Source organism: Furipterus horrens, unplaced genomic scaffold, assembly GCF_987537825.1.
Source record: "Furipterus horrens unplaced genomic scaffold, mFurHor1.1.pri manual_scaffold_4, whole genome shotgun sequence".
NCBI lineage: Eukaryota > Metazoa > Chordata > Mammalia > Chiroptera > Furipteridae > Furipterus > Furipterus horrens.
This window is the reverse complement of record NW_028327174.1, coordinates 66,552,444-66,624,532: the sequence shown is the minus strand read 5'-3', so window position 1 is coordinate 66,624,532 and position 72,089 is coordinate 66,552,444. Positions and strand designations below refer to the sequence as shown.

Below are 72,089 nucleotides of genomic sequence, written 5' to 3'. Positions count from 1 at the left end.
ATGTGTGGCTGCCTCTCATGCGCCCCCTACCGGGGACCTGGCCTGCAACCCAGGCATGTGCCTGGACTGGGAATTGAACTGGTGACCCTTTCATTCTCAGGCCAGCACTCATTCCACTGAGCCACACCAGCCAGGGCTGGTTGTTTCTAGTTTTGAGGTAATTGTATTCCTTCTTAGCTGTGGAGGGAGATGCAGCGTGTCTGTCTAGACCTCCATCTTGGCCAGAAGTTCCCTACTATATCTATTATTAATTGCATTAATTTTGTTTGATTAAAAGTAAGGAAAAAATAAAAGTAGCCACAGCTTAAACTAGGTAAATTTTCTTTATGTAAAAGAATGAAGAGTTAAGTGGTCCTGTACAGTTTTACTTGTGTAGGCATTTTTAGTAAACACTTTATCTCCAAAGCTAAGGAGAAACTAGAACATTTTAAAAAGAAGTTTGGCAGATTTGAGAGGTCCCATGTGATTAAAATTAACTTTATGTTGTTCTGATTAAAATGAACTTTACATGGCTCTTAGCTAATTCCAAAACTCACATTTACCCTTAAATAACAAAACTTTGTCATAATTTAAAATATTTTTTAAAAGTAACATAGAATGCTGTATTGATTTAGGGATGATGATATATATTCATTAAATATTCTTATTTTTTCTCTAATGCTTCCAGGGTTTTCTTTTTATATTTTATATTTTAAAATCTTAATTCAACTTGAATTGATTTTTGTGTGTGGTGTAAAGTGAAAATCAAATTGTATTATTTCCAAATGGAAAATCATTTGCCCCAAGACTATTGATTAAAATATCTTTTCCTGTGGCTTTTCAATGCCTCCTCTGTCATAGATCAGGCTTCAATGTATGGGTTGGCTCTTGACTTCTAAGCCCCCTCATCCATGCAAGACCATATCTTTACATAGTTTCACAAACACTCCTCTCTCCACAGCTGCCTGAGGTTTGGTGCATCTAGGGTCCAAGCTCTAAAACAGACATGTGTTCACACTCATGTTGAGATTCTTACCTCTTCTGGATTCTGGATAAACCATTGTGCCTCTCATGGCCTGCCTGTCACTTGTGCACACAATGGAGATTATTTTAGCAAGCACTCTTTAGAGATATTACCATCACATATTGGATACTACCTATAAAGTTGGAGGAGTGCTGTCTTATGTAGGTAGTGCTTCCAATTTCTATTTTCTTCACTTTACCTTGTGTATGCTTCTTTTTAGATCCTACCCCTAATTTTTACTTCTAGTGTGTGTGTGTGTGTGTGTGTGTGTGTTTATATTTTGTGTCCAATAACCTGGTGCCCTCCAAATGTCCCAGCCTAAGGAGGGATAGTTAAGAGCTTCCCAAAATGTTTGGATTAAAGAAAAACTTTAACTATGGGAAGGGCTAGAGCCTTAACCTTGCAGGTTGGATCTCATCCTTACCTCTGGAGTCTGCTCGTCATGTACACTGTCTCTATGTGGGCATCAGTTTCCCAAGTATTAAGTGAGGAATGAAATTCTGAACTGCATAAGTGTGAACTCAGCATAAAGGGGTCCCGACTGAATCCACACTGGGTGAGGTGTTGGCAGGGGTCATGCCGCCTCCATGTCTGTACATGATAAAAACAGTACAGCCTTTTCCAGCACTGTTGAGGAGGTCTAGGTGCTGCCAGGACTCCACTTTGATAACAAATGGTAGGTTTCCTACCTGGTCGGCACTCTGGCCTGTCTGTGGTTCTGAGAAAGGCATGAACCTTTCAAGGCCACCCCCACTATGGACTTCTCAGCAGCTCCTCATGGTCCTCACTTTATTGTTGGCACATCCTCTTGTAACTGGCTCCCCTGGAGTTCAGACTGGTTTAAGTGACTAATGAGCACATGGCAAAATGACCCAATGTTATTTCCAAAATGTGCTTATAAAAAGTCGATGCCATACCACTGGGTCACTCAGACCTGTTTTCTCTCTTAGAACTCTCTCCAACCTGTCAGCCTTGAAAATGAGCTTCTGTGTTATGTGTTGCTATCTGGTGAGAGCCATGTGGCTTTACTCTGAGGCAGATGAGCAGACAAAGAGCAAGTCAGCTCTTCAATCCACACTGAACCCCATGAGTACACCCTGGGTGAGCCGAAACCCTGAGTGAAGTGCATCCTGCCCACATTGAGACTGCAGCCCCAGGAAATCAAGACACTGACAGAAGCATCCACTGGGCTGGGCTGGGCTGGGCTGGGTTTCTCATCCAAAGAAATGGTGAGAAAATACTCATCTTTGTTGGTTAAGAAACCAAGTGTGTGGCGATGCTTTTACACAGCAATAGATTATGTATGTGGCTGTACCTACACCGGGCTCTAACCCTGCTCATTTCTCTCTACACCCTTCTTCCAAGCTCCCTGCCTCCACAGTGCTTTTTTTTTTTTTTTTTTTTTTACTGATCCCCTCTCTATACAAACACATTTTTAATTTCAATCTCTGCTCAGTTGTGGCTTTTTTTTTTTTTTTTTTTTTTTTTTTGCAGGGAAACAGAAGCACAAGGAGGTGGCATCACCTGTAAAAGGTGACTCTGGTGTATTAAGAGCCCTGTAGCACACCCTCCAAGGACAGGTGTTGGAGGTCAGCAGGTGAGTGCACTTAAGTCCTAAAGACCTCGGCATGGGGGGTTAGGACCTCGGCATGGGGAGATCCCCCCGACTAGACTACAGCTTTTGTGGCACCTTCATCTGTGCCACAGCAGGAATTGGGTAAAACCCAATCCCGGCCCAGACCTTGTTCTCCAGCATCAACCATGGTGGGTGCTCTTCTCGCTCCCCAGGGCACAGACAGCCCTCTCCACCCAACCCTCAGATCCCGGGATCCTCTCCTAACCCCTGTGCCCACAGCTCCTCCTCCTCCCTCCTCCCAGGTCCCCAGCCTGTCCCAGTCTGCCCCCCCAACCAAGGAGGCCTGCCCTCAGGTCATAAAAGGCAGTCCAGCCCCTGGGAGAACACCTGAGCCAGGAGGGGAGCTCTGCTGTGTACTGTCACCTCTTCCCAGCAGATAGTGACCTTCTCTAGCCTCACGAGTTCCCCGGCCTGCCTGAGAGCCACCAGGTGTCAGTTGTGGCTTTTATTCAGGATAAATACTCCCAGACATATATAGGGCCAGCTCTTATTTGCCGTGCAGCTAAAAATATAAATCTCAAACTTAGTGCAGCCTTTTCAGACCCCCTCACCTGAGGGAGCCCAGCACTCCTGGTGGCACCCTACTGCATTCCTTAGTGGCACCTGTGCCTCTGTGTTGTTTTATTTAGTGAATCTGTCCATCTTCCCCTCCAGACTGTGAGTGCTTATAGGGCAGGGATGCTGTTGATTTATTTTAGCAATGGCACATTTCACTTGCTCAGGGCTTGGTTGCTGAAACAAGACATGAGATGATCCATTCCACCGCTAACCAGACCAGATATTAGGAAGAGATACTAATATTAAGAGGTGCATGTCATGCCTGAACAGAAGACAAACAAACAAACAAACAAAAAGCAAGGGGCCAGGTGACACTCCTGCACCATTGCTTCGCCTGAACCCACTGGACTTAGGGCGCCCCTAGTGGTCATCAGTAGCACTGCACCCGGAGCAGGAAAGTCACAGAGCCCAACACACCTTTTTCGTGAGTTTTTAAGCCTTGGGCTCTCCGGGGTTCCAGGGGACAAAATAGCAGGTGGCATGTTGTTCTTCTGTTCACATTGCTCTGGGATGACTAGTTCACTTATGGGGACTTTCACTAGGATTGTGGAGGTGATATGGATTCTCTTTCTAAAGCAGGTGCTGAGACGCAGGCCAAGTGATCTTTGCCCGAATCCAAGAATGAGCAGTCCAGTGCTCTGCCACTGGCTACTACAGACCCAGTCCTTGACTTCCAAGGCACTAGTCTCTCTATGCTCAGAAAAAATTCCAGAGCATAGAAAGCATATTCCCTGTCCTTGGGAACCTAGGGGGTCATAGGCAGAGAAACTCCAGTGACATTCCTGAGTCTGTGGGATGCAGGTTTTCCTCTGCCAGTGCTCATAGTTTTAGGGGAAGTAATTGAGATCTTTTCTACATCAACTCCTTCCATTATGAAGATGGTAGTAAAGGAGAAGACAAAGATTACTGAGTTATTTTTATGCAGATTTGTAGGTTTCAGACCGTAGGCCCTCTCATCTTCTACCTGCCCTGGGCATGATCCCCACCAGGGACCCTGAGGCATTGGGGGTCCAAATTCCTGTCACCCTTGCATCTTCACACTCCCCATTCTGTGGATTCTGGTCATGTCCTGGTAGAATGATGCTGCTTCCTCAGAGCGGAGCATTCTCCAACTATTTTCTTAAATTTTAATTTTTTTCAATTTAAGTTTACATTCAAATTTACTTTGTATTAGTTTCAGGTATACAGCATAGTGTTCAGACAATCATATATTTTATAAAGTATTCCCTGATACTTCCAGTACTTAACTGGCACCATAAATAGTTATTACAATATTATTGAGAGTATTTTCTATGCTGTACCCAAGACTTCTTTTTTTCTCTTTTCCTTGTTATCTATTCAGGCTTCATCCTTACTCTGAACTCATGCCTCAGTGACCTCTCCTCTTATGTGAGTGGTTATGTGTGGCTGTTTGTACCAGTGTGAGTCCCCAGTGGAAGATGTTTCATCTGATGTGGAGTAGGCTGAGGTCCATGGTGACTTTGATTCTAAACCTAATCACATTGGCAGATTCAACCGTGCCTTGTGTGGCCTACATTAACTAATTGTACAGTGGTGGGTCATACAGTAAGCTGCTGGAACTTGCAGAAAGCCAAGAGGCTATTTATGTTTTCAGCTTTCCCTGACCAGTGTTGTGGGGGCACCAGAAGCACCGTCTGTCCTTCCTCAAAGCATTGAGGCGCTCCAATGGCTCTGCAGGCCTTCATGCTTTGCAGCGAGAAAAGCATTTTCTGTCTCACTTATAAACCAAGGGAGGAAGGGTAGTTCCTCATAGAAAAACTGTGGGTCCATGACTGCTGGAGGATGACATAAATGTGAGGTGCATCAAAGCTCAAGGTCTTCAGAATACTTTGGTGGATGTCACTCCTTCATCCTCTATGGTGGATACAAAGAAGTGTTCCAGGAATGGGAGATGACTCATCTGGGTTCATACAGTGTTTTAAGGCAAAGCTAGTGGTTTCCTTCTCATTGGATTTTCTACACAGAGCAGAAAACCCAGGAGGATACAGGCACAGGCAAGAAGGTGATTCCTGTTGTTATCATGGGTGAGAACCATGGACATGGACAGTCCCTGCTGGGCATTGACTGCCCACCCTAAGAGGAGGCCATCGTCTCTCTACCCCAGCACTTACTAGCAGGTGTCCATCCTCAAGGCTGTGTCTTGGCACCTGACGGCTGCTGGAGGAGCAGCCTGATCCAGGTCTACATTTCAGGTTATGCTGCCTGACCATGTGACTCCCATAATTCACAGCATGTCACTATGTATGATCGCAAGTACCATTGCTGGATGGGTGTTGAGTTTGGAGAGACTGCACACTTTCATGGGAGCACTCAGGAAACAAGAGTTCTTCCACCCTATGGCTTCTCCATCCTTGGGACACCCATGTCTTCTGCATCTATTAGCAGAGTGAGGAAACCATGGAGAAATGTATGAGGAAGGACATTACAGGCCAGGTCTGCATTGTCACATGTGAGTCTCTTTCTTCTTGCTTTGGCAACAAATGAAACTGTCATGTGGCTACAAGAGAGGCTGGAAGAGGCAGTTCAGCCTTGGGCCTCAAGAGAAAAAATAATTTCAATGGAGCTAAAATTGTCTGCCACAGTGAGTAACTCATTCATATTTATAATGTTTTTAAATCAGTAATAAATATTTACCATATTCCAACCACCATACTAAGGGCTAAAGTACAATTAGATTGAGCAGCAGTTGGCTTTTGAGAAGCACCCCATTGAATGAAGATGATAAAACATGGTGTGAAGTGCCTGCCATCCTGGGAGAAAATGATTGAGCAGAAGGGCTCTGGAAGTTCAGTAAATAATTCTAGATTTGGAAGCTGCCTGGGATGGCTGCAGGTTAACTCCACATTCAAAGAAAAAGGGGACTTGGTGGCTGAAGGAAGGTGGCAGCAGGAACCATAGAAGCAGGTCACTCACTCATGTACAGGATTTTAGAATGAGCGCTATGCAGCAGTGAAGCACATATTTGGAGAAGTCAGTAGGGATCGGATAATGGCTTATATGAAGTGAAAAACTGTTCAGGAATATAGGGTAATCCCATTTTTTAAAACTACAAATTTAGAGGGCGTTATAGAGACATGTTGAGTTGTAATCTTCCAATTAAAAAAAAATTTTCCTGTTGATATGATCAGGAGGACTTCACAAATATGTTTTTGTTGTTATACTAATAACATGTTTAAAACAAGCACATAGAGTGGTGAGGTAGACAAATTATTTCCAACACATTTTTCTTCTCTTTGGTGAGACCCTCAAGCTCTCACAAATAATTCCTGAAATACTGCACTTGACAACTGTCTTATGCTTTTTGCAGCGAGAAATGCCAGGACAATGAATTTCACTGGAATTCACTCCATAAACGTTGAATCTTGCAGAATGTAATGTGGTGTAAAAGTACCCTGAAAAGATCTCATTCTGGCGTTGGCTTCTGTTGCTGACAGAACAGTTATCTGCAGCACTTGTGTCATTTCTCACTAGGCCACGAGGGGGCAGTGTGTGTCTGCTGGGACAATGACACTGCTCTGGCTCCAAGGTGCCTATATTAGCTGTTCTTCAGGAAGCGTTTTCTGATCTCAGAGGATTTCTTGAATGCATTTATTTACTTGCTTTTCTTCATGATTTTCATATGGAAGCAAATGGGAATCCACTACCAGAACCAATTCTAGGTTGAGCCACTGAGAGGAAAATATCCCTTGTAACAAAAATAGACATGTAAAATTATGTGTCCAACTCATGTCTGTGTCTACCTCTGTCCTTTTCTCCATCCCTCCAAGCATGTGAAAACATCTGTGAAAAATAAAATTGACCCTCTGTGTAATGTATTAGAGGTAATTGTCCAACGTGTGGCCCCTTCTTTCTGATATGATTCTTTGAGTAGCAAGTGATCTACTAATAACATTGAGGAAATGTCACTGAATTTCTGAGACACGATGAAGGTGTTGAGCAGAACTCAGTGGAAGTCTGTCCAAATGGGCGATCTCCTGTCAGCACAGCCGCAGTTGGGTCCATACTGTCTGCTACCCTCGAAGCACTGAGTCTGCTTTACTCTGGGGAACGTAAACCGATTTATTTCTATCCTGAAATATCAACAAGATCAGAACAGTATAAAATAGTTATACTTGTAGTGGAAGAGAGTTAAGGTTATGATTTTAATAAACAGGCATCCTGCCTACAGCAGGCCTCCACTCTGTGTGAGAGCACAGTCCACACCTTGGTTCTGGAATATTTCAGGCCCATAGACCAGCACCTGAGAGTGAAGATGTGGCACATACTGCACAGAGAGTCAGTGTGGGATTCAGGATCACAGGTTTGAGAATATACTTGAAATTGAGTCACTCTGGAGCCACTTAGATGTGAGACCATAAAGAATAGGCTGCTGTGTGGTCTGCCTGGCCTTTTACAATGATTTTCCTGCCCAATGCACCTCAAGCCAGGACAGACCTGGTCTGGCTTTTCTGATTGTCCTGATATGTGGTTTCCCTCTTTAGTTCAAGGGTACATTTCTGATCTCCTTGAATAACCCACTGTGCCTACCACCTTAGGCATGTGTACTGTCACCACGCATGTGTTCTGGCACTATTGTGATTACTGCATCACCCACAACTCCAGGTAAAAGACAGGCCCAATTCTTGATGGTGAAGATACACACACATACACACTATAGTCGACACAGACGTCCACCAAAGAGAGAAGAGACATGACAGCTTCAGGGCCTCACAGGTGCATTGGCACAGTTGAGAGGCCCAGCAGCAATCCCCATTTCTACTCTGCAAGCCTAATGTGAGATGTGATTTGGACCTGACCACCAGGTTATGTACTGCACAACAACCTATTACCGGCCAGGGCGGGCCCTGTCTTCATGTCCCTCTTTCCAGCACATAGAGGAGAGTCTGTAGGAGTTGCCCACAAAGGGTTCACAGAGGTAATGTGGCTTGCATTGGCCTGTTCTTGGTCACCTAGTATTACCTTAAGAGACCTCCTGGAAATGGCCAGAGATTTTGTGGAAGAGGATACAGTCAATGTCTGTAGCATCTGAGAAGACCTTCAATTTTGGGGTTTCCACTAGCCAGAGCCCTGGGAATATGGAAAACTTCAAGACCACATCTTTATCTGTTTCTTGCCAAGTGAACTGCCTCTGGGGCTGTTACTAGAATGTGGGTGCCTGGTAACAGGGGTTCCAAGTTCTGTTGGTGTCGGTTACCAAAGAAGTGACTTTACTTCCTGAAGTTTCTTTCCTGAGTTACTTCCTCAAATTAAAGCTATTCAAGTAGTCTTCTAAACCCTTCCCTTTGAGTACAGACTGGATTAAGTGACTCCAGAGAACATGGCAAAATAATCCAATGTTATTTTCAAAATTTGGTTATGAAAAGTCAATGCCAAACCAGTTGATCACTCAGACCTGTTTTCTCTCTAAGACTCTCTCTAAAACCCATCAACTTGGGTAACAAACTTCTGTTATGTGTTGTTATCTGGTGAGAACCATGTGACTTCTATGCCCCCTTGTCCATTCAAGACATATCTTTACATAATTTCACTAACAGTGTTCTCTCCACAGCTTCCTGGGAAGTCTGGCATAGCCAGTGTGCCTGCTTAAAAACAGACTTGTGTTCAGACTCAACCCCACATTCTTACCTCTTCTGGATTCTGGATAAGCCAGTGTGCCTCTCCTGAGGTGTTTGTATCCTGTCTGCACAATGGAGATTATCCTACCATGTACTCTTTAGGGATGTCCACAATCATATGTGAAATACTACCTATAAAATTTGAAAAGTGCTGTCATGTGTATGAAGTTCCTCCAACATCTGTTTTCTTCTTGTTACACAATGTGTATGTTCCTTTCCAGATTCTACCTTTAGTTTTTACTGAGAGAGAGAGAGTATGTATATGTGTATGTATGTGTGTATGTGTGTGTGTTGGTTGAGGCAATAATCTGGATGCCCAGAAGATACAGTCCCATTTAAAGAGGAGTAGGCAACAGCTTCTCAAAACATTTGGGGTTCTGATTTTTAACACCAAACCTATGGGAGGGGATAGAGCCTTAATCTGGCAGATCAGAACAAACCCTTATCTGCAGTGTGCTCGTCATGTTCCCTGACCAGTACCAGCCCCTCTGTGTGCCTTGGTTTTCCAAGTATTGAATGAGGAATGTAATCCAGAACTACGTAAGTATGAGCTCAGCATAAAGTTGTCCCTACTGCATTTACACAGAATAGGTTGTTAGCAGGAGTGCCTGCCATTTCCATGTCTCCTTATGGGTGCAGTAGCTCAGCTTTTTCTAGAACTTCTTATTAGGCCTGGGTGCCACCAGGACTCCATTTTGAGATCACAGAGCAGGGTTCATACCTGGGTCTGCATTCTTAATGGTCTGTGGTTCTGGGCAAGACATGAACCTCCTGGGCTTTCTCCTCATCTCAAGGGCTTTCTGTGATTTCCACATTCTGGTTGGCACATCCTTCTGCAATTGCCTCCCCTTGAGTCCAGACTGGTTTAAATGATTCCAGAGAACAACAAAAAATAATCCAATGTTATTTCCTGAATGTGCTTATAAAAAGTCAATGCCAAACCGGTTGGTCACTCAGACCTGTTTTCTCTCTAGAACTCTCTCTAGGCCCGTCAACCTGGGAAATGAGCTTCTGTGTTATGTGGTGCAATCTGGTGAGAACCACGTGGGCTCAATCTGAGGCAGATGAGAAGACAGAGAGGAAGTCAGGTCATCATTCCACACTGAACCCCATGAGTACCCCCTGAATGAAGCACATCCTGCCCCAGTTGAGACCGCAGCCCCAGAAAACTTAGAGACACTGGCAGAAGCAACCACTGGGCTGTGCTGGGTTTCTCTAATGTCACTGTCACCAGCTTGATCCAGGCTTCCAGGATCCGTTAAGGTTTAGGATTAAGGCTTAAGTGTGCAGCTGGTAGCCACCTTTGGTTTGAAAAATATAGGTAAACCAAAAAATAAAATAAATTTGTTCCATTATTAAAAATTTTTATCCAGTTATAAAGATTATACTTGGCCTTGGCCAGGTAGGTCAGTTGGCTAGAGCATCACCTTGATATGCCAAGGTTGTGGGTTTGATCTCCAATCAGAGCGCATACAAGAAACAACCAATGAATACATAAATAAGTGAAATAACAAATCAATGTTGCCCCCCTCTCTCTGTCTCTTTAAAAAAATAAAAATAAAATGAAGATTATACAATACTTATAAGATTGGAAATGGTTATATTTTATTTTCATATATATATTTTAAGATTTTATTTATTTATTTTTAAAGAGGGGAAGGAGGAATAAAGACAGAAACATCAACGTGTGGTTGCCTCTCGCATGCCCCTAGCTGGGGACCTGGCCTGCAAACCAGGCATGTGCCCTGACTGGGAATCAAACCGGTGACCCTTTGGTTCACAGGCCAGTGCTCAAGCCACTGAGCCACACCAGCCAGGGCAGAAATGGTTATATTTTAAAAGTCACCATTTATTTTTACTACCTGAGCTATTACAAATTTATTTTTAAATGATGATTATTCTGATTTTCCCAAATAATTAAGAAAATTGGAAATTCTTTGTTGGCTCATTTTTCTTTCAGTTACGGGGTCTTTACTTCCCACAACTCAAAGTATGTCAATTATATATTTTCCAACAACTTTTTTCTTTAGTTAAGTCCTCTAAAGGACTGAAGACCAAGGAAATAAGTTCAGTATCTTAGATTGGAACACAAATATGACATAGACAAAGATATTATGGGGCAGGAGAGTGCATCCTAGGGGTCAGGAACATACACATGTTCCTGCAACATACAAAGCTAGTGTCAATACTTAAAATAGTTTTAGGTGGACTACAATGTTCTCCTAAATATCCCTTTTCTATATTTTCTTATACTTCTAAATATAAATTATCATTAGCAAATAATCATGATGAAAAGTAATACCTTCATTTAATTTCTAACCAGCTGAAGCCTGGTAGATTTGAAACATGCTGAACTCAAGAGTGGGGCAATTGTAGAGTTGAACAAATAAACTCAGAGGAGATGGCAGAAAGGTTACTGTGGCAACCTGACCCCAGGAACTTGGGTGCAGCCATATTGCTTCAGTGTGGAGTCACAGAGGCTGGTTATTGTGATTTATAATCCAGGCAGTTCTGGGGTACAGATAGGAAGTCTCCCTTGTGCAAGTTTAGAAAGAACAAGTACTTTGGAATCTGCAGAAGAGCATTATACGACCTTCAGTTAAGTGACTCCAAGTTAATGGAAATGACCAGTTAGAAGGAAAGAGGGACAACTAGGGGGGTAAATTATAGTGACCAAGGGGTTATAATAAAAGTGAAGAAAAGTGGTCAGATTATGTATATATTTTTGCAAGTAGATGCAATAGAATGTCTGGATGGGTTTGATGTGGGGTATGAAGGAAAAAGGAGAGTCAAATATGGTGACAAGGTTTTGGGCCTAAGTGACAGGAATAATGGAATTGCCATCATCTGAGGTGGGAAAGACTATAGATGAAGTGGGTTTGGTGGTGCAGGTGGGACGGAGTGGGAGAGCAGAATAAAGCTTGAGATATTTATTAGACATACAAAAAGATAAAGAGAAGACATTTGGGTATACAAATCCAGAGTTTAGGGGAGAGGTCTGGGGTGGAGCTATGAAGTTGGGAGTCACAGGGCAAGGAAAAGATACAAGACTAGGTGATTCAACCCTCGGACAGTAAAGGGACCAGACTGAGCCCTAGGGCACTGTCACCGAGAAGCTGAGAAGAAAGATCAAAACCTGCAAAAGACTAAGGAAAAGCCAGAGAGATAAAAGCAAAACCAAGAGAGTGTGGTGTCCTAGAAACCAGAGGAGGAAAGCATTTCCACAAAGCAGGATGATTAAAGGTGCTAAAGGCTTCGGACAGGGTAATTGGCTTTGATCTCAGGCAATGAAAGTCCCTGCTGCCCTTGACTCATCAGTTAGGAGGGTGAAGTCTGACTGGAGTGGATGCAAAAGAATGTCAAGCAAGAAGTTGGAGCAGCCTGCAGGCAACTATTTTGATGAGTGTTCTTTTGAGGTTTCAGCTAGAGGGAAAGTGGAGTCAGGAGGTTTGTTTTTTTTAGATAGAGATTTAATGTGGATGAAAACAGCATGTTTTTATGCTATATGTACATAAAAATATTATTTTCTATCTCTGATTTCTTTGTGTAGAAATTAATATTTCAGACACTGTTCCCCACCCCTAGGACCTCAAAGGAGTCAAATTGTTGTCTTTCACTTGGGATATTGATGCTTAACTGGCTACTTTGGTGTCTTTATTCAGTCTTAATAACATGTTCAGTCTTTCAGTTTGAAATTTCTCACCAACACAGACTCTGAATGCCTTTTTGACATGCCCAGTGAGCTGCTCTAACCATATATTCTCAGTCTCTGTCCCTGGTCTCCAGTCCAGAGTAATGCTGGAGGAAGATGCAGAACATGCAGGTGTGATCTGTCACTTGCCCATCATGTCCAGCACCATCCAGGCCCTTGGCACTGTGCTATATATCCTGTATCTCTTGCTAGTTACCTTTGAATGGGTTCCATTGAATGTTTCAGTCTAGACTAACAGGAGCATTTGCAGTCCATGTGCTGCCTGGAAGTTTTACCTTCCTAACCAAAGGACAGGATGGCTGTAAAACCCAGCACAGAGGCAGAGCTCACAGGCAAGCAAGAGAGGGGTGTGCCTTTCACACAATGGTAGCAGCAGCTAGTGTTTGCAGGAGGACTCACAGGAACAATGCACATCAATTTAGAAATATAGTGTGATGATCCCTTTGAAGGGTGAGCTCTGAGAAATCACAGGCAGAAACTGGGAATCCCCTTCTATGTGTACAAAACCTCTGTTGCTGGAAATGGTCATTCAGAAACTGACAGGGAGAGGGTGAGGCCCATGGGTGAGTATACAGTGCCCAATTTGGTTGAAGAAAGAAGAGGATCCAAATTACTTAGGGACTGAGAAATTTTTATTTTTCTGCCCATGGGCTTCAGGTGTAGAGTTGAATTAATCATGCTTCTTGGTAACAAGGTTGGCATTAATGAACTAAACTATTGGATTGCAGGCAGTGCCATCTTGTGGAAGCTCCCAGTGTCCACGGTTTAGCTGAGTTAAGAAAGGGTATGTTCAGACCTGGTCGGTGTGGCTCAATTGGTCGGAGCATCATTTCCCAACCAAAAGGCTGCAGGTTCAATTTCTGGTCAGCACATACCTAGGTTTCTGGTTCTACCCATGGTTCCAGCAACCTGGTCCAGGTGGGTATGGGAGGCAACCAATCAATGCTTCTCTTTCACATCGATGTTTCTCTCTCTTTCTTTCTCTCTCTCTAAAAGGAAAAAAAAATGTCCTTGGGTGAGGATAAGGAAGGAAGGAAGGGCATGTTTCATATATGAAATGGTGGTTTGAGTGTCTTTGTAATATATCAAAACATTTGTGTGACGTACACAGGAAAGTCAAGGACTGCCTCTCCTTTCTGCATTGTGCTAACATGTGTTTAGATCTCTGAATGCCCTCACTCAGGTCACCTTGCTGATTCAGAGCCATTTTGTGTCTCTGAGCTGACTGTGTGTCCTTGAGCAATTAATGTAGTGTGTGTACAACTCAGGGAGGAAATCTATTTCCAAGTGCTTGGGGGATAATTTACCATCTCTCCTGTGCACAGACCAGGTGGTTTCCTGCTGTCACAAGGGTCCAGGAGGTGGGCCCAGCTCAGCACTTTGTGATGCTTTGGGGATGCTGTTGGAAGCTGTACCATTCCCAGCCCTTTTCTTCCCAGGTCTCCTGTATAATCCACATGGTTCTGCTGTGTTATCTTCCACCCTCCAAGTAATCCTAGGGACTGCCAGAGACTGTTTCTTTCTGAAGGACATTTCTAGTTATTTTTTTCCCTTTGCTCTGCATTTGGACAGTTGCATTACCTGGCTCCCCCCCATCATGGTTTTTCAGCAGGTGCCTAGCTACTTGCTGCATGTCCAAATGCCTTGTGCTTGAGGATCCAGTTTCTGTGCAGACCTTGACTTGGCAGGTCTAAGGCTGGACTGAATCTCCCAGCCCATATCTGTCCTTTGATCATCTGTCCCAGGAAGGGTGCCTCCTCTGATTTCCTTCCAGTGTCTCTGCTTGCTTCTTTCCAGTTCCCTGTGCCCTTCTCCAGGCATGCTGTGGGGTTGGTGTGTCAAGTAAAAGATTCCAAACCCTTGATGGGCCAAACTCTTCTCAGCCCCAGAAAAAACTTACCCTCCAAGCTAATCTGAGATAATACCCTGTATAGATGCAATCTCATCTCATAGCGTGGCTCTCCAGTGCTGCATTTAAGTGTCACAGTGGAGGACATATACATTTTCCTATCACAATAAAACAGGACATAAGAGTGCCATTTTGCATGAGCCATTAGCAGATGTAATGTAATGCACTTAATTTATTATTTTGTTTAATAATTTTTGCTCCATTACTGGATAAATGATGAACAAGATAAATGAAGAATATGGGTGCATTTTTGGCATTGTAGAAGAATATTTGGGGAAAACTATGCTGAGAGTTTTAATGCATTCAAATGCAACACTAATTTATCACTTGTGCCCAATGAGCACTTCTGCATACTCTATTTAATTTCCAGAAAATGTATTCTGTAGTGCAGGACATTCTGGTAGAATTCTCCTATATTACCTGACTCCTCTAGTTTCTATCTTATCACTTCCCAGCTCAAATTCTATGACCCAGCAATACCAAATGCCATTTACTGTCTCAAATATGTCAGGTTCTTTCTCACTTCTGATTGAAATAGTGCCTTTACTCCTCCCACATCCTAACTATTAGTCTGGTAATTTCTACCAATCCCTTACATTTCCATCCAGTAATGTGAGAAAATGTCCCTAAACCACATGTCTGGTAGGGTAACCTCTTTATGTGTTTTCATAGCCAGAGCTTCCCAGGGTGCCCCCCTAAGAGTGTGCAAAAACATCACTGGAAATCCAACTCTTACATAACTGAGGACATATAAATTGTCTCCATGTCTGTAGCGAACACTCCTGAGTGGGGCATTTAAAGAAAAATTAAATAACTGTCCTCTTTCCCACAGACCTATTTCTGCTGAGCATTTTTGCAGTAGCAGTCAAGGGAGCAGAAATTCTGAAACTGACTAATATACAGTATAGTCATATTTACAGTGAATGAGTGATATTTTCTATTTTATGAATTTTTAAAAATCATCATTTTTTTCCAAGAATGTGTGCGGTTCGAAAACCCGAAGGCAAATTTGGGAAATAGTTATAAAAAAGTGAAAAAAGTATTTAAACATTTTTTCAGAACTTTGATTTTCTTTGAATTTTAGCTAGTGCAAGTAAGTTAGTTAAGTAAATGTCCCTAATCACAGTTTTTATTAATGGGGTGTTTGTTTCAGTAAAAAAAATTCTATATGTCACATGGCATATATACTTGTGTAATATAAGTATAAAAACGTAAATGTGGAAGGAGAGAAACAGAAGCTTTCAGCTCTGTTTGTAGTAAGTTACTTTTTTCCCTAGTTTTATTGAAATACAATTGACATATATTATTGTATTTGTATTAGTTTAAGGTGTACAACATAATGACTTGATGTATGTATGTATATATTGTGAAATGATCAGCACAGTAAGTTTAGTAAATATCCATCATCTCACATCGATCAACATTTTTTTTTTTGTGATGAAAACTTTTAAGATCTACTCTCTTAGCAGTTTTTAAATACACAACACAGTGTTGTTAGTATAGCCACCATGCTGTCCATGACATCCCATGGCTAATTTATCTTATACTTGGAAGTTTATAACTTTTGGCCACCTTGACACATCATCCCCCACCCACTGTAGTGTTTTATTTCTTAAGCAGTGTAATAGGTGTATTTATTATATTATTCTTTTAAAAATAGTTTAAGAATCCATTTTCTCCTATCCCTCACTGCATAAATTTCACAGTGCCAAGCTAATTGTCCCTCAGTAAACACACATCTCACTCTTGCCACGCCCATGGCATTTTGTGCTTCCCTTTTCTTAGCACTAATGACACTGGACTGTATTTTCATTGCCCGTGTATATCTCTTTTTCTGTCTCTGCCAATGGGCTGTGAACTCTTTGGGGCAGAGGTTGCTGATTCTCCCTCTTGTCTCTGTAGCCACAAGTGCAATACTAACACAGAACTGGTGCTCAGGAAGTATCTGTTGAATGTGTAGGTGACTGAATGGCTATAGGGTAAAGTAATGTCCTCAAAACAGTCAGCTGAGTGGTGCCAAAGTTCCAGGACATAGGTTTCTGCCACTGACTTCCTCACCCCCCTTCCTCCTAAAAATTCTCAATGGGCTCTTTAAGTAATAGGTCACATAGATATATGTTCAAATGACAAAGCCTTATCCACAGCTATTATTCCCTAAGGAAGGGCTCTCCTGGGAGGTTCATAGAGACTTGTGTTACCCTCCTGAGTGACTCTGGAAAAGAAGGGTAGTGGTACACCCATTTATTCATTATCTACCATGTGCTCGGAGCTATGCTAGGCACTTTCACATATAAAACTCTCATTAATGTTCTCACAACCATACTGTAAGGTAGGTATTACTATCCCCATGTACACAGATCAGACCACGGAGCCTCAGAGAGATGATGGGCCCTAACTATGTTACCTGCAGTGAGAAGTGGAGCTCAGGCTTACTTCCCCTCAGGTCTGTCTGGCACCAAAAGCCCAAGTACGTTTTTTCTACCATGTACACCATGCTGTTAGAGTCATGGAATGCTTTGACCTGAAAAGAAACATAAAGGTTGTTCACACATCCACTTTTTGGTATTAGAATAATTTTTTAAAATGTAATTTGGGAACATTTCTTTTGCCAAATAGGATTTTGCAAATCATACTTTTGCCAAGAGAAACAAGGAATTCTTAATTATCTTTTAAGTCAGTAATTGATTGAGCAACTCTTAAAACTAGCCAGGAACCTGTTTGGCCATACTGGATGAATGGGGCATGCCCTGTCATTTTACATATCTGGGGCATGGGTTCTGGCTTAGTTCCTTGTAGCAGAGGGATTACTTTTGTTCATCTCTAAGGGGAGCTTCCTGGCCTACTTCACTACTTCTGTGCCCAGGTCAACTCACTTACTTATTAACTAACATTTGTTGTACACTTACTATCTGCCAGGGCAAGGGCTAGGCATTTTGTCTGGATTATCTCAGTTTATCTTAATTATGACCCTATAAAGACTGTAATATAATTTTAAATCCTATGTTGCCTTTGGAAAAATATGATGTGCCCACAGAGACTGTAATTGGTGGAACTGGACTGGATCAGTGTGACTAGAGAGCCAGTGTTTTCGCAACTTCATGAATCTGTCCACAGACAACACTGCTGTCATGATGTATGGCATAGATGCATCGCTCTCTGAACAGCTGGCATTATTGCCTCCCTCTGGTCAGCAATTTCTTGTGGTCTGAGTTGCATGTGACAGGTTGACTTTTTTCTTTTTTCAGTAACAGAGCTGTAGTTTATGGAACTAGGCACATCTCCAGAATCACAAATCCCTTTTTTAAGTAGAAGTATTTCCTTTGTCTGAATTTTTTCAAGAGATTTTCCTTAGAAAGACCCCCTTTGTTGGGCAACTGCAGAGAATTCTTTCTGTTTTCAGCATGGGCCTTTGAAAAAAAAAAGGGGACAAGTCCTTTCATGTTAGTGGCTGTTACCAGATGGCTCTATAATATAAGCAGAATGATCAAGGTTGAAACAATTTTTGGAAGATCTTAGTGAACACGACTAATTTTGTGAGATTTATATTGTGCCTAAAATTTTGCCACCATACATTATTTGTTTTTAAATTAAGAGGATTTATTTCTTAGGTAACACAAGTATAAACAGACAGTAGAAAACACCCTCAGGACCGAAACTAGAGAAGTCATGGTAGAATGGAAACAGCTGTAGGAGCAATTTCTTGTAGTTCTGTTTACGATCACCTCCTTTGGGGAGATGAGGAAGGAAAAGCAGATGTCAGCCTGTGAAATATTTTACAGAGAATTATTTATGATTATGTCACCTTGAGCAGATGGAGAAGTAAAAGAGATACTTAATGCTTAGCTGAAATATAGGATGAATTGGAGATTATTTGGCATTGGTGAGCAAGATCTGGCCAAGTGGATGATTAAGCCAATACCAATTAGGGAAAGAAGACTAGTGAGAAACTGGCCATGCTCATATGGACAGGAGTGTGTGTGTGTGTGTATGTGTGTGCGTGTGCGCACGCACCCGTGTGTGTAAAGATGGGAGAGGAAAAGGCATGGTGCCAAATACTATAACATCTCTCTTAGCCTGTCAATTTTCTCTTTTTAAATAGTCCTGTTGTTGTTCTTGATTAGATCTTACTATATGTGTGGACTGGGAGGGTTTTTATATCTATTTCCTTCTACAAAAACATCTCCAGCTAACTCAGAGATGCCATCTGCTATATAGCTCTAGAAAAATCAAGAGACCCCTGGCTTTCTCTTTTCTGCCACTAACTAGCTGTGTGGTCTTGAGCAAGTCCTTAAATTCTCTAGGCCCCATCAGAAAAATGAATGGATTGGTAAAAGCTTAATTTCTAATATCCTTGTCAATGCTAGATTTTCAGGACCAGCTTTTCTATGAAATTCACTTGAGATTTTCTGTGCCTGTCATATTTTGTATTTCAATAGTCATGAATGAAACTTGGTAAAGGATGGTAGTTCAGTGTGGGAGAAAACATGGGTCTATAATGGATGGTTTCTGTCTGGAAGATTACCTACTCTTAGTTTATATTGCCTAGCTTGAAGATGCTTCTTCATTCTCTAAGCTGAGCCTTGATAAATATACTCCTATCTCCTTAAAACAAATATTTGTTGAAAATTCCTGGGGTTGTTCATTCATTATAACTTTACTCCTTTTAAATGAAACATCTATTAAATAATCTCATGGTGTTGGATAATCATTCAAATCTTACTGCATTTTAAAAACTTACTTCATATGGTAATGAATGAAACCACTTTAATTATTATCTCACTTCATTATAACTTATCTGTTTTCAAATCTGCTTTACCAACTAAATTGTGAACCCTTGAAGGTAGAACTAATGTATTATTATTTTTCTAGTTCCTACTGCTGAGTATAGTATTCTGACTCAATAGTTATCACTTTTAAAAATCTTCACTTGAAGATATATTTATTGATTTCAGAAAGAAAGGAAGGGAGAAAGAGAGAGCGAGACAGAGAGAGAGGGGGGAATCTATGTGTGAGAGAACATTGATTAGTTTCCTCCTGTATGTGCTCTGACCAGGGATCAAACCTGCAACTTAGGTATGTGCCCTGACTGGGGATCGAACCCGCAACCTTTTAGTGTATGGGACGATGCTCCAGCCAACTGAGACACCTGACAAGGACTCAATAGTTATATTTTTAATAAAAGATTATTAACTCATCACTGTTAATCCACAAGTTACAATTTAGACTTAGCTCACTCCTTCCATGCATTATGTTAAGAAGGGCACAGTAGTGTGGGTCACATGAGGTTCACCTGAAAGCCTTCTCTGACTCCTCCTTCCTCCTCACTAACACACGTGGTGGTAATGGAAGGGGTGTATTTCAAAAAGACTCCCCAGATGATTATAATATACATATTTCTCATCTTCAGGAGGGAAAAAGAAACACACTCAAAGTCATACATTTCCTGGGCATTCCTGCTGTGGGTTCTGGGCTCTGTAGATCCTAATCTGCTCAAAACACTGAAGAGATGTATGGCAACATGATTTGGGATGGAGTGGAGACAGATGCTTTCCCACTGTGCAAGCCTGCATGGGGACAGAGAGAGAAAAAATAACCTACCCTTCTCTGAATGCCTGCTCTCCTCTTCCCCATGCTAGGAGACCTCATACACCCAAACTGAAGTCTCATGCACCAGGAGTGAGAATGTTTTCAAGGCCAGTTTGTTGATGCAGCTGACAGAGACATACTGAAAAGAAAAAGGGGAGTAGAAAACTATTTTATATAAAAATAAATGTTACCAACCAGCCTTTCAAGCATCAAGCTAATATAGAACTGTTCACAAAGAAACCTCGCCAAAAGGAGAAAACTTCAAATATTTGGAAATAGGAAACCAAAGTGATGAAACTGCATGAAGTAGAAACATTTGGATTAAGTGTTAATTGAAAACAAACTGGGGCTTCCATTAACTCTATGGAAGTTTGAAATCTTCAGCTCAGATACCAGCTCCTTGGAGTCCTTTCTCTGACCCCCCAATTAACACAGCCTCCTGGTCCTCAGTCACTCACTCGGTTCATGTCACTATCTCTCCCCACATTGCCCTGTTCCATTTTTTTTTTTTCGCAGCATGTACTATCTGAAATTATTTATTTGTTTTCTGTAGAATGTCCTTGAGGCATCGTTTCTGTCTTACTTTCTACTGGGCCCCACTATTTAGTCTTCAGGGAAGATGGTGGTTTGGGTGTTATTCATAACAAGCTTCTTTCCACCACAACTGGGTTTAGGTTAATAATGTGACTCTTGGAAAGTACCTAAGGATGGGGGCTGGTTGTCAGAGGAACCAACCATGTGATTCAAGGATTGAAACTTTCATTCTCACCCCACAGCCTCTGAAAGGGAAGAGGGCCTGGAGGTTGAATCAATCTCCATTGGCTAACTATTTAATGAAACCTCCATAAAAGCCTAAAAGGAGAGGGTTCTCAGAGTTTTCAGGTTGGTGGGTGTGTGCAAGTACTGGCAGAGTGCTCCAAGAGAGCATGGGAGCTCCATGCCTCTCTCCCCATGTCTTGCTCTATGTGCCTCTTTCATCTGGCTAGCCCTGAGTCAAATCCTTTTATAATTCACTGGCAAAATGGTAAGTAAAATATTTCTCTGAGCTGTGAGCCACCTTAGCAAATTAAATAAACCTGAGAAGGGGATCATGGGAATTTGATTTATAGCTAGTCAGTCAAGAGTATAGGTAACAACATGGAGTTTCTACTGGCATCTGAGGTGAGGGTGAAGGGGGCAATCTTGTAAGACTGAGCCCTAATCTGTGGGATCTGATGCTATCCAGGTAGATAATGTCAGAATTGAATTGAATTGAATTGTAGGACGCCAGCTGGTGTTTGACAATTACTTGGCGCAAGGAAACTTCCCCCATTAGAACTGGGTGTAGAAACTTTAGTAGCCAAGGTGTAACCTTTATTTAAAGTTGGGGACCCAGCCAAGATGGTCTTTATTAGAATCATCTGTGAGGAGTTTCCTGCCATTTTTGTACCTGACCCAGGTCTAGTGAACCAAAACTTTAGGTGTGGCTGCAACTTCAAAAGCATCTGGTACAATTCTGCTATTTGCTTTCTCTCCAGTTGAGGACCATTAATGTTTTGCACACCCTAAAATGGAGTTATCCAGCTGCTATGTGGCCACAAAGTTACTGAGGGAAGGAGGTCCACCCATGGGAACTCGGCATTTAACTTAGGTTAGTCTTGATTTTTCTCCTGTTCCTCTGGCACCCACAGAACCACAAGTGGGAGGATACAAAAAATAAGATAGGGTGGTCTTTGACCACCAGAGAGAATTTCATGAATATTCTAATTTCTATGAAGAATTGCTGTGATGCCTGAGGATTAAGGTGTTTACTGTCTCCTACCAGATTAAATCATTTGTTTTGACTCTTGGGATGTGAAATCGCATCCCACAAGTATATTTAGAATACTAAAAGAATTACAAAATGGTTCTAGCAGAAGTGAGGAATGTTTTACTGTAACTAATTCTGAGTTATATTATTCAGTGCAGATAATATAAAACCCAGCTACAGAGAATGACAGAAGGTGTCTATCAGGTATGTTAGATCCCTAGGCTGACAAATGGGCTAAACAGGGATAGTTAAAGAAATCTTATCCTTTTTTCCAGCAGCACATGGTAATTGAGTGCAAATCTTGATAAGAGGCAGGCAGAATTTTAGTCAAAGAAAAGAACCTGCTAAATTGATTGAAATATTATGGATTTCATCTGAGATTGAGCCTTTAAGATGTCTTAGTCTGTTTTTTAGTTAGTTATTTTGGAACTTCTTTTGGAAGAAACTGAATGTCAATTTAAGGCAGGATAGTCAGAAGCTAGGGAAATTCCTTGACAGGAAGAATAAGGGAAACTGAGACTAGATAATTAAACACGGCCAAATGATTTGAGCAATTTACAGCCAGCTAATGGATCACAAGGTTTTATCTTCCCTAACCAAGGATACTTAGGAGCAAATGGTTTATACATTCCAATGATCTTCTTTAGAAATGAAACTAACCAGAAAATAACCTTTGGCTCCATGGTACACACATTTTAATGGCTCAACAAATAGAATGACACACCTGAAAAGCTAATAAATATTCTGTGAAAACCTTCCCCTTGAGATCTCCCCTAGGATTCCGGCTGACCAAAGAAAGATAAAACACCTCAAGACAAAGGACACACAGAGAGTTTTCACTAGAGTGCTCCCATGCCTTGTATCTCTGCTGTTTTTGTCCTAAACTCTAAGGGATGCCATGAGACTTGCAACCAGGGGAGCAGTGGGCAGTGGCAGCTCATGCTGGGCTAACCCCTAAGGTCCTCTTTCGCTCTGATATTCTCTCTCCTGTTGCTTCTTCTACCTTAAGCCCTTCCTTTGTTTCACTGTCCCCAGCTTTAATAAACATACTCTCCCATCCAAGTACTAATCAGGCCCAGCCCTGCTTAGCTTCTGAGATCAGACAAAATCAGCCACATTCAGGATGGTATAGCCTTGGATTTATTTTCTTTTTAGTTAAAATTTTAAAAAATGCTAGAGTTCCATGAAGAAGGGTAAGAATGGGACATAAATGCAATAATAGCTAAGAAAATGTCTTTGTTAGAAGCAAATAGACCTATTTCTGGGCATAAGACCATGTTGGTGGCCTGGAGGCTTAATGGCAAGTTCATCTGATTGATGACATTGATACAAAGCAGCCAGTGGGCCATTTAGTTCAAAGGAAGTAAACTGGTGTTTTTATTCTTTTTCAGAAGTCCCATTGAATTGCCCTCAAAGCTGAAATGTTTGAGGATTTTACTCAGGTTAAATGAATGTGGTTTACTGTCTTTATGGTGTATTAAAGCCTCCTTTAATGTCAGGTTGCTTAAGGATCATCTGGGGATCTTGTTAAAATGCAGTTCCTGGTTGAATAAATCTGGTGTCACCTGCCATCTTGCATTTCTAGCAAGCTCCCAGCTCCTGTTGGTGCCTCACTTTGAGTAACAAGGCTGTAGAACTTCTGTTTAAGCTACATGCATCAGTCAGGGTGTTCTAGAGACAGAAGCAACAGTATATGTATGTGTGTGTATCGACAGAGAAGTATTATTTTAAGGAATTGGCTCAGGCTCTTGTGGCGGGGAGCGGGGCAGAGGTGGGGTAGGGAGGGGTGTTGGCAAGTCCAATGTTCATAGGACAGAGTCTGGAAACTCAGGCAGGAAGTAATCCTGCAGCCTCCAGGCAGAGTTAGTTCTTCTCCAGGAAACAGTTTTTGCTTTTAAGGCCTTTTAACTGATTGCATAAGGCCCATTCAAATTATGGAAGGTAATCGCCTTTACTGAAGATCAACTGATTATGGATGTTAACCACACTTATAACAATATTTGAGTAAGTGACTATAGGACAGCCAAGCTGACCCACAAAACTAACGATCACACCTTACAACTCTTTCTTTAAAGAACAGTTTCAAAATATGTCTAATAAGAAAAATAGACAAAAGCATAAGTGTTCTGTTTAAATTAGGAATCTGATCCTGGAGCCTGGTCTCTCATTCCTTGGCTCCTACCCATTCCCAGCTCCTAACCACCCCCTTAAAAAACATAATTTCAAATAATTGTCTTACATTTCTTCACCTATAAAATGCAGATAGTAGTAGTACTTAACTCAGAATTCAATTAGATCATCTGGAAAAAAAACATTGAACACAATGTCTGGCACTATTGTGGGCACTTTTTGCACATTAGCATCTTTTATTACTATTTTTTAAAATAATTTTATTTATTTATTTTTGTTTGTTTATTTACTTATTTTATTTTTAGAGAGAGGGGAAAGGAGAAAGAGAGGGAGAGAAAAATTACTGTGTGGTTGCTTCTCATTCGCGGCCCCAGCTGGGGACCTGGCATGCAACGTATTCATGTGCCCTGACTAGGAATCGAACCAGCGACACTTGGCTCTCAGGTCGACGCTCAATCCACTGAGCGACAGCAGCCAGGGCATTATTACTATTGATATTAATCAAAACAATTGAATGATAATATTTCTTGCGAAGAAATAAAATCTTGAAATATTTTAGTATGAGGCTTAGTGAGCTCCTTGGATGTGTTTCTGCCTCTACTTTTGCTGTGCACCTGGTGACCAAGTGGACCAGATTCCTTCACCTCAGCTGCTTAAGAAAGTATCCATTCAATGTAACAGACATTTCTAGTCTATAATTATTAATTATCCCTTTAGTTAAAGCCAAACAGAAAAGAGCAGCATGGAGGCAAGGCAGAGTGAATAGCTATGAGTGATTATGCCAACACTGGTTTTAGACAGATTTGGTTTCAAACTCAAGTTCCAATTAGTTTCTGAACCCCTATGAGCCCTGTTATTATTATTTTTGTCTATTAAATGTAGTGATACTTCATAAGCTTGTTCTGAGGATTAAAGAAAATAAAGCAAGGAAGGATTCAACAAATATAAGATGCTGCTCTAGGGTTAGGAAAAGAGAACTGGAGCAGAGCCAGGGTCAGGCCCTCTGAGGGATCACCAGGTTATGGTGCCTCTAGGACACGACAAGGAAGTTCTAAGAATAAGTACAATGAATCACATGCAATCCTCTGTAAATTGTTCCAGGGGTCTACTGGGATAAATCTCCCTTATAGCTGTAATGCTATGGGCAAGGTAATCTCTATAAACTACTGTTCTCTGTAAATTAGAGTCACAGAACCTACCTCATGTTTTTTTCTTAATAAACTTTTAATTTTGGAGTAATTTTAGATTAACAGAAAAGTTGGAAAGATAATATAGTTTTCCCTTAGCTCTCTCACCCAGTTTTCTCCGTTGTTTACATCTTATGTTATCATGGTGCATTTGTCAAAATCAACAAACTGACACTGGTGCATTATTATTAACTAAACTCCAGGCTTTGTTTTAATTTCCCCAGTTTTACCATTGATGGCTTCTTTGCATTCCAGGATCCAATCCGGGAAACCACATTGCATTTTGTTGTTTTTTCTCTCCAGTCTTCTCTTATCTACAACAGTTTCTCAACATTTCCTTATTTCCTATGACCTTGAGAGTCTTAAGGAGTATGGCCAGGTATCTTACAGACTGTCTTCTAGTCTAGGTTTGTCTGATGTTTCTCTCAGGGTTAGACTGAGATTACCTATAAAGTTTTCATGGGGATTTAATGAGAGAATCTATAAAGCTCTTAGTATCCTATTTGGCAGCTATTTTTATTATCAATGTGCATTTTCAATGCAGGGGGGCAAAACTGAGTTGTAGCTGAGAGCAGAGACTGCAGCCAGCAGCCTGGGTCCAAGTCCTGCTGCTTTCAAGTTATGTGGCCCTGGACATTTATTAACCTCTGTTTTGCTCTTCTTGTAAGAATGGCACTTTTTTCACATGGTTGTTATGAGGAATGAATTAATGTACATGTGAATTGATTGATGTAAAGTACTTATTACATTCTTAGCAACTAAAAAGAAACTCCTTTACTTTTTCTCCTTTACTTTTTATATTAATATTACTACTAATAATAGTGTGAGGCCATCTCTCCTTCATTCATCTTCAAGATAATTCTGCATCTTAATGTAGTCATTATCTACAATGACGATGCCTGTGTAAGACACAGTCTGCTTTGAGGGTGCCTGTATAAAGTGTCCTTGTGAACACAAGTCCTTGGGCAGATTTCAGAATCACAGGAAATATCCTTCGGTAGCAGCCCTCATGGAGTTCCCTGTAGATTTCTCTTCTTCTGTGTCAGCCCCATCTGTAGGTAGGACCAGGTGAAAAGGTGAAGAGGGTGCCTGCCTAGGACTTATAGGGCGGGTCCAGAATCAGGCAAACACTCAGGAGGAGGGCAGCGGTGTGGGGCAGAGCCTCCTGCTACAGGGCTGGGAGCCTGGGCTCCATGGGGCTACCCTACATTTTCTGATCAGCAAGGTCAGATTTCAAGTAGGGATCTATTGTTCAGCTCACCTGAAGGATGACTCAATTATACAACAGTGTAGTTTAATACTGGAACAACCTTAAAATTATGCAATTAAAGACTTCACTTGAATGAAGTGTCAGAGCATATAATTTAACAACAAATCAAAAGGGATAGTTAAAAAAAAAAAAGTAAAGGGAAAGAGTGGAACAATAAGCCTGTGAAGAAAAAGAAAACTGAAACCTGTAGCCTCTCTCTGCCCACTTCCTGCTGTCTCGTTCCTTTGGTGCCTTTGTGTCTAGTCTTATTTGTCTTACTTACATGATAATCCCCTGGGACAAGAAGGGTGTCACCTTGATTTCAGTGCAGCTCTAACACTGAACAATTCTTTGCACATTAAAAATGGCAATAACAATCACATAGCACTCAGTTACGTCCTAAGGGGTCTTCTTTGCCTCTTAATAGTTTACCCATTCTTGATACACTGTTTCTCAGTGTGTTATAAATTTGAACATTTTAATCTTTCCAGATATCTAAGTATGTAGGTGGGTGGCAGGTATTTATTATTTAATAAATACTGAGTGCTAGACACTTGAGATCCCTCAGGAAGAAAACAGATCAAGACAGACAGCACTCATGAGTGGAATGAACAAGTATATTGTATGATATGTTAGAAGGTGATTAAGTGCTATGGAAAAGAGAATACCAGGGTAGAATTGGGAGTGGATGGAGGGGTGGCTTCTCAATTCTCCCCATTTGCCATTGGGGGACTGCATAAACCTCCCCCCTCTCCCTAACTTTTCCTAGTCTCAGCTCTAAGTTTTGTCTAGCTGCCTCTGACCCTTTGTTATATTCTTCACCCCTTGCCCCCAAACCCCCACCCCAACACACCTTTAAAAAATATTTTATTTTTACTTATTTTTAGAGAGAGGGGAAGGGAGGGAGAAAAACACCATTGATTGCATTTCACATGTCTTCAACTGGGGACCTGGCCTGCAGCCCAGGTACTTGCCCTGACTGGGAATCAAACCAGCAACATTTCAGTTCATAGGCTGACACTCAGTCCCCTGATCCACAGCAGCCAGGGCATATTCCCCCTTTTTAATGGGAAGAATATTAAATGCAGTTCAGCACTTCACTTTGGAGCTGAAAGTACCTCAGTGGCATGCTTCTCTATGTGACCTTGGGCAAATTAGCTTCTCTTTGCTTTGACTTCCCCATCTATAAAATTTATCTACCTCACAGGTTGTAGAGAGGATTAAACATGCTTAGAGATGTGCCTGATGCATAGTAAACACTCAGATGTTAGATTTAAAAATGTGGTGTCCAGCACTGACTGGTGTAGCTCAGTTGGTTGGGTGTCATTAAACAAAAGGTCTGTGGTTTGATTCCCAGTCAGGGCACATGCCTGAGCTGCAGGTTTGGTCCCTGGTTGGGGTGTGTACTGGAGGCAACTAACTGACTGATGTTTCTCTCTCACATTGATGTTTCTCTCGGTCTCTTTCTCCCTCCCTTATCTTCTTTCTAAAAATAAATTAAAACATATTTTTTAAAAATGGGGTGTCTATGTGTTGTGGAATGCAGGAGAGTCATGAGTACAAGAGTCTCTGTTACTTAGTAAATCAGGGCAGCATGAAGTGCAAGACACATTTCTGTCTCTAAATACCCCTACACACCCCTAAACCCAGCTACATAGGGCTCCATTCCTCAGGAACTCAAGGTATGAAGCTTGGTCTCCCCTGTCTTACTCATTCAATAACTGTATTGAGACATATTAATACCATGTTCAGGGCCAGAGGCTGCTTCAAAAATGAGTAAGTGGTTCCTCTTATCCCTTGGGTTGTTCCCAAGAAACACTCTTCTTTTCTTGTAGTTTTCTGTATGCTTTAAAAAATAAATTCTCACATCATTATTTCATTTTTAACTTAAGCACAATCACATTAAAAAAATAGGCATTTGCTTTGTTGTACAGCTGCTGGAAACAGTCATCACTTTGATCATTTTCTGATGTTTGACCTGTACTTTGTTACTATTAAAAAGCACACCCCATACCTCACTTTCATAAAATAAAATAATTAGCAAAACTTAAAATCTTGAAAAGAGATGAAACAAGTCAACCATTTTGGGTTGGAGAAAATATTTGTGATTTCATCTATTCCCAAGGATTTCTACAAATCTAGTTAGTCTTCTCTAAAACAGAGAGTTCAATGCATTGAAAGCAACACTCAAAGGGGTAGTTTAAGAATTAACACAAATACTGGCAAACAAACTCAATGTATCTAGGCAACTTCCTTGGCATAACTTATTTCCTGAGTGTTGAGTCTCAGGGACTGTCCATAGTAAATTCTTAAGCACAGTGCAAGGTCTAAGATTGAGATAAAAGAAAAAAAATGTTACTTAAAGTGGAAGGTCAAACACATTTAATGCATCTCTGTGATGTGACAATCTTGTCTATCTTTTATTACAACGATAAAAACAAAGAGTTAGACAAACAAAACAGTTGTAATGAGTCCTCCTGTAGCTCTCTAGTTCTAGCACAGGTGCTTATCTTGACCTTGTCTCAAGTACAGGAAGTCCTCTTTGTCAAGGGGAAATTAAAGAGCTCCAAGTTTTCAGGCTAGGCTTTACAGCATCTGGTTAGTCCTGCTTAAGGCATTCACTAACCTTGTACCCCATTTTTCTACACCTGGATCCCTACCTCGGTTTCTTACTTGGTACTCTAGTTCCTCTAACACTGGACCTAGACTGCTTGCTTCCACACTTCCACAGGTTGGTGTCCTGACAATCCTGGGGGAGGACTTCTGAGCTCAGCCTGCCTAGATATACACATGATATACATCTCCAAGACCCTCCATCACTGTTCTGTCAACTTGTCAGGGCTTCCTCCTGTCATCAGCCTCTCCAGCCAACACTTGGCCATCTTGGATATCCTCCTGCACCTAAATCTCTGATAACACACTCTGTATTGTGTCTGGACTTCCTTTGTTGCATCTGTGTTTCAGCCCCTTCTGCTTTAGCTGATTCCACTGTTCACCAAATTCCTATCCTGACCAGAGAACTGGAGACAGTTGTGGGAGGCAGGAAGAAATAAGGCTATATATGGTAGAGTTTAGTTCAAAATGTGAGGACCTCTTATTTATGAGGTGGTTGTGAGGATGAAGTGAGTATATACATCTAGATGGTATCTTAGAGAAAATATGAACCTGAGAAGGACTTATCTGGATGTGGAGGAGAGATGGAGGCATTCCGGAAAGAGGGAACAGCCAGGTAAAGCCCAGATATCAGTACCCAGACGTCCCTGGATGCCCCCACTGGACCAAGAAAGCTGTCTATTGCTGTAGACCCCAGGTTTCCGAAATTCAAAATGTTCTTAAATGGGTTGCAGCACAGGAGACTGCTCGGCCATCTTTTGCCTCATTTTCTTTCCAGCTAATCCTAGGCATTTTTTATTAGAATCTAAGGTGTTAATTAAAATCACCAAGTGTACCACGTCCCATTTACTTTTAATTTTCAAGCACCACCATAGTTGTACATATTATTAAATATGTCAGATTAGTTTGGCTCTAAATTTAAATTTACTCTGACACTGAACTCCATTTATGTAAGTTCTTCTCGGTGGGTTGTTCACATAGCAAGATATTTTGCAAAACTGTGAGCATTGGTTAAACATCGTGAGTCCTGCACTCAGCTACTCATTGTCTTGTCTGCCTACTTATAAGTTTAAGTAATTCATTATGTAACCAAAAGTCCTATAAAATGCAGAGTGATACTTTCTTAATCCTCATATCTAATCCATACGCTTGTTATCTGCCTTTCCCCCAAGAGCATATTAGTTTACTTACTATACCACAGGCCCTTGAATAACATCATTTCACAGCAACATTGATGAAATGACATAGGAATTTGACTATTGTTTAAAATAAGTTAGCCTATGATAAAATTGTCATTTTGCTTAAAAATTCAGAGCCTATTGACAATGTTAAGTGAGGACTTACTGTGTATTATCTTTTTTTTTCTTATGCATATATTTTAGAATCTAGTAAAGGGAGGAGGAATGCTCAGTTATGAGAAAGTTGAAGTATTTGATTATTTTGTAATGAATTTAGATCACACATCTAGTAGCCTTTTCACCATAATCTCTAAGGATAAATGAACAAGCCTACATTTCCCATCCTGTTTCTTTATCCTTCTTCTCTGTGCTTTAACCCTTACTGTATATTTGTGTTGCAGCAAGATAAAAATTCACTTCTGATTAATTCACAAAGGAGTCCAAGGGCTCTTGTTGTTAATAATATACAGCATAGAGCCCCTTGATAAAGTTGACATTAGCCACCTCTTAGGTTAAATGAGTTATATCAACCCTAGAATAAATGGAGTTGATATGCTTTTGAGAATGTGATTGAATTAATGTAAAAACCATGTTCTAATGAAACATGAAAAGGTAAAAAGTGAACAATAAATGGGGGAAATAATTGTATGTTATATTGACAGGCAAGGATTAGTACCTTACGAATAATTGTTTTAAGGATGCGTTTATCCAGTCAGTCAGTCTTCATGCATTCATTAATTCAACAAAATTTCATTAATCACTGTATGTGTTCAGTCTCTCCCAACATTCATATGTTGAAATCGTAACCCCCAGTATCTCAGAATGTGACCTTACTTTGAGGTAGGGTCTTTAGAGAGGTAATCAAGTTAAAGTGAAGTCATTAAGGTGGGCCCTAATCCAAAACCATAGGTGGCCTTATAATAAGGGGAAAATTAGACATACAGGTATGCAAGCAGTAAGACAATGTTGAGAGAAATAAGGAGAAGATAGTCAGCCAAGGAGAGAGACCCTGAGAAAGAATCAACCCTGCAGACACCTTCATCTTGGACTTCTAACTTCCAGAATTATGAGACAATCATTTTCTGTTATTTAAACAACCTAGTCTTTGGTCCTGTGAGAGGGCAGCCCTTGAAAACTAATATAAGCACTCACTGTGTGCCAGACACTGTCCTAGGTGCTGGGAATATGACAGTGCCAAAAATTGGCAACATCTGTCTTTCTGGAACTCACATTCCAGAATGAGAAATAATAATCAAGAATATGAATAGATGACAAAATAGCATGTCAAATCAAGATCTGTGCTGTGAGGAAATTTAAAGCCAATTAAGGAGACAGAGTGATGGAGTACGTTATTTAGATTTGGGGGAGGAAGTTCAAGGAAAATTTTCTGAGGAAGTGACACTCAAGCAAGGACTCAAATGAGGTAAGGGAGAACACTATGTGGCTATCTGCGGAAAGAGGGTTTCTGGCAGAGAGAACAGCAAGTGCAAACGCACAGAGGCAGATGACATATGCTTGAACCTCTTGCTCTTCCTTGAACATGTCAATGTGTTTGGAGAAAAGCAAAAGAGGAGAGGGAGTAGCAACAGACTGTGAGATCAGATAAGAAGGCCAGTGTCAGATATTATAGGAGCAAACCCTGTAAGGGCTTTAGGTCTTAGGTTGTATGATGGAAAATATCAGAAGGTGTTAATTTTTTTTAACAAGGTTACTTTATTTTATTTATCTGTTTTTATAGAGAGGGGGAAGGAGAAAGAGAGGGAGAGAAACATCAATATGTGGTTGCCTCTCCCACGCTCCCAACTGGGGACCTGGCGTGCAACCTAGTCATGTGCCCTGACTGGGAATTGAACCAGCGACACTTGGTTCACAGGCCGATGCTCAATCCACTGAGCCACAGCAGCCAGGGCACCATCAGAAGGTGTTAAGCAGAGGAATGATAGACTTTGATCACTTTTTAAAGGATCACTCTGGCTGCTGTGTGAAAAATAGATTGTAGTGACATAAGAATAAAAGTAGACAAGTTATGTAGTAAGAGGCTGTTGCAACAATTCAAGAGAGAAGTTCTAGTGACAAAGACCAAGTTGACAGCAGCAGCGAGGATAAGAACTGGCAAATCTTGGATCTACTTCACAGTTAGAATCTACATGATTTGCTGGTAGAGTGCATATGAGATGTTAGAGAGAGTCAAAAATGACTCCAAGGGTTGGGGTCTGCAGAGCCCCTTCTATCAAGATGGGGAGCACTAAAGGAGGAACAACTTGGGGAAAGAAAATGAAGGTATCTATTAAACATACAAAAAACATTTAGGAGAGAGGTATGGGCTAGACATGTTAACCTGGTGAGTTTTTAGGATCAAAGTGATAGTTAAAGTCAAGATCCTGACACCTAGAAAATGAGAGTAGAGAAAAAAGAGATATGAGCCCCAAGTCTCCACACAAGAGAGAAATGTAAAAGGGGGGGATTTAGTCAAGGAGCTGATGTTTGAGCTGCACACTGAAGCTGAGGGAACAGAAGGTTCAGAGAAGAGCAGGACAACTGCGAGAGCAAAGCATTCATCAAAGCCTTAGTGCAGGTGGTACGGACAGAGTGTGGTTGTGGGGAGGGAGTGGGAAGGTTCCATCGCAGAGCCAGCATGTGGAAGGCCCAGAGTTGATTAAGCAGTAAGCAGAAGAGTGATGTCATAGATTCTTTAAAAGAAAGGTACAAGTCTGAAAGCATTGTGAAGATAAATTAGAATGAAAAAGAAACTTTTAGAAAGCATTTGCAATTGTCCACTGGGGTCTGAACAAGAGACATAAAGGAGCAATATTTGGGAAAGAATTCAAGGTTTAGTGGCTAATAAGAGGGGGATGTGTGAGAGAGGTGCAGTGTAACAATTACTCCAAATTTTGTGGCTTGGATGATTGGGTGTATCATAACACTATTAACTGTAAGATAATAATAGGTGAAAATAGGAGAAAAATGTTTGGTGGGGTTAGGGACGGATGGTAGGAATGGTGTTAATGAGTTCAGTTGTAGACGTGCTCAGTCTGAGGGGCCTATAGATGTCAGCAGGCAGCTGAAATACCAACTTGGCTCTTAGGAGAAAGCTTAGGGCTGGAAAAATCCATTTGATCATTTCATACAGGAACTGGAGCTATGGATGTGGTTGAGAAAAAAGACAGCTATCACTTGAGTGTTCATCCTATGCTAAGCACTGCACTTTGTGTGGATTATCTCACTTAATGCTAGCAACAATTTTATTCAGAAGATACTTTGTTATTGTTGTTTTTCACATGAGTAATCTGAGGTTTAGCAACATTAAGTGATTTGCCCAAGTTCACCTACAGAGGTCCCCCTTTATTCATGAGGTATGCATGTCAAGACCCCCAGTGGATGTCTGAAATTGTGAATAGTACCAAACTCTCTACATATTGTATTTTTAAAATACATACATATGCTTTATGGCTTCTCTTTGGAATATCCAAATTGCCAGCATGACCACTATTGCACTTGGGGGACATAATTAAGTAAAATAAAGGTTACTACAATACAGGTACTGAGATATTAAGACAGTCTATCTGATTTTAGTTCTCTGGAATAATAGAGACAGCTTCTAAGTGACTAATGGGCAGATGGTATATACAGCATGGATACATTGGACAGAGGGATGATTCACGTGTAAGGTGGAACAGAGCAGGATAGTGTGAGATTTCATCACGCTACTCAGAACAGAATGCAGTTTAAAAGTTATGAGATTTTTATTTCTGGAATTTTCCATTTAATATTTTTGGACTGTGGGTAACTGAAACTGCAGAAAGCAAAACCGTGGTTAAGGGGGGGCTATTGTAGTTGATAAGTAGATTTAAACCCAAGTGGTCTGACTCCAATGTCCTGCTCTCTGCCCTTTGCCATGGAGATGTTTATTAAGCAAGCCAAAGTGGAATCTGGGCAGAAAACAGTTTTTAAAAAAACTGACAGAGAACCAAAAAAACCAAATGGAGGGCATCAAATGTCCAGACACATCCAAAGAGAGGTCAATGGAGATGAGCTCTGGATTTAAGCCCAAATCAGATAAGAAGAGCATGAATACACTTCCTAAGAATAGTTTTAGTGTGACAGGGCCAGAGGACAACTGAATATGCAGAGAAGCAAAGGAGGCAGTTGTCTGATGTACAAGCAGGCCAGATGGCACCCGAGGAAGGAGGGTGGGCTGGCCACCTAGACAAGTATAAAGGTGATGTCACCTTGGCAAATTTACCTGTGAACCTCAGTCTGGTGGTCTCAGAAACCAAGTTTGCCAGCACAGGGGCCCACGCCCATGAGAGCTTATGTTGAAAAACCAAAATGTTGATTGATTAATTGATACTGAGTAATAAACTACCAAGCAAGCCAGCTATTCATGGTTTGCTGATGAGAGCATTGTGGCTTTTAGGCAAAGCCTTATTCAAACCAAACTGTTGCCAGGAAGAGTGAACTCAGAGCCAGGATCATTGGTCTGTGATATGTTGTGCATCCATCTCCACCATGAGATGTATCTGCCGTATAGTTCAGGTGCTCATGCTTATGGGCTGCAGTACCTTCTCCCTGGGCAGCAGTGGAGTCGCACTGACACATTTTATTCCTCTGGATTTTTCTTTTGGAGAAACCATTCCATTTCTTTTGGTTCAGTGCTTCCCAAACATGATCATTCTCACACTTTCTTCATAATGTTTGCCATATTTATATACTGCCAGCATGTACTATTTAGCTTAATTACTAAAAATTAACTTTTTTTTTGTTTGATTTCTTTTTTATTTTTTTATTTTATTTTTTGGTTTTTCAATTACAGCTGTCCCATTTCCCCCCCATTGCTCTCCCCCACCCAGCCCACCCCTTCTCCCACAATCATATCCCTCCCCGTTGTCCATGTCCATGAGTCATTTATACACATTCCTTGACTAAACCTTCCCTTACTTATCCCTCTTCTCTCCCTCCCCCCTCCCCCCTATTGACTGCTATTCTGCTCCTTGTCCTATTTAGTTCGTTTGTTTATGTTGTTCTTTAGTTTCCTGTATTAGGTGATATCATATGGTATTTTTCTTTCTTTGCCTGGCTTATTTCACTAAGCATAATTCTCTCTAGTTCCATCCATGTTCTCTCTGCTGCATAGTATTCCATTGTGTAAATGTACCACCGTTTTTTGGTCCACTCATCTACAGATGGGCACTTAGGCTGTTTCCAGCACTTAGCTATTGTAAACAGTGCTTCTATGAACATAGGGGTGCATAAGTTCTTTTGAATTAGGGTTTTAGGATTTTTCGGGTATAATCCTAGAATTGGAATTGCGGGTTCAAAAGGCAGTTTCATTTTTAGTTTTTTGAGGAAATTCCATACTGTTCTCCATAGTGGCTGCACCAGTCTGCATTCCCACCAACAGTGCAGTAGGGTTCCCGTTTCTCCACATCCTCGCCAGCATTTGTTGTTTGTTGATTTGTTGATGATGGCCATTCTGACTGGTGTAAAATGGTATCTCATTGTGGTTTTTATTTGCATCTCCCTGATGGCTAATGATGTTGAGCATTTTTTCATGTGTCTATGGACCTTCTGTATGTCCTCTTCGGAGAAGTGTTTGTTCAGGTCCTTTGCCCATTTTTTAATTGGGTTGTCTGTTTTCTTGATGTTGAGTTGTATAAGCTCTTTATATATTTTGGAGATCAGTCCCCTGTCTGAGATATCATTGGCAAATATGTTTTCCCATATGGTTGGTTTCCTTTTCATCTTGCTGATTTTTTTATTTTATTTTGCTGAGAAGAAACTCTTTAGTTTGACGTAGTCCCATTTGTTTATTTTTCCCTTTATTTGTCTTGCCTTTGGAGATGTATCCATGAAAATATTGTTACGTGGGATATCTGAAATTTTTCAGCCTATGTTTTCCTCTAGGACTTTTATGGTATCACGGCTTACATTTAAGTCTTTGATCCATCTTGAGTTTATTCTCGTGTGTGGTGTAAGTTGGTGGTCTAGTTTCATTTTTTTTTTTTTGCATGTCCCTGTCCAGTTCTCCCAGTACCATTTGTTAAAGAGGTTCTTCTCACTTCATTTTATGTTCCTTTCTCCTTTATCAAAGATTAGTTGACCATAGAGGCCTGGGTTTATTTCTGGGCTCTCTATTCTGTTCCACTGATCTATATGTCAGTTCTTATGCCAGTACCAGACTCTTTTGATCACAGTGGCTTTGTAGGATTGTTTGATGTCTGGTATTGTGATTCCTCATGCTGTGTTCTTCTGTCTCAAGATTGCTTTTGCTATTCGGGGTCTTTTTTTGGTTCCATATGAATTTTTGGAGTATTAGTTCTAGGTCTGTGAAATATGTCATTGGTATTTTAATAGGGATTGCATTGAATCTGTAAATTGCTTTGGGTAGTATGGCCATTTTGATGATGTTGATTCTTCCCATCCAAGAACATGGTATTTGCTTCCATTATTTTGTATCTTCCTTAATTTCTTTCTTCAATGTTATGTAATTTTCAGAGTACAGGTCTTTTATCTCTTTGGTTAAGGTTATTCCTAGGTACTTTATTTTTCTTATTGCTATAGTAAATGGTATTTTCTTTTTTGTCTCTGCCTCTGATATTTTATTGTTGGTGTACAGAAATGCCTTAGATTTCTGTATATTTATTTTGTACTCTGCTATTTTGCCAAATTCACTTATTACATCGAGTAGTCTTTTAGTGGAGTTTATAGGGTTTTCTATGTATACTATCATGTCATCTGCATGTAATGATAGTTTTACTTCTTTCCCAATTTGGATGCCTTTTATTTCTTTTTCTTGTCTGATTTCTGTGGCTAGGACTTCCAACAATATGTTTAATAGGAGTGGAGATAGTGAGCAGCCTTGCCTTGTTCCTGATCTAAGGGGGAATGCTTTCAGTTTTTGTCCATTGAGTATGATCTTGGTTTCAGGTTTCTCATATATAGCCTTAATTATGTTATGGTATGCTCCCTCTATTCCCATTTTGCTGAGTGTTTTCATCATAAATAGGTGTTGCACTTTATCAAATGCTTTTTCTGCATCTATTGATATGATCATGTAATTTTTGTCTTTCATTCTGTTTAGGTGGTGTATTATATTTATTGATTTGTGAATATTAAACCATCCTTGCATCTCTGGGATGAATCCCACTTGATCGTGGTGTATGATCTTTTTGATGTATTACTGGATCCTGTTTGCCAATATTTTATTGAGGATTTTACCATCTATGTTCATCAGTGATATTGGCCTGTAGTTTTCTTTCTTTGTTGTATCTTGAACTGGTTTTGGAATTAGGGTAATACTGGCTTCATAGAAAGAGTTTGGGATTTTTCCCTCTCTTGGATTTTTTGGAATAGTTTGAGGAGTGTAGGAGTTAGCTCTTCCCTAAATGTTTTGTAAAATTCACCTGTGAAGCCATCCGGTCCAGGGCTTTTGTGTGCCTGGAGATTTTTGATTACTGTTTCAATTTCATTCTTTGCTATTGGTCTGTTGAGACTTTCTACTTCTTCTTGATTCAGTTTTGGAAGGTTATGTTTCTAGAAATTTGTCCATTTCTTATAGGTTGTCAAAATTCTTGCTATACAGTTGTTAGTAGTAATTTCTTACAATTGTTTGTATTTCTGTGGTATCAGTCGTGATTTCTCCTCTTTCATATGTTATTTTGCTTATTTGGGTCTTCTCTCTTTTTGTCTTTCTGAACCTGGCTAAAAGCTTGTCGATTTTGTTTATTTTTTCAAAGAACCAGCTCCTACTTTTGTTGATCTTTTGAATTGTTTGTTTAGTCTCTATGTCCTTTAATTCTGCTCCAATCTTGATGATTTCCTTCCTTCTACTTGCCCTAGGCTTTGTTTGTTGTTGTTGTTCTAGTTCTTGTAGCTTTAGGATTCAATTTTTTGTTTGGGATTCTTCTTTCCTTTTCAGATATGCCTGTATTGCTATGAACTTCCTTCTCAGGACGGCTTTTGCTGTGTCCCGTAGGTTTTGGGCTGTTGTGCGTTCATTACCATGAGTTTCAAGAAACTTCTTGATTTCTTCTTTGAGGCCATTGTTAACCCAGTCATTATTTAATAGCATGTTATTCATTCTCCATGAGTTTGCACGTCTTTGATTTTTTTCTTTGAGGTTGATTTCTAGTTTCAAGGCATTGTGGTCTGAAAAGATGCTTGATATAATCTCAATTATTTGAATTTGTTGAGGCTTGTTTTGTGTCCTATTATGTGGTCTACCTTTGAAAATGTCCCATGTGCATTTGAAAAGAATGTATATTTTGCTTCTTTGGGGTGAAAAGTTCTATATATATCAGTTAAGTCCATTTGTTTTAGTGTGTTGTTCAATACCTGTGTATCCTTGGTGTTTCTATGCCACGAAGATCTGTCTATTGTTGATGATGGAATGTTAAAGTCCCCTACTATGAGTGTGTTGCTGTTAATATTCTTCTTTTGGTCTTCTAGTATTTTCTTTACATATTTGGGTGCTGCTATGCTGGGTGCACATATGTTTATCAGTGTTCTATCTTCTTGATGGATTGTTCACTTAAGAATTATGAAATGTCCTCCTTTGTCTCTTTCTATGGCCCTTGCTTTGAAATCTGTTTTGTCTGACATGAGTATTGTTATACGTAAGACTGATGTGAAAAAAAGGGAAAACCCTTCCCCCTTCTAGGGATCAGATCCACCACCTCCAAGATGCCACTTTCATCCCCTTGAATCAGAGCCAAACATTCTGAATCTCCCTCTGTGTATTGCAAAGAAAAAAGAATTGGCTCAAAATGTCTATGAAAACTTTTTAAAAGGATGTTGGAGGAACTGACATGTGTACCAACGTCTACACTAGTCCTTTTGAGTATGTTGTTTTAACATGTGACACCGATATTTTCTTTTGAGAATAATGTTCTCTCAAAAGTCTAGTGAGGCACTGAAATGTTCTTCTTTGTCTCTTTTTATGACCTTTGTTGTGAAATCTATTTTATCTTATATGAGTATTGCTGCCCGAAGTTTTCTTTTTCATGTCCATTTGCTTGAAATACCTTTTTCCATGCCTTCATTTCAAATTGTGTAGATATTTTGTTCTGAGGTGGGTTTCTTGTGGACAGCATATATGCAGGTAATATATTCTTATCCATTCAGCTACCCTATTATTTAATTGAAGCATTTAATCCATTTACATTTAAGGTTATTATTGATAGGTAGTTAAGTCATTGCCTTTTTTTCCTTTTGTAACCGTGCTTTTCCCTTCCTCCCTCCCTCTCTCTCTCTATCTCACTCTCCCTCCCTCTGTCTCTCTCTCATCTTCTTAAGACTGTCCCTTTAGCATCTCTAGCAATGCTCATTTGGTGGAGATGTACTCTTTCAGCCTTCTTTTTTGTTTTCTTTTTTCATTTTCTTTTATCTGGGAAACTCCTTAATTCTCCTTGCATTTTAGATGAGAGCCTTGCTGGGTAGAGTAGTCTCAGTTGTAGTCCTTTGTTTTTCATTGCTTGGAATCTTTCTTGCCATTGTCTTTTGGCTCCTAGTGTTTCTATTGTGAAATCAGCTGATTGCCTTATTGAGGCTCCCTTCTATGTTACTAAGTGTTTCTCCCTTACTGCCTTTAAGGTTCTCTCTTTGTCTTTGAATTTACCATTGTAATTATGATGTGTCTTTGGGTAGGCCTCTTTAGGTTCATCTTGATTGGGACCCTATGTGCTTTCTAGACTTGCATGACTTTCTCTATCAAGTAAGGGAAGTTTTCTGTCATTACTTTTGCATACAGGGTTTCTATCCCTTGATTCTCTTCTTCTTTTTCTGTTATCCCTAAGAAAGAAATATTATTACATTTCATGTTGTCCCGCAGGTCCCTTAAGCCCTCTTTGTTCCATTTCTGTCCTTTTTCATTTTATTATTCTGTCTGGGGATCTTTTTCTAGCTTGTCCTCCAGCTTGCTGATCTAATTTTCTGCTTCATCTAGCCTGCTTTAAATTTGTTTTACTGTGTTCTTCATTTCAGAAATTGTCTTCTTTATTTCCTCCTGGCTCTTATTGATTGTTTTGATGTCCTTTCTAATGCTGGTTTGGTTCTCTGTAAGTTCCTCGTAGCTTGCCTGGAATTCTTTGTAGTTCTTTCTGAGTGAGCTCCTTAAGGATTCTTATAACCATTATTTTTAACTCAGTGTCTGATATTTTTCTTGCTTCTATCATTTAACACTCTTCTGGGGGATTTTTTTTCTTTTCTATGATTAGGGTTTGTGTCTTTGTCTCCCCATTTTAGGTTCCTCTTCTTGTTTGTTTCTGCTTCTTAGATTTACCTGCTTTGTCTCCTGTGTTCAATCTATGACCTTCTGAGGTAGGAGAGCTGTGTATTTCAGTGGTGCCATCCCCTTAATCTCCCAATCTGATGCTGTTGGGATGCTATTTTATGCTGTTTATGTGAGCTCTCTGGTTGTAATTCGGTTTTAGTTGTTGATGGGCCATACTTTGGTGGGTTTTTCGCTTCCTGCTGCCTTTCTGAATGTAACTCCCTCCACCACATCTTGTATGCTATTGGATGGGTGCTTCCAGTATGTCACCAGTAGCTCAGGAAAGAAAACGCCACCCGCAAATATAAGCCCCATCCACAATCCCACTATCAACAGTAAATAAGACAGTAATAATAAAGGTGTAAAGAGATTAAGACTATTTCAGAAAAGGAAAAATGAATAAGAGATGACTAACTGAAAGAAAAATGATTTTAAGATGGTATAGAGATGAGCAATAATAAGAGGAAGGAATAGGGGCTAGGTGATGAGAGAAAGTAAAATTTACATCATGAATAAAAAGGGAAGGAAGAAGGTTGAAGGAAGTAAAAGAAGGGAAGCATACAGTATTAGGATTAAACAGAGATTTAAACATACATATATATGTGTCACTCCCGAGTTGGACTGCACAGCCATTCTCGGCGGTGCAGATAGACTCTTAAGAAGCTACACCATCGTCTCTCGAGATGGACGGCTGCCGACGACGATATATAGTGAAAGAGAACAAAAAAAAAGAAGAGGAAGAATAAGAAAAAGAGGGAAATAAAGGAACCAGATTGTAGAAGAAGATGTACTACAGCACTATCAACAAGCAATAAGCAAGATTAATATAGGTGGGATAGGAAGAATGGGGAATAATGAAAGAAAAGCTTAAGAGATGCCTAGAGCAAAAGGAATTGACTTTCAGATGATAGAGGGAGAATGTATACTAAGTGTGAGAAATGAAAACCAGGCTAAGATAGGCAAAAACTCAAATTTAAAATGAAAACAAGAAAGGGCAGGAGAAAGACAAAGTGGAGTATGAGAGAGGAATGGTAACATTGGATATATGAAATACAAAAATAGTGAAGATCTAGGAATGAAACAAAACAAATGGAAAAATCGCCACCATATCCACAATCAACAAGCAAAGACTCATATAGAGGGTGAGAGAATGAGGCTGTTTAAGAATAGGAAAAACAATGTGAAATGACCGATGACAAGAAAAGTGGTTTTGAGAGGATGAAGCGGGAGAAATAGTAAGAGTGCAGAATGGAGACGAGTCATAAAAGTGTGAAAATAGAATTTAAAAAAATAGGAGGAAATAAGTTAAAATGGAGAAAGACAAGGGAGGAGCAAAATATGGATTTGAAATTAACTATAAGATAAAAACTAGTGACTTACTATGCACAAACTTGAAGGACAAGAAATGAATGTTTCAAAGCTATGCAGGAGAGATACTAATGCAAATCACGAAGAAGGCCACAGCAGAATCCATGTCAGTAGGTCTAGTATTAGCACCTTCTTTTTTTTCTAGCTCCACCAGTGGTAATGTTAGATGGTGTTCCAGTCTGGCCTTAGGCAGCTTGTTCAAGACTACCATTGATCCATAGTCTATGGCTCTCTCCCTCAGTTGTTAAACTAATCAATCTGTAATCATCAGACAGGCTTAAGGATCACAGGGTGGGGAAGAGTAATTCCTGTCCCAGGGCTATTGCTTACCCTAAGGGTGATGCCACTTGAATGGCTGTGCTCACCTGAGCAAGATAGCACCTGTATTATGGTGAATGACTCAGCACAGGTATCCTGGCAGCTGCTCTCTCTATCCTCTCCCCAGAGCCACCAACTGAAGACTCTCCTCAAGTGTCTCTAGTTCACTCTGCCCCCACATCTTCCAGAGCCCAAGGCAAGTGGTTGCAAATGAAATTTTGTGCATTGAAAATTTAAAAGGCTCTCCCCATCTTCAGTTCTCTCTCCTTGGCAGGCAGAGGCTCTGCCAGTTTTCACAGCTGGATGTTATCTGGGTTCCTTTCTGGCCCTGTTGCTGTAGGATAAGGAGCCCAGCTTGGAGTTTAGACTCCACACTTCTCAGTGGGAACCACCCTGCTACATCCGGCCACTGCAAATTTTTGCTGGCACTTCAACTGCCACCTATGGGAGCCTAGCCATCCCTCTGCACTCTGTACCAGTCACACTGTGGTGAAGCAGTCTCTTCTGTCTGTCCATGGTTATGAGGCTTCTCTCCAGCTACTGTTCAATTGGTTATTCTAGATGATTTCTCCACAATTGAGTTGTAATTCAGATTGGTCCTAGAAGGAGGTTAGTGTAGCTTCCAATCAACCCTCTGCCATCTTGGGTCTCTACATCTCTTTTTCAGTTCTGAAATCACTTTCGATTTTGCCAAGAATAATATCATTTCATAAATTTGCAAAATATGACATCATTATTCTGTGGGGTCAGAGAAAAAACTTACAATTTTACTTGCTTACCGATGTTTTCTATATAAATTTTACAAACTGAGATAATCACATATTTGGTCAGTAGACAGAGTATATGAGGTTTTTTGTTTTTGTTTTTTACTGCACTTATAAACTGGAACCTGTGTGTTATCAAAGATACTTGTGTCTTCAACAATGGTGTTAGCATAGCTAGAGGATAAGTTGCTGAGTCTAATTACCTATTGATAGCTTCAAACTTGAGAACACTTCATGAATTAGGTTAAATATGCTCACATTTTGAAGGAAATGGAGCATTAACTCTTAAGCTCAATAGTTCTGCAGCTGGCTAAAAAAATATTGCCCAGTTGCTACAAATAGATCCATTTCTTTTTGAAAAGCCATCAAATGACATTTTGTCAGCACTTACAATTTTTTCTTAAATTTTCATTTATGTTGATTGGGTTTTCTTTTGCCTCTTTAAAAGATTTCTGAAATTGGCTGAACACAACTCTGATATAGAAATACTGTCAAAAGCAAATATGAACTTTCACATGTGCAAATCCTGACCTTTGAAAGCAATATTAAAATAGTATTTGTAGTGGACTTAGTTATCTTTGGGAGAAAAATAAGTATTCATTCCATGTTCATAAAATTTTTCTGTGACTAAGAGTTTGGATGGATTAAAAGACAACATCCTAAGCAATCAGTTTGTATTGTTAATTATAAATGGCAATGTAGTTTTATATTAAGCTTTAAGATGTTCACAATAGAGAATAAAGGGTCATGTTAAAGAAACTTATACTGAGGAAAATGTAGGCTATTCATGGAAATAGATGCCATACACAAGCTTCTTCCATTTATGTTTATGGTTATGTCCATTTAAATAATTTTAAATCAATCATTTGTTTTAAAAAGGTTAGAGTAGTTGAAAACTATCTTACAAGGTTGTGCATAATCCTTCTGAAGCTAGAATAATTGATTTAAGATATATATTTCAGCAATAAGAAAACCTCTAAACTACAGATGAAGCCAGTTTTAACTCTTACCCCAAATCATAATTGTTTTATATAACTGCCTGCAATTTAGCTACATGTATTATTTCACATAGTTACTTTTTGTGTGTATGACAAGAATATTTTGGATTTATTCTGTTAGCAAATTCCAAGTATACAATACAGGTTGTTAGCTATAGTCACCATGCAGTAGGCTAGACCCTCAGGTTTCATTCATCTATAATTGCAAGTTTATACTCTTTGACCAACATTTTCCCATTTTCCTTTTCCCTTAGCTCTTGGCAACCACCAGGCTAGTCTGTTTCTATGTTGTTGCAAATTGCAAGATTTTCTTCCTTGTTATAATCAATTAAATAAATAAATAAATAAATATTTTTATATATGGATATATCCAAATACCACATTTTCTTTATCCATTCATCTATTGACACCCTGGCTGTTGTGAGGAATGCTGCAGGGAACATGGGGGTGCAGGTATTTCTTCAATCAGTGATTTCATTTCCTTTGGATACAGACCCAGCCGTAGAGTTGCTGTATCACATGGTAGTTGCGTTTATAATTTTATGAGAAATGTCAATACCTTTTTTCCATTATGACTGTATCAATTCACATTTCCATCTATAGTACACACTGTTTTCTTTTCTCCACATCTTTGCTAATGTTTGTTATAGCTTGTGTCTTTAATAGCCATCCCAACAGGTGCAATGTATATGTCACTGTGGTTTTGATAAGCACTTCCAGATGATAAGTGACATTGAGCCTCTTTTCATGTACCCGTTGGTCACTTGTATGTCTTCTTAGGAAAACTATTGGTATCCTTTTCCCATTTTCTAATTAAGTTATTTGAGTTTTTTTCCTATTGAGTTGTAGGATTTGTTTATATATTTTCAATATTAACCCCCTATCAGGTATATGATTAGAAAAGATTTTTGCAGTATAAATGTAATGTCTCTTCTTTCATTTTTAATGTTATTTATTTGAGTCCTCTCTTTCTTCTTGGTAATTATAGCCTATTTTTTTGTCCATTTTGTTTAGCTCTTCAAAAAAACACTATAACCTACCTTTTTAAAACTGCTTTTGTTGCATTCCATAAGTTTTGCTATGTTTGTTTCCATTTTTGTATGTCTTACTGTATTTTTTATTTCTTTTCAGACTCATTGATTGTTTAGGAGTACATTGCTTAATTTCCATGTATTGTGAATTCTACAGTTCTCCTGTTCTGGATTCTAGTTTCATATAATTGTGCTTGGAAAAGATACTTGATGTGAAGTCATTTTAAATGTGTTAAGACTTTCTTTGTGACCCAGCATATGCTCTATCTCAGAATGTTCCACGTGCCAAGAGGAATTTTTATTCTGGTGCTGTTGAGTGGAATGTTATGTATATGTCTGTTAGTTGATTTGACCTATGGTGTTATTCAGGTTGACTGTTTCCTTATTGATTTTCTGTCTGGATAGTCTACCCAGTGTTAAAAGTGGGATAATGAAATCCCCTATTATTATTGTATTGCTGTTTATTTCTTCCCTCGGTTCTCCCTTTAGTTAATATTTGCATTCAGTGAAGCTTCTGTTGTGTCTGCAGTGGAGTGTGCAGTTGGCAGGCTTGTTCCAGAGTTCTCAGGCTTTCATGTATCATGCCTGGTCCTAGGAACAAGGGACCACTCCCAGGATCTTATTCAATAGGGTGGTGCGGGGAGAAGGTTCCACTTCAGGGTCTGCAGTTAGGTCTTCAGACAGCTAGCCTTTACTAGGTGTACATACATGTGTGGTTCCTTGTCAGGTCCATGCCTGTGTCCCTGGGTGGGCAGGACTAGATCCATACTATGGCTGAAAGAGGCAGAAGCTGAGCCCCAGTCTCTTTTGGGGTCCACAGTCAGGGTTGAGTTCTGCAGACATTGCTCTTGAGGCAAGCAAGATGCACTTGTCTCCTGCCAGGCCTTTTGGATAAACAGGACTGTTTCCTGACCCAGGCTGGGAGGGGTTGCAGCTGATTTAGAGGGCCATTCCAGGATATACAGTCAGACCGAGGATGGCAGGCTAACCTCTAAGGGTGTAGGTGGGCACGTCTTCTGGTGGGTCTCCGGATGGGCCTAACTGCTTGTGAACTATAGAGTTGAGAGAGAATGAAGTTGATACAGGTCCATGTAGGACCTGCTGTTGGCCTTGGGTGGGCTCGCTGGTCTCCTGGAGCATTGGCCGGCATGCATCTCAGCAAGGCCTGGGTCAGCAAGACTGTTCAAGAACTGAGTCTGGGAGTGAGACTGGAGCAGAGTCTAGGCCCATTTCCAGTTCTCTAATGGCCCTGATGGGAATGTCTCCTGCCAGGTTCCTGTGGAAACAGGACTGCTCCTGGACTCTGGATATTTAGTATCACTTTCAACCATATTCTGTTTGAAGAAAATAATTCCCTGGCCTAAATAGAGCATTAATGAAATCGCATTTGGCTCTAGTTGCTATAAGTTTGACTTGAGAGCCAATACCAAAATGAGATAGTGAATTCTTTCTTCCTCGCTTTCGCCCTCCTTTATTTTTTTCCTACATATTTGCCGTGCTATATCCAAGCTTGTATAATCCTGTTTAGTTTGAAGAGTGAGCATATATATTTACTTTTAGTTAAGTGGATGAATCAATCGGTACATAAATGCATGAAATGCACGAATAAGATGAAGGTTTCCCAATAATGACAGACATATATTGCTGGATACCATTTTATGGCAGTCAACCAAAGGACTAAAGTACTGATCAAGGAGATCTGAGTTGCTCTTTTGGTTGTGGGAGGATTGTAACCTTAATGCTGGAAGTCTGACTGAAGATGTTTTACTTGGACTCTGCTTTGATATAAAGCTCACTTGACTTACATGATGAACTTAAATGAATTGAATCTAAGATGTTAAATCACAGAAACTGGTTTTCAGAGAAGATTAAATTATCTTAAGAATAGAAATCAGGTTATTACAAAGAGGGAGGGGATGTTTCACTTGAGCAAAGTCCTTTGGAAAATATATATTAAGAAAAAGTATATCTAATGAGGTCTATCTGACCTTTATGACCATAATATTGGTTATAGCTGAATTTCAAATAGGTTTACTCTATATCTTTTTGTTTTGGATTTGATTAGTGTTCTATGGTTTGCTTCTGCAATTAGTGAGAAGTAAAATTGAATAAAAATATTTTGAATAGAAAATATCTGATAGTAAATAGTTAACAATGGCCTGATGGTTAACAGGTCTTGTTATGTATTTAGAACACTCTCTCTTTTAATTTTAGCAACAAAGATGACAAGAGACAAGCATAGGGAGGAAAAATATTATTTGGGTATTTTTACCCGAAGAATTATTGAGTACACATTACTTTTCATATAAATGAAATAGAAATAGCTAAAGTAAACTACTCCTCACTTAGTTATGACTATAGGAAATAAAATTTTGTGGGGATATTTCCTGAACTCTGTTCAATGAAACATTAATCTCCTGAAAGTATGCTAGTAGGCATTCCTTAGAAGGGTCTATGATCAAATGAGTTTGGGAAACTTGAAATTAAATGAAATTAAACGTTGATTTGATAGCTGGTTTCACAGAACCATTTCATGTAGTAATGTGCTTTGTGACTCTCCAGGGTGTGATACAATGTGAAATATTTCCTGAACTTTCACCAAGAATTCTCATTAACATGTGGCATAATACAGTCTTGGAAAACATATAATGGAAGATTTCTGCTATTCCTTTTAAGGACATAATTGTCTGCAGTTGTTGGATTTTGCCGATTTTGTTTTACACTGTTTTGGTTCACCTTTTGAAATTTATATCCTCCAACATAAAATTAGCTTCCATTGTTTACTTTTTGTTTTTGAGTGATTGAAACAATATATCACTTTTACAAGCAATATGTTATCTTTGTTCTTTCACAATAAGAAATATGCAGAGTATTTGTTTATTTGTTAGTTTATTTTTTATTATAAAACTTTCAGGCATGTAAGAAGGCATAAAGGTGATATACTGAACATTTGTGGAAGTACTAGCTTTAAGAAATAAAACAGCACAATAAATCTGAGTGTTCCTGGTCTTTCATTCCTCATGCACTGAATCTAAGAGTTAGCATCTCTTGAATTTTGAAATTTCTAATACAATCTTTTACTGTCTAAGTCTTTTGTGTGAATGGTATGATACTGCATATGTCCATCTGAACTCTTGTTTCTCCTACCTTCATATAGTGTTTGTGAGTTATGTTAATGCTTTCAAAGGAAACCATGATTGAAAAACAAACTTGGGATGAGTGGCAAACTCATACTTCCTGATTTGGGAGTCTTTCCATTGTTAAGGCTTAATTGTGGCCTAATATGTGGTCAGTTATCATAAATGTCCCATTTGTTCCTGAAACATGTCTATTCTCCAATTTTTCAATGCTGTTCTTTATGTGTGTATGTATATGGCCGTGTGTTTTTATCGTATTGCTTATATCTACTATAAGCTCACATACTTGTTTTGCCTACTGATTTCTCAGTTCCTAAAAAAGTTGTTTTAACATTTTCTGCATCCAAGTACATTCAATTGCCTTGACTAACTTTGTCAATTTCTTCTGTAATTATTTTTCTTTTTGCTTTATGTCCATTTTGATTTGTTATTAGGTACAAAGTAACTTAGAATTATTATGTTATGTATTCTTAGGGAATTAAAGTGTTAAATTATTTTACAGGTTCCACTTTAGCAATGTCTTTCTCTTTTTTTAAACCTTTAAGTATATTTTGTTTGATAATAATATAGCTATACTTATTTTTAACAAACTGATTTCTAAACATATTTCTGGGTTCTTATGTGTTACAAGTCTCTTTAAACAATATAGTTAGAATATTTTAACACAATCTGAAAATAATCTGCCTTGAACTGATCAATTACTTATATTTCTCATGGAGTTGTACTTTTTCCTAATAGTTACTTTTCGCTTTCAATTTATCCTGCTTTTTCTTCTTTTCTAATATTAGAGTGACTTATTTGGGAATGATTGAAATATTTTTACTTTGTGTTTTCTATACTGACATGGAAGTTATAGCTAATTCTATTGTTTTCTTTTTTTAAAGATTTCATTTATTTCCTTTTAGAGAGAGGGAAAGGGAGGGAGAAAAAGAGGGAGAGAAACATCAGTGTGTAAGAGATACATTGACCGATTACCTCTCGCATGCCCCCAAATGGGGACCTGTCCTGTAACGCAGGCATGTGTCCAGACTGGGAATTGAACCGGTGACCTTATTGTTCACAGGGTGGCGCCCAATCCACTGAAACACACCAGCCGGGCCCCTGTTTTAATCTTAATAGTCGTTTTTAAACATTTCACATTTATGTTTAACAAATTCTAAAGTTAATATGTATCTTTGTTCCTTCTGAGCAATTCAGTATGCTTTGGTTTCCATTAGTTCCTTCCCTTTTTATTCATTAGTAATTCAGCACATTGGGTTTACACCCCTGCTAGCTGCCAGCTCTTTTCTGGGATGTCTCCAGGTGCAGCAGCCTGTTGGTTAGGGCTTTGTGCCCACTCCACCTCACAGTGTTTCACAGCTGACAGGCGAGGCTGGTGGCCAGGGCAGACATGGAGAAAGTGCACCTGCCTCGGGCTTCCAAGAGAAGCTGAAAAGGTCCCCTGAGGAGGTGGACCACGTCCAGGAAGGAGCTGGGTGGCTGCCGTACTGACTGAGCAGGATCTGGCCCCTGGGACAACAGTGGGGCAGGCGCCAAAACTCCCACAGAGCCAGTGGCCAGACACGGTGATGTCAGGCAGGTGGGGCCTCAGTGGTATGGGACAAAGCCCTCATGGAGGGCCAGGCAGGTGCCAAACACTTGCTACACAGAGATGCAGGTCCCAGGTGCTAGAAGGTCATGATGGGATTGGCCATTCATGGAGGCCCCGCCCCTTCCCCTCTGACCTCTCAAGGTCCGTTGATGTTTCCATGGAGACATCAGAAGGTCCTGGCTGAAGTCAGTTCAGTGCGTGCTAGAACCCCAGAGGAGGAGGAAGCAAAGGAGAGACTCTCCCTGTTTCCACTCTATTTGAGTTCGTTTGGCGCACAACTGCCTCTACATGGGCAATTTCCTTTCTCGGATTCGCCTGTTCTTCTGCCGCCTCCGCTGCGGCCACCATCCCTTGCCTGGTGGCCATCACCCTGCCACCAGTAATTATGGCCCACCTGGCTGGGACCACCCTGCAGTCAGCCATTTCCACCAACTGTTTCATCCCTGTCATGCTCCTGGACCATCTGCCTTCGGCCTTGCCCTGAGAGGGCGGTGTCCTCTCGCACAGACTGTGCGCTTCCCTCTGGAAGTCCACTGGTTGGTGAAATGGAAGGACCCCCCGAAGAAGCCCGTGCTTCCTGCTGGTACATCCAGGAGGTTTGGACCCTTGAGACCGGGCCCTATTCGTCCTTCAGGTCGCAGATGTGGCCTGCGTTCACCACCTGAGCAGGCAGTCAAGGCTGAGGAGCCGGGGCCCTCTAGAATCGTCCCACTTCCTTGCCCAAAGGAGGTGGTGGTGAAGGTCCGGGAAGAGTCCCCAAAAGGCACGGCACACGACACCAGCCAGGTAGAGGAAAAAGGGCAGGATCACCGGGACAGCCCCCACAGCAGTGGGCATCTGCCCAGAGCTCCAGATTCACCATGTGTACGTAAGGGGAAGGATGCTGAAAAGTCATCCAGCAGAAATTCTCCCACGGCCTCTGCCAGCAGGAGGCCCCGCAAAAGAAAGCTCTCTGGGCCGCTCTTGCTTCCACTGCCACCACTGCGGTGGGATCGAGGTGAGCTGCCCCCACCTGCTAAACTGCCTTGCCTTGCTGTGGACCCAAAGCTGGACACCACGGAAAACACTGAGGGTCCAAGGAAAAAGACTGTGGGGGACAAGACACAGGTCGCTCAGCCTGCTGCTTCTCTGCCTCCACCTGCCTCGGTGCCTGCAGGAACCCTTCCCCTGGCCACTCAAACGGGGCAGGCCCTTGTTACCATCACTGCCAGAGCATCTACACGTTTGACCTCTCGGCCGGCTTTACAGGATGATGACACGCAAATGGACACCACTCCTCCTTGCTATGCCACCACAATCTTATCTCCAGGTGGCAGTGTAAGATCCATGGCACTTCACCAAATCCCTGCCATGGACCCCGAGGAGCCTATGGACACCACTCCTGCTCCATAGGGTGTCCTTTTCCATTCTTCCCCTGTATCCAGGGAAAACCACTGCCCATTGTCCTTGTACTTCCTCATTCTGACAACATACCACCCAGTGGCAGCATTCCCTCGGCTGGAGCCACCACTTCTTTACCTAACTGGGGATCCATCTGGCCACAGCATGGCTGCTGCAGGAGGAGGAACATCCACAACCTCACTGCAGAGTATAACACCGTCCCCATGATCACAGGCACTAGTGTTCATGCTTGCCACCAGTGCACCTGCAGTCCACCTGGCGTACAAGATCTCTGACACTTGCAACAGCCACCACCATGGAGAATACAGGTATGTCATGAGATATGTCTCTTTCCACCTTCTATCAGACCACAGGGGGCATTTCTGGCTGCGTCACAGCCATTATTGTTGCAAGTCTTAGCATCATCCCTGTGTTTAGACACACTTGTAGCTGAATCTAGGTGATGCTATGGCAGGTTACAACTTCCCTCCCTTGATGGGAGGGCGTGTTCTTCCCACTTTGCATTAGTACAACGGGGGCCCACCTGGCCATGGTGGCTGATTTTTAATGACAAAGTCAATATAGTAATAATTTGTGGTATAATCAGTAGCTTCTAATTCTTTTGATTTGTCAAAAGTTTGTTTAGAGGAAGGTCGTGATGCTTTGGTAATGAGTTCAATCTCTGGGTCCTGCTTTCGGTTTAGAAATTATCGATGAGATATTTTGATCTTTTATTTATTCAATTATTGAGAAGTTCTGTCACACAGAATCATCTTTGAATACCTATTTGTCTGTTTATTTTTTAGACAAAAGCATTTCAAGTTGCTACCAACAACATTTTTAAAACCCATAAAATTATACAATGGAATGTGTTGCTTCTTTGGATGATATCTTTCTTGGAATATATAGTTTTATGGCAAATGTCCTATTAGAAAATAGTTTCAATAAGATCGTTAAATAATCTAAGTTTTAGTGAACGTAAGCCATAACATCTGATTTTAGTGATATTAATTACATTTGCAAATACAAATTTGTGAACTTTTCTCATGAAAGTCAAATTTTGAGTATTGTAAGCTGATAAGGTTTGATTAGTCTCTTTGGGTTCTAAGCAGTAGATTATGGAGTTAAGGCCATTCTGGGAAAGGAACTGTCTCTAGGGAGAAATTTAGTTTCACTTACACGGGAAATTTCATAAAGAACTTGTTATTCCAATGAAGATTTTGTTTAGTAGTAGTGCATCATAAAACCAGGGGAGTGTTGTTTACCTAGAAGTTAAACTTTAGGAGCTGGCTTAATGTTTTTGAGTAAACAAAGATGTACTTTTCTTTACGTTTTCTCTATTTTGTTACTTCTTTAACATGTTATCTGAATTCCTGTTAGTGGTTTTTTTTTTCCCTTTAAAAAAGTGTTCTGTTATCCTATGACAGTTGTCCCAATTTTCCCCTCTTTGCCCTCCTGTGCCGAGCCCACCTCTGCTTCACAGTCAATCCCCACCCTGTTGTCCCTGTCCGTGCGTCATTCACATGTGTTCTTTGACAAGTCCCCTCCCCTTCTTTCCACCATTATCCCCCTCCCCTCTCCCCTCTGACTGTTCCATGTTTTCATGTCTCTGGTTCTGCTGTGCTCATTCGTTTGTTTTTGCTAATTAGGTTCCTCTGATGGGTGAGATGGTATTTGTCTTTCATTGAATCGCTTATTTCACGTAGCATATACTCTCCAGTCACATACATGCTGTTGCAAAAGTTAGGAGTTCTTTCTTTCTGCTGCATAGTGTTCCACTGTGTAAATGTACCACAGTTTTTTGATCAACTCATTTACTGATGGGCCCTCAGGCTGTTTCCAGCATTTGCCTATTGTCAAAATAATGCTGCTTTGGACATAGGGGTGCATAAGTTCTTTTGAATTGGTGTTTCAGGATTCTTCGGGTATAATCCCAGTAGTGGAATGTCTGGGTCAAAAGGCAGTCCCATTTTTTGTTTTTTTGAGGAAATTCCACACTATTTTTGACAGTGGTTGCACCAGTCTGCATTCCTGCCAACCGTGCACTAGGGTTGCCTTTTGTCCACATTCTCGCCAGCACTTGTTTGTTGATTTATTAATGGTGGCCATTCTGACATGTGTGAGGCACTTTCTCATTGTGATTTTAATTTGCATTCATCTGATGGCTGGTGATGTTGAACATCCTTTCATATGCCTATGGTCCCTCTGTATGTCCTCCTTGGAGAAGTGTCTGTTTCCCAATAGTTCTGGTGTGTGTGAATTTATTTATTAATTATTATTTTTAAGTACATTTTATCGATTTTGTTGTTACAGTAGTTCCAGTTTTTCCCCTTTGCTCCACTCTGCCCAGTCCCCCCCTTCCCCTGGCAATCCCACCCCCTTAGTTCATGTCCATGGGTCGTGCATATAAGTTCTTTGGCTTCACCCTTTCCTATATTATTCTCAACATCCCCCTGTCTTATTTTGTACTGACCGATTTTGATTATGCTTCTCAATCCCTGAATCATTTCCCCATTTCTCCAGCTAGCCACTCCCAGCTGATATCCCTCCAAATGATCCCCATACCTATGTTTCTGTTCCTATTCTGATTTGCTTAGTTGGATTTTGTTTTTATTTTTTAGATTCAGTTGTTGATAATTGTGAGTTTGTTGTCATTTTAGTGTTCATAGTTTTGATCTTTTCCTTAAGAAGTTCCTTTGAGATTTCATATAGTAATGCCTTGGTGATGATGAGCTCCTTTAGCTTTACCTTGTCTGGGAAGCACTTCATCTTCCCTTCCATTCCAAATGATAACTTTGCTGGATACAGTAATCTTGGTTGTAGGTTGCTTTTCATCACCTTGAATATTTTTGCCAGCCCCTTCCTGCCTGCAAAGCGTTCTCTGAGAAATCAGCTGATAGTCCTATAGGCACCCCCCTATAGGCAACTCTCCATCTCTCTCTTGCTGCCCCAAGGACTCTGTCCTTATCTTCCACCTTTGGCATCTCAATCATGATGCGTCCTGTTGTGGTCCCTTCTGGGTCCAGCTCGCTTGGGACCCTCTGTGCTTCCCGGACCCGGATGTCCATCTCCTTTGCAAAATGAGTTTTCCTCATTTTTTTCAATTCTTGCTTCCTCATTCTGCACCGGTTGACTGTTTTTTTCTTCCTTATATTCCAAATCATTGATTAGAACCCGGGTTTCCTTCCCTTCACCATTGGTTTTGTGTGGACTTTCCTTCATTTCACTGAGCATAGCCTTCACTTGTTATGTGTTTGCTGTACCCACGCATATCTGTCAAGCCTGTGAGCATCTTTATCACCAGGGTTTTTAACTCTTCATATATTAGGTTGTCTATCTCATCTGTTAGGTTGGTTATCTTCTTGTCCCTTAGTTCTCCCACTGGAACCTTGATCCGTTTCCCCTTTTGGGCCATACTTCTCTGTCTCCTCATTCTGACAGGCTCCTGTGTGTGTTTGCCTCTGCGTCCCAGCTAGAGCTGTTGCTCCTGTTATGTTGTAAGGGGCGGACCCTTAAGGGTTCTTCAGTCCAGGTCAACCTGTTTCACCATGTTGTGGCGCTGTATGTGGGAGCGGGGTCCGAGAGGGAACAATGCTGCCAGCCCAGCACTTGCCCCCTTTCCAGGCACCTCTCCCACACCCACACCAGACTGGCGCCCCTCTAGCTGCTGCCCTGGCCATCATTCCCAGAGCGGGTGCATCTGAGGACATTCTAGGACCACGCGGGTCCTTGAAACAAACAGACTCTGCTAAGAGACTAGCAGTTTCTGCCTCCACCCCAATCCTGCTGTTCTGCACAGTCAGAAACAATGAGGCTTGATTTTCCATGGTGCTGGGACCTTGATCTGCGAGGTCTGGTGAGGAGCTGGGAACGCTCCTCAGGTGTCCCTCCTTCCATTTTAAAACGTGAGCGTGCCCTTTCCGCTGACCCACCTCTTCTGCCACCATTGCTACCACCACAGCGAGTCCTCTCCACCTGGGCTCTGCTTCTCCTACGTGTCTGGGTGAGTGTTTAATTCTTCCTTATATCTTTGTTTGCTAGACTTTCCTGTAGTTTGATTTTTTTGGAACTTCTGGTTGTTTCTAGTTCTGAGGTAGTTGTATTCCTCCTTAGTTGTGAAGGGAGACACAGCATGTCTGTCTAGGCCTCCATCTTGGCCGGAAGTCTTTATAATTATTTTTAATACTAGTTTCTTTTGGATTATTCTTTATTGCTTTAACATAAACAATACTATGATGGGTATTATTAAATATCACTTTTCTCCATATTTAGACTATTTTCCTAGAAGAATCTCAGAACAGATTTATTTTTCACCCACATACATCTATTTATTGTCTTAGCGCATAATGCCAAATACAAATTCAGAAGAATTATGCCACTGTATAATAAAGGCTCTTCCCAGTTTAAGTTATAGCATGTTTCTGGCTACTAGACAGATATGTTCCTTTGTGGTTATTTTGATTTGTACCTCATTACTTGTAAGAATGAACATTTTCCCATATGTTTGTTATTATTTGTATTTCTGCTTTTTGAAATTACTTGTTTTTTCCCCCATTTGCCTTTTGATATGTTTTTTTCTGTTTTTACTAGCTCTTTTATATAATAAAGATATTAACTTTTTGTCTATTATATTTTTGCCACCATTTTCCTTACTCTGACATTTAATCTTAGTTTTGTTTTTTTTTTTTGCATGCAGAAATTTACACTTTTTATATCTATGAATCTGTTGACACTTTCCTTGGGGATTTCTCCACTCACTTCTAGGTTAGAAATTTCTCGCCCTAAAGCTATTTAATAGAAAGTATTTTTTTCTTGCTTGACTAAAGTGTAGTGTTTATATTTAGCTACTTAGTTAAAATTTATTTGCTATATGATGGATGCTATGTAAATAACCGAAGAGTATCTTTTCTAGATTGCTCACTATATATTCTAAATCCATTTATTAAATCTGCCTCTTCATTGATCTGAGATGCCTCTTTTATGTTTATTAACTTACTGTGTTAAAATTTTAACGGTAATTTTTTACTTTTCTCTTCGATGTGAACAAATACATTTACAATACTGGACTATCCTCTTAATAAGGTATATTATATTTTGAGATAGGGAAGCAGTTGCCTTTCAATATATTCACAAGGACAGATTCTGAGGTTATCAATTATGTACCTGTGCTGAAGGATAGGTATCCTCATTCATTAATAGCTGCCAAATGGAAAAGGGATCAATTCCCTTAACTTGTCTCTAAAATTACAGTTAAGTAGGACTGGAACATAATGAGGAACTCTCACAATTAGAGGTTTACAAATGGAATTGACCATCCCAGGAAGCAATAAGCTCCCCTTCACCAACTGTAGTTAAGGAAAGTAGTTAAATAAGAGCTCACTACACACTGGAGATTTTCAGAAAAAGTTCTTACTGTTTTTACCAGAAGACTTTCCTGTAAGATTTCTGGATATTTTGTTGTTGTTGCTGTTTTAAATTTAGCTGTGTATACCTTATTTTCACACTGTAAGATTTAGAGGGTTAGAGTATATTGGTTAACTTTTGAGTTGTTCATAAACCATAGAGGAAATCAATTATTTCATTTAATTCTATTTGAAAAACCAAATTTGCATAGATTCTCATCAAGTTGTATGTATATCTATAGGCACAACCTGACTGTGTTTTTGTGGAGCAGAGATTCAAAGCTCCTGAACAAACGCAGAGGAATTTGTAATGTTATGATCATAATTTCAAAACTTTTGCATTAATTTTCTGTTGTGGAAAAATCACTTAGCATAATGTGCCTACTGAAGATTATTTTCAGTGTAAAACACAGACCCATACACATGCACACACTGGTTTTACATTTTTGAACAGAACTCGTTCTTAGTTTCAAATACATTGGCTTTAGAGTGTAGGTTAAAAATTAAAATAATAAATAGTGTTTTATGTGACTAAATGCTTTACAAGGAACAAGATGAATATTTTACTGTGTCTGGGTTTACTGAACTATTCCATGAGAATGATAGTAGTACCTACTTCATTTGGGTGTAGAAAGATTAATCAATAAATATAAACTATAAGGGCTGTGTAAAATGATACATGTTTGTTATTTTGAGGGTTAATTAAATACATTTATGTTCAGTTTGATGTATGTTTTCAAACTTGTACTAGGCACAGTAGAGAGGACAGGGTGGATAAGATTATATACATGAAGAGATAAGCATGAGCTAACCAGTTATAAGATCAACTGTGTTGCTAGAAAAAAATAGACTGGGAGATGTGTTCCAGGCTGGAGGCAGGAGGATGGCTGAGGAGGACAAGCTGGGAAGCAGGGTTAAGCAGTTATCTGTGTTTCAAAAATTCTGATTTCCTGGCCAGAAATTTTTCTTGTACACATAAACCAAACTTCCCCATTGTGATTCTCAAGTAGCCCTATAGTCTATCACTAGAGACATCCTTAATTACATTCAGAAGCTTTTAAAATGTATATGTTTTCCAACTATCTTCTAAATATGTTATGCCCTTTCATATCTCTAGGCCTCTGAAAATGGAGTCTCTTCCTGAAATGCGTATTTTCTCTCCCTCCCTGCCTATGAAAAAGTTGTTGGACGAACTTGTACTCACCCTCCAAAGCCAGCCGAAAATTACTTCCTTTATGGAGCTTTCTTCAAATCCTCCAATAAGGTAAGTGACCCTTGCCTTGGGGTTTTCAGTGCTTTGTTTTATGTCTTGTAATGCAGTTATGAGATCATATATCATCATTCACATATACTGCCTAAAACAAGTTTTTGAGCTTCTTGAAACAAGGACTGCGCCTGGCCCATATTGGATCTCCTAATATCTTGCAGGTACTATGATTCTAGCCCTGGCTGGTTTAGCTCAGTGGATTGAGCGTCGGCCTGCGAGCTAAGTGTCGCTGGTTCGATCTTCCAGTCAGGGTACATCAGAGAAGGAAAACTCTGACTCCAAAAAACCTCCGCTGCCTTGCGGCATACCTCTTCAGGGGAAAGGCTAAGGGAGTAAACCCCGACAGAAAATCCGGAGCCGGAGTCCCTAAGGCGGTTTGACGTTGTAGTCAACACCGGCAACTCCTGTGGCGCACCTGAAGCCAAGCTGTATTGACTCCGTCTTTCCCTTGGACCCTTCAGCTGCGAAGAGAGGGGGGGTCTACTGCATGGGCAACAGCAGACCCTCCATATTACCCTGCCCAGGCTCTGTAGCTTCAGCGTCATCGCAAGATGTCGATTCAACACGGGAGGAGACAGATACCGTGTCACTCCCGAGTCGGACTGCACAACCATTCTTGGCGGTGCAGATAGACTCTTAAGAAGCTACACCATCGTCTCTCGAGACGGACGGCTGCCGACCAACTATGATTCTAACATATATATTTCTCTGGAGTTGGGATATAAGAATATTCCTATCATAACTTGCTAAAACTAGCAGAGACAGAAATATGGCTGAGGGAGTAAGAGGGAACAGTCAGAGCTAATGAGAAATCTTTAGGAATACCAGTTCTAGGGAGACTTCTGGAAGCAAGACTCCAGTGACTTCCAGGTGAGAGGAAGGGATTCCAAATGGTAGAGGTGGCTACAGACTTTGAGACAGACAAGCAAACAAACAAACAAACAAACGACACCAACAACAAAAAACCGTCTACTTCTCAATTCTGCCCAGGGCAAGCCCTGAGAAGAAGGCCCACAAATTCAAATTGCTGTTGCTTGGAATTTTACCCTTTCCAAAAAAGCCATCAAAAACACATTGTAACAGACCTTAGTACATTGTACTACTTGTCTCTTTTACTCTTTTTACTCTTCAAAAGCTTTATTAATGTGCTAAATTCAGTTTTTAAGTTTTTGTGCTTTTTACAGTGCATTTCCCATTCCAGGGAAATTTTGTAAATAAAAACAGACATTTTATATAAATCATAGAGCAAAAGGCTTACATTTCTCACTGTTTGTTCATAAAACATATATTGCATGAAATCTGGACTTTGTCCCAGATCAATACTAAGCTAAGTGTGACTGTGAATGGAAAAGATTCCTACAGAAATGTCAAAATATGGTGTCTGCTCCCAAGGACCTCTCAGATTCATGGGATAATTATTTATAGCATTTTATGTGTTCAAAGAATGTTTTACATACTGAGTCTCATTTCACCTTCCTTCTAAAACGTATTTATTATCATTTTCCTTTACTTTTTAATGGATGAGGAAACTAAAGATAAGAGATTAAATGATAGTCAAGGTCACTGAGCTCTTAAGAGCAAGGGCACGGACTTGAAAATGGGTTGTCTGACTACAGATTCCAAATCCTTGGTTCTATTGCAAGACTCATAATCAAGTTGAGGAGTCCTGACCTTAGGAAAGTCAGCTTAACATTGGAGACTGACAAATTTCCAGTGTTTATACAGAACTGATTACACACACACACACACACAGAAAGAGAGAGAGAGAGAGAGACAGAGAGAGAGAGAGAGAGAGAGAGAGAGAAGACCCAAAGAGATGAGCTATATACTATATACTATATACTATTGGGAAGTAGATGAGAGGAAAACTCTCCTGAGAGAGTTGATTCTTAAGTTGAATTTTGAAGAAGTTAGTGCTAGCTTGAGAAAAATTGGAGCAATTGCTCTCATGTAGAGAAGACCAAGTGCATACCTTTACAGAAGTTGGAAGAGAGGATGCATTTGGGGAATTAGGAAGATAGCAGGAAGAATGAAATAGAGAATTGAAGGAGTGGAAGGAGCTGAGCTAGAGAGGCAGGATTCGAGCTCTAATTTCCAATTCCATATGCTCTTTGGACATGCACCAAAAGAGCTGAGAGATTTGGTTTTTAAGTGTTAAATATTCTTTATTTGATATTATACAGAAACTACACTAAAACTAGCCTTTCATTAAGTAGAAGGCAACAGTTTTGATACAGGCTATTTTAACTGAACCAAAAAGATAAAATGGACACTGCCAGCTTAGCTTCAGCCCTTTTAATATGCTAATGCACACAATTTGGAACACAAGCAAGTCTTGCTTTTCTAATAATCAGCGAAGGGATTTCATCAGTATTTAAAGATGTTAATATAACCAGTTACATGAATCTAAATATAAAACCAATCTCCTGCAGGTTTTGAGACGTCATTCACCATCTCTGTGAAAGGCTCAATATTGCAAACCAAGTCCAACCATATCTTTAAAAGGGGAGAATAGTGGTAGCAGTCGCTGAACCGGAATTACCATCAAAGTTCAAAAAGCTGATCATATTCAGTTAACGATAAGCCAATATCATTTAAATCAGAACTGCCCCAAAGAAACATTCCATTAGCCATTCATGATCTGCATTCTGGTGTGTAAGATCAATTTGAATATGATGCACATAAAAAAGGTCATGAGACATTTGTAATAAATGAGGCAGTGTCCAGCTATTACTCATGAGTAGCTTTTCGGATCTAGGCTATCAAATCTGCCCTTTCTGAACTCTTCTTAATGCCAGTGAAGATCATTTTTGTTGCAGGGATGTAGTTCTTGGGATTCTCCAAATACTCCATCAGTGTAGCCTCTCCCCAGGTGATGCCTTTGTTCTTGTTGGCATCTGTGTAAGAAAATCCAGGAACCTGGCCTGTCTTTCACTGAAATAGATCGGGGAGATTTGGCCCAGTCTTGTGCTCGCCTCCCTTTTCCAGAGTATGGCATTGGGCACACTTCTGAACAAAAATCTTGGCCTTCTCAATATCTATGAATTACGGGACTTGGTGCTAGATTGGAGGGTAATGCACAAGAGGGAGAATCAGCGATGAGTCGCTTCCACCTCCAATCTTTTTAAGCCCCATTACCTGCTCTACACACTTTTCCTTTTGCAACAGTCCTAATATCTGCTATTTCTGGTTAAATTTGATTCTTCACTATTGGGTCGAACGTGAAGGGAGGCCCGGGGACACCTGTTTTTGTATCAGTAGTTTTAGCAGCTGCTCGTGTGAATAAATGCCATCCACTAAGATGTGGAGCTCAGGAGAAGAAGCAGATTGGAGTCGGGTGAAGAGAATGCTAGGGGCACATATGAACCATTCAGAGGGAGCTGTGTCACAACAAGTGTGAGACAGCCTTCTGGAATGAGGAGAGAGTCCTTTGCTGAACATTTAGTGTAGGGAACCATCAACAGTGACAGGGAAATTAAAGCTATTAAAGGCTTTGGAATCTACAGAGATTTTTAGGGTGAGAGAAGACAGGTAAGAACCCTGGGAACACTAGAACTTAAGAATAGAGAAAAACCCACTTCTCTTTAAACAAGTTAAGTAAACTGGAGAATGAGAAGCAACCTTTAATTTTAGTACCAATATGTTATTGATTATCTTGGTAAGTGTAGATTCAGTGGGGTTTGGCAATGAAAATAACTTTGTGATAAGTAATCTGGTCTCTGCCACTGTCTGTTTTGGAATTGCTATTTCCTTTTGTGGGAATTTAGAATATTGGTCTTTCTCCACAATTGCTCAGGGTTTATACTTTCAGTACAGAGCTTTCATCAGTTTCATTTCAAAGAGGTACACTTTACTCTAGTAGAGATCTTTTAAACTGCTAACCAAATTGTTACTTGCGACTATTTTTTCTCCTGCTCTGGGCATTCCCTCTCTATCAATTCTTTCAGACCTGTGGAGGCACTGTAATAGCAAGACCGATTTTCTATAGGTTTCTGATAAGTTTGGTAGAAAGAGAGAAATATGCAAGCCAACCTGCAAATGACTGTGTAGCTGTTGTGAAAGTTTGGGTTACAATATCATGGATAGCCTTGGCTTTGGAAGTTCAGTGTTTTTCTTTCTAAAGTTTCACGCTCCTATATTTAAAGGCCATACAAATCCATCTCAAATTAATCAGGCTAGAGACAGAGAAATGAGCAGAGGTAATAATGCAGCACTATGCCAGTCACACCTGAACTGAAACAAAACATGTCTTCAGTAATCCTGACCTGACCTTTCAAACACCTACACAACCAAATTCAAAATACACATCTCCAAACGTTGTATGTCTGCATCTGGAGAAACTTATGCAGGGAGTAATGAGGTCCACATCAAAGGGCTAACAGAGCATGGCAGGAGAGTCCAGGCACAGTTGTGCAGGCAGTGATCTTTCAACAGCAGTAATCTTTGCTTTGATACGCAGTAGGTGTGCACATTGAACAGGAATTAAGCCATCATCTGATATGCTAGCAAAAGGTCTGGTCCTTGCACTCTTATAGGGAAGCACTGGCCTCCCTCAGCTCCCTGGAATATTGCTAAATTGAATCCTGATTGCCATTGGAGCAGATAAAACCTGAGTTATCTGTAGGACTTCAGTTATCATGGGCACACCGTGGGGTTTAAGGAATGGATTATTTGGCTTCTAATGTTGTAAATTGAATTTGCTTCTGAACACCTGCTAAAGGACTGACTAAATCATTTGCCAGTGTGAAATCCATCACTGAAAGATGATAGTGGCTGTATTTATTCTCAGGGAGCTATATTTCCCAAGAAGCCAGACTTATTCTGTAGAACCAGAAATGAAAATTTTCAGGAAGTTTTATAACAGTTGAATATTTCCAGACTAAAGAGATTTGTTGAGCATTTGCTGGTTACGCATTAGTCAGAGTATTGATTAAAATGGAGAAAGGCTTTAGATTTTTTTTTTTTTTATGGTACATTTATCTCACATCTTAAACCTCCTCGTTCTTGTGAAACTCGTGTGCAACTGCCACACTTTTACCCAAAGGAGTTCTGATTGCGTTCTCGCTGGCAGTCTCCACAAACACGTCTAGTAATTAATAAGAAAGAAAGTTCTTCCTACCACACCAAAAAAGTAGGATTAGAGCACACATGGTTTCAGAAGAAATCTAGGAACTTTATTTTGCTTTTTATAGGAGAAATAGTTTCCACTTTGCATCTTTTTGTTACTTTTTTAAAGTAAAAGAAAAAAAAAAGCTGCTGTGGTAAAAATTGGAGAGACAGTATTCCCTCACTTATCGCGGGTATTACGTTCTAGACCCCACCCCCCCACGCCCGTGATAGGTGCAAATCCATGAAGTAGGAACCTTACACTTATTTTAGTATTTATATATATTCTAAGGCTTTATAAACCCTTCCCACACACTTATAAACCATTCCCAGTCCCTTATTAACCTTTCCCACTCCCCTATTAACCTTTTCCACACTTTTATAAACATTACTTATGTTCTTAAACATATTTTACACCGTTAAACCCACGTAACTTTAACATCATACGTATACAGTACAGCAAATCCTGCAATATAGCAAAAAATCTGCAATAAATAATTAAATATAATATTTTAAAAAACCCCGTGCTACAGTGAGGCCGTGATAAGTGAAGCACGATATAGGGCGGGGCTGCTCTATAAGTTAATATGTACATTAGTTAATATTTGCATTAGTTCTGTAAATCTCTTGGAGCAGTAGAAAAGTGAAAAGAAAAACAATTTTTATGCTTTGGTATCTTCAACAGTATAAATGAACTTTGGAATAAAATATATTTTAAACATTATAGAATGCTCTGTCATACATAAACATTTTTTTTTGAAAAAAAATAGTGAATACAAATCTAATGCAGTATTGTCACCAGAGTTTAACTAACTTACTTTGAAATATATATATGACAATAAAATCATATGTTTTGGGAAGAGAAGGAAACATACTTCTAAATTGAAAATGATCTTTTAAGTAATCATTTTGGGAATAGAGATAGTTTACTAAATTCTTCTCTGGAAATGCCTTCAGAATCAGACTCATACATAAAATTTAGATTTTATATTATAATAATATATTTGGAACCCTATACTTATTACCAAGATATCAGTTATATTGGTCACAGAATTTTTTCAAAATATTTTTTATACCTATTATTCCTATTAATAATAGGACAAAACTATTATATTTCCAAAGTATCTTATCCAGTATGGTCTAAGTGGCTAACACAAAAAGTCTCCCCTTTCCTTGGCCATTTCTTTAAAAACAAAAGAAAAAATATATAAATAGATAGATAGATAGATAGATAGATCTCCACACTCCAAATTACAGAGGTTGAGTAAGTCAAACCTAACTCAAGGATATCTGAGTCATCATCAGTTTTTGAGTATTCAGCCGTAACTCAGTGGGACACAGGTCCAGGACCTCTGCATGACAGTGTTTTGGAAATCACAGCAGTACAGCAGTGACTCTGGGAGGTCTACCTGCCATGATGCCAGGGAGCTGAGGGCACGGGAAGTATTGGCAAGAACACAATTCCACTCATCAGAGGGAAATGTAACAGCACTCTGATAATGCCATTAGTGTGGGTGCTCAGTATTTACAAACCAGGAAGAGAGGTGGTTATTGTTGCCTGTAGGCATATGAGGCTGTTGCCCAGAGGGTCAGAGGCAGGGGTTGGAAACACCTCAAAAGATTTCAAAATACTGTGCTCTAGAACATAAAGATAACTTTGAAAGAGATGTTTAAGGATAGCCTTTGAATAGAATTGCTTTTTAATTGGAATCATATTCAGACTTGTACAAGTGCTTCACCATCCATGTGGAAGTATAACTTTCCTTCTGTGATTTAATACTACACTTGTCTTTTAAGGTCAAAATGCTAAGTTTTTATGCTTATGCTGATTGGATTCTAAATTCTCTGCATATTCAAGTTGGAAATATGCTATAAAGAAGGAAAAGTATACATGACCCCCAGACTACACTGAATTTTTCACTTTTGTTATGCTATCGGGATAAAATATAAGGACGTCCTCTGCATGTGGTGAGCTCTGTTTCCTTCACAGTGAAGATTTCTGATGTGTGAGATACCAAGGTTGGGTGTATTATGTTAAATGTATACCTTGCGTAAAACAATAGGCAAACTGAGAAGAATTAGTTCTACATTCAGTAACTTCTTGTGTACTCCCTACATAAACTGTTTGTATGTCTGTCTTCACAACTAAATTGACAGTGCTTGTGCCATGGTTTATTGACACTTATATCCTCCATATAATCCAGGAGAGCGTTTTGTATTTGATTATTTTTATTTTTAAAACTATGTGGATATAAGGGCAATGCACCAAGAAGAAGAGAAATGTGGGAAGGTTGGGCCACAGCCCACAGATCCAGACAGGCTCTTCTTCTAGGCAACCCTAATACACAGCAATGGCTTTCCTGAAAGAGCTAGGATATTTGTAGTTGCTCCTTGAATTTAAGAAGGGGAGGAAGCACTTAGGAGATGCCCTACAATTATTGCAGTAAAGTAACAGAAAACTACCTTACATGGTGACTGTTTGCTATAGCTGAGGGTAAGACTGGTAGTAAGTGGACCAATGATGAAAATGGATTATTGTTCACCTAAGAGCCAATAATCCATAAGAGCGGATGAGCCGAGAATGTACGTGCTACATGGAGAGGGCTAAGAAGCTCCTGAGGTCCACATAGTTGAACAAAATAGGGTGCTACTAGAAAGGTATGAAACAGTCCCCCACTTCCATCAGGTTAGAGGTTTTCATGCTATGAAGGTCGGGCTAAGAAGGGGGTAGGACAATGAATTGCTTATGTTTTAAGTACCTTCAAGGTTGAAGCAGAGATTACTTAAAATGTCACACAAAACAATTAAAATAACTTACTAAAATTGTCAAGTGGCATTGACATTGAATTATGACTGGTCCTTCAGTTTTCAGGTGGAGAAGGAAGAGGGAACTTCTACAGAGAAATGTTTGGAATGGAGAAACCAAAACATTACACATTTTTAGAAACGTTTGCTAGCTAATGAAATGCTCAGATTTTGTCTTTAGTGTTTACCCTCTGACTCCTTAGTGGAATTAGAGTATTTAGTGGGTTGTAATGTTTATTTTTAATTTTATTTATTTTTATTTTGCATTTTTAAAATATGAATTGTAATCTCTGTGTTCTGTTTTTCAAACCACTAAATTCCTTTTTAAAGAAGAAAAATAAGATACTTTTCTTAGCTCTGTGAAAGGAGGTTGAAAATGGATTATGAAGTTGTTAAGTCATGAGCAACTGAATATTCCATTCTTTTCGAAGTGCTAGCTTTGCTTAATTAATTATCTTGCAGAAACTTACACTTACTCTGTTGGCAGCGTATCATAGCACAAATAGTTCACATGGGCAGTCTCAAGGATATCTTACTCTATGTTATAAGGACTTAAACAATTAAAAACATTTATTTTTTCCCATTCATAACCATTTGCCTTGCTTTTCCTTTTGCTTATCTCTCTGGAGTCTTTGCTCACGTAAACATAAATGACTGTTAGGTCTCACCACGAATATTGAAAGGGTAGTTCTGTCTGAAAATGTCATTGTTCCTTAAGCTTTCAATTTCCAATATATCCCTGAATTCTTCACCTTCTACCCTTGAAACATTCTCTCCCTTTCAGTTTATGTCAACAGCTCACCCTGCCTAATCAGTCTGTCTTGTGTGTCCCGTGGCAGAAACTGCCATGGCAGGATTCGAGATTTAATTTCCAATTCCATATACTCTTTGGCCATGTCCTCAAAAAGCTGTGAGATTTCAGTATCCCATTTTTTAAGCAAGTATTTGTTGTAACTAAGTCGGGTAGTAGGCCACAACTCCTGGGACACTTAAGCCCTGGGGATGGATGAATAACTTCTAAGGTGAGCATAATTTTCCATCTTCTTAAATGGTGCTTTGGGGGGTTTAAGCAAGCCAGTGTTGGCTGCCAGGGTGCATACCTCACATAAGCTCACTTTTTGGTTCCCCAGATACTTTTTGGCCATTTCTCTAAAAAGTGGAAAATATGGAAAATAAATATTGAATCTATTTACAGCTGTCTGGCTGCTATAAGTGGGCAACTTAGCTCCTCTGGGTTCATCTTTAAGAAACAAGATCAGTTTTCATGAAATTCCGTTCACATTTTAAATATGTGACTTATTTTGGTTCTATGGAGGAATATTCCGATGTCAGAATTAAATGCTAAAGTACAAATTAGCCCATTGAAAAGATATTGGTGTGCCATGTAACAGATTGTGGCTACTCATATTCTGCCTCAGGCCCTCCCTCCAAATGCCCCATTATCCCTACATTCATACAACCTACTCGTTAATGTTGTATGATGCAATCCTACCAAATCAATATTAGAAATATATAGTTTGGAACTTAGGTTATTATTATTTTGAAGGTTTGTTTCTTTGGATAAAGTCACAGGAAATCTTTCGCAAGTTGGGCAAGGTTTTTGATTTGTTTATTTTCTGTTTGAGAATGTACAAGAAATTGGCTAGCACAGTCCTCCCCACTTGAGTCACATGGCCATGGAAAGCCACTGCCAAGTTTTCAAAAATGCGTCTGGACTGCTATTCCAGTTTACCACTGTACCACTTCTGTGGCAGATGGTATTTGCTTATGCAGGTGACACGGCAGAAACTGACAGAACGTGAAACTGCGTGGCAGAGATGTCATTCCACTGAGAAGATTTTGGATTCTGTGGCTTAGAAGAACTTGTATGCCAGAGAGTAACCGATCTTAGTCTTCTTCATCAGCCGTCACTGGTTGGTGTCCTTCTTGTACCCATTTCCTCTCCACCATCCAACCCCCACATCATTTCTAGACCACCACTCTTACCCTTCTGATTCTTTTCTTTTTGTAAGCATATTAACTCACATAGTTTGCAGGTAACTCCTGAATAGGCATTGTTACCTTTGAATCTCAGAACCATTTCGCCTTTAGTATGTGGGCAATCTGTGGCCCTCTCTGAGGACACTATAGTCTGTCAGCTTCCCTCACCCTGATGCCCAGGAGTAGGCTGCTTAGAGATAATAATTAGATTCTCATGCAGGGCACACTCGCACTTATATTGTAGGGTCACCAAATATTCCCTGTAAAAAGTTTCAGAGGTCTCCTAAATTGTTCCATTGTTCTTTGTAAGAAGTAGCAAGGACTTGCTAAAAAGCCTTGGAAAGAGGAATGTAGGGAGAAGTGTTATAGCAATTGGTGATTTACAAGCTGAAAGCAACTCAGCCTCTATTGCTTTCCATTTGCTTGTGTCTTGTTGGTAACATTTGTGAAAGTTATACCTTACAGAATATCTGGCCCTTTGAATATAAATTGCTTCACCAAGAATTTGTCCCTGGCTGGAGAGCTATGCTTCCCCTGGAGATAACCATATAGCCTTGTGAATTTCTGTTCCAGTTCCTGCCAAATCATTCCTACAATCCTGCCCAGCCCCCCTCTTCCTAAGGCTGCTTCCCGCCATAGAAGAAAGAAAGGGGCATTACCAATATATAAGCCCCTGCCTAATAATCCCAGGAGGTTGGAGCTTGTTAGAGATCAGCTCAGGGTCTGCCTGACTGGCCAGCATCCATTAAAATTTTTTGCTTACTTTACACACCGCTTCAGAGTGTTCAATCTCACCTATTTAGCCGTAACATTTTGGAGGCCCCAGCAAGATGCCTCTGTAAAACAGTGCCGCCTTTGGTGAGCCCCTGGGGCTTCGTGCGGTCCCATGGGTCTATCTGACATGTGGCAGGACAGCAGCCACAAGCTGTGGTTGGGAGCAATTCCCTGTACCTTCAGCAGACACTCGGGAGCTGCTGGAAGCCCTGAAGGCCCAGTTTAGAGTAAGCAAAGTATAGCGGACAGCCTTGGCGATAGGTGAGTGGCCAACTATTTTGGCAGCAGACCAGGGCCACGGCCATTGAGACTTGGTCTCTTTTGTCCTCTGGATGCAGAGGTACATATATCTGAACAGGGAATTTGTTGAAGCAGGCTTGGCCAGCTTCATGTGGATTGTATAGAGCTCTTTTGGTTTGTGCTGCCTGTAGCTGACGCTGTTCGTCTAATCTCAGAAGCCTAGGCTAGGATTGGGTGGGAGTGTTTAACCTCTCAGAGAATGTGTGAGTAAATGTTCAGGTTAAAAAAAAATTATTTCTTTTTTTGTGTATGACTCCACGAACTTCGGTCTACGGAGTCTGAGTGGGCTCTAGCCTCGCAGGAGGAGAAGCCTAGCAGGCATTCGTTTGGCTTCCTTTGGGAGCTCCCAGCCCGTGTTTGTCTGCGCCCTGAGGGGGTAATTGCTCCCATGCCTTGTGTCCCTGCACCTGATTGTTATCCAAATTAAGTGCAGGTTTGTAGCAGTCACCTTTGCCAGGTAGAGGGATGCCAGTCCAAGCTTGCACCCACTGTTCTTGGCTGTGTGCTCTGGAATTTCCCCAAGGACGGGAACAAAACCCCTCCATGAACTCTGACACCCTGGAAACCTTCTGTAGGTCAGAGTGGCCTGCTTTTGGGGTCGGATAACCCGCCCTTGGGGTACTTTAACTCAAAATATTATAAGTGTAAAAACGGTGTTGCTCGGGGAGCAAAACTGCAACAAGCAGAAGGGAGAGGTTTATTCGGGAAAGTAGCGAGGGGGGAGGGAGCCGTGCTGTGAGAGTGGCTCCATCTCCGCACTTCTAAGAAAACACTGTTTTTATTAGGAAGAAAAAAAAGGGTAGTATCTTGCAGATGGCTAGTCAAGGCCAAAAAAACTTGGTTTGGGTCAACATATTCTGTAATCACGGGAGGCTCCTGGCTTCCAGCTCAAAATATCACTATCTCTCAAACAGCTAGCTGCAAGCCCGGGTGAGCGGGGTGGGGGGTACATGAAAACCAAGGCTGTCGATATGGGAGTGCCACAGAGAAAGCCTAGGCCCTCAGTGTTGTCTCCTGCCCCCTTGTAGCCCTGGCCAGAGGGATCAAGCCCCTTAAAATTTCCCCAGAGAAATTGCTTGCAGCATTTCTTTCCACCCCAGGTAACTTCTAGAAATTCAATTTGCATCTGAATACTCCCTGCTGGAGCTGCAAGGAGGGGCCATGTTAAATTTGCTAGCCTAGGGGCCCTCAAATCCCCTTGCTACAGGTTACAGAAACAGCAGGATGTCTGTCTCTCCAACAGGGAGAGAGGAGAAAAAAAGTGACACTTTTAAAACTCAGGCCGCTTTTCTTCAAACTGGCGCAAGCTGCTTGGGTGCCAATCAACAACATCTCAAGAGCTGTAACTAAGGGCCCTCAGTCTCCTCACTGCTTCAGCAGGGGAGACATGCCTATATCTTACGAAACAGTATTGTTACACATGAATAAAACTAATGTCCATTCTAGACCTCCTCTTCAATGGGAAAAAAAGAGGAATAATCAGGTGGGCTGCAATAAGAATATAAAAGAAAAGCAAGCATCCTCCTGGTCAGGGAATTGTCCTGGGCAAACAAAAGTTTCCCAATATAAATCCTAAATGGAATAGTATAGGCCAAATAGAATAATTCAAAAACCCTCAAAAGCTAAATGGGTAGGTTAGAAAAGAGGAAAAGCAAAAACTTCAAAAAGTTGCAAAATATCTGCATATCTAAAAACTTTTAGCTGTCAAATACTAAGTTTAAGTATAGTCCTTCACAGTGTGAAAAAAAAAAGGATTAAAAGCATGTTGTGGTTAAATCTGAATGGCTAAAAATATATGAAAAGTTTGTGAATGTTGCAGAAGGTCTGAGAAAAGTCATAAAAATATATAAAAAGGTTCGGTAAGGTTTTAAACCTGGAAAAGAAACACTTCAATTACTTATGGTCTATTGTATGTTTACTTACCTTGTATTGGCATTGGCCATATACTTTCAAAGGAAAATTGAGGTTTCCCAGGGAAAGTTAAAACTTCACACGTAGGAAAGTAAACAAAATGTAAAGCATAAAAATAAAGGTTTGTGAAAGGTATATAGAAGGTTTGTTAAAAGTCTGTAAAAATTCTAAAAAGAAATTGTATGGTTTAATAATGAAAAGTATTTTTACGTCTATGTAGGCGAGATTGAACACTCTGAAGCGGTGTATAAAGTAAGCAGAGGATTTTATTTGCCAGCCAGTTGGGCAGAACCTGAGCTGCTCTCTAACAAGGCTCCGTCGTATAATGGAGACTCAATACTGGGTTTTGATACTGGGGAGGCCCCATTTGTCTCTCTTTTGGCAGGAAACAGCCCCAGGAAAAGGGGGCTGGGCAGGACTGCAGGAATGTCCTGGCAGTTACAGGAACAGAAATTTGCAAGGCTATAAGGTTATCTTTGGCGGCAGCACAGCTTTCCAGCCAGGGACAGATTCTCTTTTGAAGCAATTTATCTTCAAAGGGCTAGATATTCTGTAAAGTAAAACTTTCACAGATGTTATAAACCAGACACAAGTAAATGGAAGGTGATAGAGGCTAAGGTGCTTTTAGCTTATAAATTACCAATTGCTACAAAATATTTTCTACATTCCTCTTTCCAAGGCTTTTTAGCAAGTCCTTGCTACTTTTCACAAAGAACATCTGAAACCCTCATATTTACATATTTAGCAGACCATTGAAACTTTTCACAGGGAACATATGGTGTCCCTACATAATCGCCTCTCTAGTTCCTGGACTCAACCTATTAGGGACCTCTAGGGACTATAGTTAAACCTTGGATTTTGGGAGGGGCTTAGGAGCAAAGATAAGGATTTGGTTATCTGTATTGCTAGCTTTTAGGCACTGCAAGGAAGAAATTAAGAAGTTTCTGGAAACAAATAATAATGAGTTCACAACAACCAAAAACCCATGGGACACAGTAAAAGCAGCTTTGAGAGGAAAGTTTATAACAATACAGGCCTAACTAAAAAGGACAGAAGAATTTTAAATAAAAAATTTGACCTTCTAGCTATAAGAACTAGAACAACAACAACAAACAAAGCCCAAAGCAAGCAGAAGGAAGGAATTACCAAGACTAGAGCAGAACTAAATGATATTGAGACCAAACAATCCAAAAGACCAACACAAGCAAGAGCTGGTTCTAAGCTTATTAAGAAAAAAGAACTTAAATAAACAAAATTAGAAATGAAAGAGGAGCTATTATGACTGATAACATAGAAATACAAAGGATTGTAAGAAATTACTATAAACAACTCTATGGCAAGAAACTTGACTACCTAGATGAAATGGACAAGCTTTTGAAAACAAATAATTTTCAAAACAGAGTTAAGAAGAAGTAGAAAGCCTGGACAGAGTGATCACAAAGAGTGAAATTGAAACAGTACTTAAGAAACTCCCAGCACACAAAAGATCGGATAGCTTTAC

The 72,089-nt window shown here is 40.2% G+C and overlaps 1 long non-coding RNA gene and 1 pseudogene across 1 annotated transcript in view; one reads left to right on the top strand and one right to left on the bottom strand.

The window, feature by feature from the left end:
* The window catches only part of LOC150012133 (uncharacterized), an 8,267-nt gene extending 2,958 nt beyond the window's left edge, over nucleotides 1-5,309 (top strand). Inside the window, exons 2-3 of the long non-coding RNA XR_016510496.1 lie at nucleotides 2,498-2,600; nucleotides 4,540-5,309. This is a non-coding gene — a long non-coding RNA (uncharacterized LOC150012133). The remainder of the gene's footprint in view (nucleotides 1-2,497; nucleotides 2,601-4,539) is intronic.
* A 55,133-nt stretch (nucleotides 5,310-60,442) lies between these two features.
* Nucleotides 60,443-68,768, bottom strand: LOC150012132 (cytochrome c pseudogene; annotated as a pseudogene).
* Nucleotides 68,769-72,089: the final 3,321 nt, after the last annotated feature.